At 30.2% G+C, this 72,089-nt stretch overlaps 1 protein-coding gene across 1 annotated transcript; it reads left to right on the top strand.

The window, feature by feature from the left end:
- Positions 1-21,650: 21,650 nt before the first annotated feature.
- Positions 21,651-48,397, top strand: LOC119616057. Its single transcript, XM_037972203.1, has 5 exons — positions 21,651-21,735; positions 24,243-24,364; positions 24,428-24,520; positions 24,580-24,741; positions 48,362-48,397. The coding sequence occupies exons 1-5, from the start codon at positions 21,651-21,653 to the stop codon at positions 48,395-48,397; spliced, it is 498 nt and encodes a 165-aa protein (XP_037828131.1).
- The last annotated feature ends 23,692 nt before the right edge of the window (positions 48,398-72,089 follow it).

Here is a 72,089-nt window from a genome sequence, read left to right as displayed (position 1 = left end):
AAACGAATGTATGGTGATTTTCATGAAATTATCTTGAATAGTTTTCGAGAAAATTACATCAAAATGTGTAAAAAATGCTTATTTTTTTCGAGGTTGTTTTAAATTTTGATTCATAACTTTTCCCAATGTGAACCGATTTTGCTCATTTTCAATACCAAACTCCTTAGGGCAATAGTGAATATTTTTGGTGAATTTGGTTGATTTACTTTGCTTCGTTTTAACGTGAGCGTGTTTTATACAGACAGACAGACAGACAGACGGACATAGCTAAATCGACTCAGAATTTCATAAGGACCAAGAATATATATACTTTGTTGGGTCTCAGATGAATATTTCTCAGTGTTACAAACGGAATGACAAACTTATATATACCCTCTATCACCACTGATGGTGGTGGAGGGTATAAAAAATTATTGCAGAAACTGGAATTTTACCAAAATACAATTTACTATAAAAGTCAAATAATTGCGTTTGTATTTAATAAAAATTTTAGAAGAGTAATGGCTTTTAAACGTTAATTAATTACATTTGTCTAAGAAAAAAAAAAAACATATTTAATTAACATTTAACTAAAATTTTTTTATACGGCTTGAAAAAACGTTTTCATTTAAAATAAAAATTACCAAAAATACGCTGAACAAATTGTTCAAATAACTGAAAATATTTGTTTAATTTACAAACAAAGCAATTCTTTTTACTTTTGTAACTTTTATCACATTGACAAAAATAACTATTGATCTTTTACTCATATAATTCCATAGGTCCTGCAGCCAACAAAATTTTTTATTAAATTTTATTTGCATGAATTGCAAACAGCTGTTTAAATAACAGCAAAAAATAAAAACAAACACTTTAATATTATTTTAGCTAGAAAACTTTTTATTGTTCATAAAAAATTAGAGATTTTTAAATAAAAATTAGAAATTGTCTGTCAGACAATTTCCTATAGAAAATTTCGTCAATCTGTCGGACTATTTCCTCTCTCTCGGATAATTTCCTATATAAAATTTCTTCTGTCTGTCGAACAATTTTCTATTGAAAATTTCCTCCGTCAGTCGAACAATTTTCTATAGAAAATTTCTCCTGTCTATCGGATAATTTTTCTCCGTCTGTCGGAAGATTTTCTATTGAAAATTTTACACTGTCTGTCGTACATTACTCTACAGAAAATTTTGTCTGTCTGTCGTACAATTTTTTTATAAAAAATCTCCACAGTTTGTAGAAAACTTCCTCTGCTCCTCCGACAATTTTCTGTAAAAAATGTCACCTGTTTTCTATAAAATTTCTGTAAAAAATTTCGTTAGAAAATTTCTTCTAAAAAAAACTTCATATGTCTGTTTATCGGTCAGTTTACGATAGAAAATTTCGTCTGTCTGTCGGACAAATTTCCTCTGTCTGTCAAACAATTTTCTACATAAAATTTCCCCTGTCTGTAGGATAATTCCCATAGAAAATTTTGTTTATCTTTAGAAGAATTTATTTTAATACCGTCCACCACCATCAGTGGTTATAGAGGGAATATATAAGTTTGTCTTTCCGTGTGTAACACCAATAAATATTCATCTAAGACCCAACAAAGTATATATATTGGGTCCTTATCAAATTCTGAGTCGATTTAGCTATGTCCGTCTGTCTGCCTAAAACACGCTCACGTTAAAACTAAGCAAAGGAAATAAACAAAATTCACCCAAAATATTTACCATTATCCTAAACAGTTTGGTATTGAAAATCAACAAAATCGGATCACAACGTAACATGTTATGAGTAAAAATTTCAGACTACCTCGATGAAAATTATATTTTTTCTTAATTCTTAACAAGTTTTCTCAGAAACTACCAAAGATATTTCGATGAATTTTGAAACACATTATTTTTTTAAAGCAGTGATCAATTATGTTCACAATGTTTGCAATTGACCCAATATTTCCTACAGCCCCCATACAAAGGTATATATTCCCGAAATTAGTTTATCGTTAATAACTCCCTCAAATATATCGCTATCAACACAAAAATTTATTTATCACCTAAACGCACATATATCATTGATGAAAAAAGCTGTTGTGATAAAATTCGAGTTGAATATGTTTGGTGTACATACAAATCATTGTACCAACTTAACACAACACTTAAAAACACATATTTCATTGTCAAATAAAGCTATCGTAATAAAATTCGACATAAATATATTTTGTCTAAATATGAATTACTCTACTAAATTTTTTCCGGATAGGCCCATAATTAATCATAGCTCCCATATAAGGTCCACTTCCGAAGATCACTTAAACGCATATATATCATTGAATTCTAAAGCTATTGGGATAAAATACGACAAAAATATGTTTTGTGTACATTCAAATTATTCCACCAAATTTTTACGGATCGGTCCATTATTGATCATAGCTCCCATACAAGGCCCACTTCCGAAAATCAATTAAACGCATATATTTCATTGTCAAATAAAGCTATCTTGATAAAATTCGACACAAATATGTTCTGTCTTCATATGAGTCACTCTACGAAATTTGTTCCGGATAGGCTCATAATTGGTCATAGCTCCCATATAAGGTCCACTTCCAAAAATCACTTAAATGCATATATTTCATTAAATTCTAAAACTATAACGATAAAATTCGACTTGAATATATTTGGGGTACATATAAATCATTCTACCATTTTTCCCGGATCGTCCATTATTGGTCAGAGCTCCCATATAAATCCCACTTCCGAAAATCACTTAAACGCACATATTTCATTGTCAAATATGTCTTGTCTTTATATGAATCATTCTACGAAATTTTTTCCGGATAGGCTCCCATAGAGGGCCCGCTTTCGAAAATCAGTTAAACGCATATATTTCTTTGAATAATAAAGCTATCGGGATAAAGTACGACTTGAATATGTTTTGTGAGCATATAAATCATTCTACCAAATTTTTCCCGGATTGGTCCAGGGATAAAGTCCACTTAAAAAAAAAAACTCACTTAAACGCACACATTTCATTTTCAAATAAAGATATCTTGATAAAATTCGACACAAATATGTTTTGTGTAAGGACATAGCTCCTATACATATAAAGTCCACTTCCGGACTTTGGCATATAAATCATTATACGAAATTTTTCCTTATCGGTCGATAATTAGTCACAACTCCCATATAAGGACCATTTCCGCAAATTACTCAAATGCACATTGACAATCAAAGTTATCAGGATAAAATTCGTCATAAAAGTGCATTTTGCATATATAAATCATTCTACGGATTTTTTTTTCGGATCCATAGGTCTGTCTTAGCCCCATATAAGGTAACTTGTGAAAATCACTTAATACCACTTAATTCGTAATTAATTGATTATATCCGGATAAAATTCAAAATGAGTATGTTCTGTGTACAGATAAATCATTATATTAAAATGTTTTCAAACTGGCCTATTAATATAAATTTTTCTCGACCAAATTAAAATTAGTTTGACATATGCATAAATGTTAGTACCCTCAATACGGAAACAAAAATTTTGCAAATATTTTAGGGTTTTAACAAAAAGTAGCTTGCTGGAGGGTATTCGGCATAGCCGAATATAGCACTCTAGCTTGTTAAAGGCTTATGTTATTTACAAATGTAAATATTGGATTTTTTTATTTATTTAGTTTTGGTTTGAAACGAATGTATAGAACTTTAAATACAAATTCGGGCAGCCATAGAGGTTATAAAAAGTAAATTCAAATATTTAGATAATCCAGCAAAATTTTGAAAAAAGATATAAACAAATTTAGTACTTAAATCAAAGATAGGTAAAGTTCTCTAACGATAACGAACAACAGCTCACACATATTTATGTAAAAATAGGTAAGAATTTATAGCCGGCCATGCCTGTATGTGCCAAATTTCATCAAATTGCGACATGTAGAATGTGCACAATGTTTACATGGACACAGACGGATATGTAGGACCAATACTTTTGGGTGAAACAAACATCAGCACAAACGCATAATACCCTCCTCACTATAGTGGTGTAGGGTATAAACATACAAATCCAGTTAGAGAATCTTTAAAGCGATGATCTAATGATGAAGCGAAAATTATTTGACTTAAGACTACTTTTGAAAATTTTTTATAATATCTTTTTCAAAATGTTTGCTGGTATATTTATTATTACATTAGATTTTTCCCAGGAATTTACAAATTTGTTTGTATATTTATTTGTTTAGAATGCTGTTAAAAATTGTATTCATTTTAGCAATAAAATTCTTTGATAAACAATTTAATTTTATAATCTATAAATGTTTCTACATTTTTGTCAATGCCGTTTGCAAAAATATGTTGTAGCCTGATATATGTACACATGTAGGTAGTTAGTTGGTAGTAATATTTCTCTCTCCCGTTATCTCCCTTTTGTCCATGTATGAAAATGTTTATGCAAATGCGTGTATTTTACTGCAAATTCCAGTAAAAATAAACAACAATTTGTTGTACTATTATTACAGTTACAATTATTAAAACAACAACTACATGTAGTTGTGTTTTTGTTAAAACTACTAACAAATTATTATTACTCTATAGTTTGCAAATATAAATGTTATCACTAGGACAACACATACTCACACATATAAGATTACATACAGTTACCAGAAGTTCTGGGTAACTGCCTGATGCTTTGGATCCTATAAGGATTAGTATTTAATGATACATTTCAGATAGAATACAACATTCTGTAATAAAATTAAGAATTGTTCAAAATATTTAAATGCATTCTCACTTACTTAGTGATCTTATAATCCAGTTTGGATTACCAGAGATTTGTTTTGTAATCATCCCAATAACTTAATTACAAAGGACATATGTATAACAACGAATCTATTTATTAAAATTCGGAAATTGATTTCTTTAAAAACTACTGGGTTAGGAACATGGAATTATTTGTATCTGTTTACAAATATTTAACAAATATTACTTCCTATCTATGCTACAACACTATACAAAATACCACACAATTAGGAGTTATTACAAAAAAAAAGAGTAATTTAAAATTAAATTAAATACCAACAAGTAAGGGTCTGGTCACAACGAATCTGATTTACCCACTATTAACGTGTAGTCGTTCTTTCCTGGGAAAATATTTCGCTCGAAATAGCAGTCGCTGTGTTAACAATCTTTGGCCGAGTAAGAATCTGGTCTTTCTAGCGCTAATATCCAATTGTCGTGGGAACGCGTATTTGTAATGAAAAATGTGCAGTGGAAGTCCTATAAATTCCCTACGAAGGTATTAACGTTTGATGCCTTAGTTGACTTAAATGTTCAAAAAGCTTTTCTCAGGGAAGCAAAATCTGGACCATTGTATAGTTGTACACAGGCTTGTGGGGGTAATGATTACATTTTCAATTACAATTACGTTTGAAATAATTGTAATTGAAGTTTTGCCAATTAAAATTACTTGTAATTGAAGTTTTGCCAAATTGAATTACTTTTACTTGTAATTGTGAGTTTTTTCTTTTATAATTACATATAATTTGTAATTATTAATACTTGAATTTTTGGTTATTGCTCAATTACACATTACAAGTAATTGTAATTGATTGTGTAATAACTTACTTTGTGTACCATTATTCTAACTTGGGATTCATTATTCATTATGTGGGTCCACTGCCAATAATCTGAGGTGTTACAAACGCAATGACAAAATCAAAATCTTCAACTTTTTTATGCTGGATATAAAATATGCTGTAACTGTTGTTAACTAAACATTAAATTTTATATTAAAATATTTAAAATGTTATTTAATTGTTAAAGTTTGGCGCAAAATTAGATTTAATTAAATTATTTCATTTATTTAATTACAACATTGTGCTGTTTTTCAATTAAACTTTAGATTTAGCTTATTTTGTTTTTATACAAAGCTCTTAATGAAATGGACAAAATCCGATAAATGACTGTAACGAATTTAAAATGCCCTAAAATAATCTAAATCCTGATAATATGCTAAATTTTTCTCAAGCAATAATAGACTTATCATTTCCTGTTAAATCATTAGATGAAATCTATTTGCAATTATAATTTTTTCTATAGACTTAGACTTTCTAAGGATTCTATTTAAAATTAATTTGCACATAATTTTTGCAGACTATGACCAACAAGGAAATATTTAATTTAAACATAATTTTAAAATCTGTTGATTTTGTTAATTAATTTTCGCAAAAAACTAAATCACTGAAGGGTAACTTATTTGGCCAGTGACCAATTTACTTTAAATATATTTTTTTCCAGCATTTCTTTTCTCTGACTCAATGTCACAAAATTGTGATTACTTGAAGTATACATACATATACTATACATATATAAACACATTCATACATAGTTTAATTGCTGCTTTTGTCATTAAAGTTTGTTTCTTTCTGTGTTATTGCAACAATTATTCAAATTATTCAGAGATTTCAATAACATGTAGTTAAGTGAAAATAAAAATAACTTAGTTTAACCTTTTGGGATTTTCTTCTTCTCTGGGTACTCTTTCTAAGCTCATTAAAAAAATGTCTGCTAAATATGAATTTATAACATTTTGTGATTTTAGTTCAAGTCAAGTGTAAAGAAACACACTTGACTTGAACTACATTATCTGTGTTTTTCGTTTTTTTTGTACTTTTTGTCATATTTTGCTTAATAATAAGTATTTACAACAATCACAACTACAACATGAACAAATTTACTAAAGACTTAATTAAAAACGTAATGCTGCAACTACAACAAAACACGCCAAAACAATGACAACAAAAAAGCATTACATTGTCATTATACCCAGTGCTGATGTTTGTAACACCCAAAAATATTGGTTCTACATCCACCTTAAAGTATATCAATCGGCTCAGAATCACTTCTTGAGTCGATTAAGCTATGTCCGTCTGCCCGTCCGTCCGTCCGTCTGTCGCAATTTTTGAGATAATTTGATGAAATTTGGAATATGCCTTCTCTTGATCCAAGGACAAACGCTATTGAAAATGGATGAAATCGGTCCATTATTTCACCTAGCCCCCATACAACCGTATCCCTCGAATAGGGCTTTTAACCTCATAATTATGTTAAATGATTTACTATCTCTACAAAAAATGGCAGAACTCAGTTTTATATATGTTTTAATAATTCTAGCGATTTTCGTAAAGATCGGGCATTATTTGACCATAGCCCCCATACAAAATCCCCTTCAGAAAATGACTTTAATGTCCATAATTCACTTATAAACACTAGTATCACGATGATATTTGGCACAAATAAGTTTTATATAAACATAAATCCTGACAATAAATTTTATGAAGATCGGCCCAAGTTTTGTCCTAGCCCCCATATAACCAGACCTTCCGAGTTGGGCCTTTTAGCTCATAACTAAGACAAATATACTTCTATCTTTCAAAAATTGGCACACCTAAGTTTGATATAATTATAAATAACACTGTCAATTTTCGTCCTGATCGGGCCTCTGTTGACCGTAAACCCCATACAAAGTCACCTTCAGAAAATGAGATGAATTACCAAAATTCACTTATAAATTCTAGTAAAACGATGAAATTCGGCACCAATATGTTTTATATAAACAAAAATCCCGACATTAAATTTTATAAGGCTCGGACCAATTTTTGCCTTAGCCCCTATCTATCCACAATCTTTCGAAAAATAAGTATAATTAAGTTTGATATAATTATAAATAACACTGTCGATTTTCGTAATGATCGGGCCTCATCTGACCCTAGCCCCTATACAAAGTCCCCTTTTGGAAATGACTTGAATGCCCACAACTCACTCACACTAGCATCACAATGAAATTTGGCACAAATAAGTTTCATATAAACATAATTCCCAATAATAAATTGTATAAGGATCGCCTTAATTTCTGTCCTAGCCCCCATACATCCGGACCTTCCGATTTGGTCATTTTATCTTTTAACTAGGTCTAATATACTACTATCTATCCAAAAGTCGGCACAGTGTGCTGATGTTTGTAATACTCAAAAATATTTGTCCTTAAGTACACCAGTCGGTTCAGAATCACTTTCTTCTTCGATTAAGCTATGTCCGTCTTTGTCACCGTGTAAAGCTTGTGTGCACATAACAGATCGCAATTTTGAATATAATTTGTTAAAATGGGTCATATAAATCGGTTTTCTATTTCTCCTAGTCAGCATACAACCGTACAAGAACATACATTATTTGGAACCTATATAAGATTCAACATAAGTGCTTTATTATTGAAATGAATCACATATAATATTCGCAATTAGTGTAGGGTATCATATGGTCTATATCTATATAGTTATAACACCAAACAACAATTTATAAAAGTTTCTACATTCTTTGCTAAATTATAAAGACAATGCTTGGAATTTAACAAATAAAATATCTTCTTAACTAATTGCAGTTTACTCAGTTCCTTTTTCAAGTATTTCGTTCTTTTCTTTAGAAGAAAAGGATATCCTGAGAAGTATATTAATACTTTCCAAAGCGTTTAATTACCTTTTTTTTCCTTTAATGGAAAAACCAGCAAAAGGTAAAACATCAAGTGGAAAAACTCAAGGTGTTTTTACTTCTGCTAAAATTAATGAAAATTATTTGCAAATGCTGCAAATAGCAACGTGGTAAAGCTTTTCAGTCTTTATAGCTTTAATAGGAAAAGTTTAATTAGAAAATAAAGCGATTGAGCAAAAAAACATTAAAATCGAAAAAAAATGTTCATATAATTGAACTATATATCGAGGAACTATATTCAATAGTCGCTATCTGCCATTTTTATGAAAATGAGATTTTATAGCATTTTTTAAATTTCTCTATCTTAAAAAAGGAAAAATTCTGAATGCAAAACTCTCTATCTTATCCAAAAATTGCTTCAAACTCGATCCCTTTGGATAATTTTCTGTTGCAAAACAAGTCTTCTTAATAATTTGGACATGCTGAACACAAATCCGTCAAAATATTTAAAATCGGTCTAATAGTTTTTGAGATATCGCTCATTATGATACTAATTAAATCAATTTTATTGTCGTGTTTAACCATATAACATTGATTTTGGACCAAAACATTATAATCTGTTGCTTTTTCAACAATTTGGTTTCTTTTCCTCCATTAAATTGTATAAAATATAATATTTATTGATTTTAATTCAAATAAAAATTTTATGTTTCCATGAAAAACTCTCTATCTGTTGGTTGAATGAACATTTTCGTAGAAAAATAAGCTCTATCTGATATAAATTTGTGAATAATTTTGTAAATAATGCAAAAATTAAAATTCTTTTTATATAATGGTTTAGAATATGGTCGTAGAAATATATTGTAAAAGAAAAAATTAAAAAATCTTCACGAACTAGCGAAATAAACAGTTTTTTTTGCTCTCCTGAAAACTTGTATTATTTTAGATAGAGACTATTGAATAGAGTCCCTCGATATTTTTTTCTAAAGTGAAAAAATTATGAATGAGATGAGAGAAAAAACGAGTTGAATATTAATAAATATAATTTATTGTTATTATAATGTTTTATCTGTGGCTTGAACAATTCAATAAAAATAAAGTATTAAATTACATATTGATATTTGCATATGATATGGCAATGGTAACAAAAATATGTTGTAAAATAATTGATTTTTTTTTTAATCTGCTATTATTTAATTTAAATTTTTATGAGTTTATGGTTGAGGACATTGAATATAATACACAGAAAAAACTAAAAATATGTTTCAGTTATCAAAATAATTGTATCAAGCAAGTTTTGCACCTATCACCAAAATGATGATATCAATTATCAAATTTGTAAAAAAATAAAAAAAAACTTTTTTTTTCCAAATAACGAATTAATCAGAACAATTAATATCAATAATTGAGACAAAATTTTAAATTGATTAATTCATTAATTGTATAAATTAAATATTTAATAAAAATAAAATCCAATTTTTATTAATTTATAAATCAAATGAATTAGTTTGTTTGGTAGAAAATGTATTAAAAACCAATTAAGTTGATGATTAAAACAATCAAATTATTAATTGATTACTCACAATGTTAAAGGAATGCTTGACCTTTAACAATGCGTTGAGCATTTACAAAAAATATCACTTTATTATCAAATTTGAATATATATAAAGTGTTTTATAAATTGTCAGGAAACTTGAATATTATATGCCTAAAATCGTATTGACTATTTAAGAATTATAAACATTGTTAGCATAAGAAATCAAAATAAAATATTTAAAAAAAAAACTAAAACAGAAAAGTTGGCCAGAAAATTTTTTTCAATCAATTAAAAAACTAATTGAATTAATTAAAAATTTAATCAAATTTGTAAACTTAGGTTTTAAAAAACGAGATAATTAAGACAAATAAAAAATTTCTTAAATTAAAATAAAAGAAAGAGAAAAACATGTTAATTGAAAATAAACTACTGATAATTTTTTCTGTGTATGGTTTAATAATTTTAGTTTGTCAAATGACTTGTATTAAATAAATAAAAATAATGGATTTCTCAGTAATCAATCAAGTGTTTCGACTCCAAAACCAGACCCGAAAATGGTAAATTTCCAGGTATTACACAATATATCTTTAATTTAAAGACAAGTTAGAGTGCTATATTCGGCTATGCCGAATCTTAAATACCCTCCACCAGCATGCTACTTTTATTGAAACCCATCTAACTATCTAATTTTTAGATAACTCGCCAAAATTTTTGTCGAACTAATTTTGATTAGGTCCAGAAAAATTTAGAATGATTTATCTATATACAGAACATACTTATGTCGAATTTTATCCGGATATAATAATTTAATGACGAATTAAGTGGTATTAAGTGATTTTCAAAATTTAACCTTATATGGGAGCTAAGACAACTCATGGACCGGTCCGGAAAAAATTCCGTATAATGATTTATATACATATATACAAATATGTTAAATTTTATACCTACATATGTATAAAATGTGCGTTTAAGTAATTTTCAGAAATGGTCCTTATATGGGAATTGTGACCAAATATGGACCGATCCAGAAAAAATTGTATACCTATGTATAAACTGTGCGTTTCAGTAATTTTCAGAAATGGTCCTTATATGGGAGTTGTGACCAATTATGCACCGATCAGGAAACAATTTCGTATAATAATTTATATGCAGAAAAAGATCAAGTCTAATTTTACTCCAATAGGTTTATTAATCAATGAAATATGTGCGTTTAAGTGCTTTTAGGGGCAATTAAGGGCCTATCCGGAAAAAAATTCGCAGAGTGATTCATATTTGAGCAAAACATGCTTGTGTCAAACTATATCAAGATAGCTTATTTCATAATGAAATATGTGTTTTTAAGTGATTTTCGTAAGTGGGCCTTATATGGGAGTTATGACCAATAATGGACGGATCCCTAAAAAAATTTTGTAAAATGATATGTACGTACACAAAACATCTTCAAGTCGAATTTTATCCCGATAGCATTAGAATTTAATGAAATATATGCGTTTAAGTGATTTTCGGAAGTGGACCTTATATGGGAGCTATGACCAATTATGGGCCTATCCGGAAAAAAATTTTGTAGAGTGATTCATGTTTAGGCAAAACATAGTTATGTCGAATTTTATCCCAATTGCTTAACTTGACATTGAAATATGTGCTTTTAAGTGATTTTCGGAAGTGGGCCTTATATGGGATCTATGACCAATTATGGACCGATCCGTAAAAAAATTCGTAGAAAGATTTGTATGTATACAATACAGATTTGTATCGAATTTTATCCCGATAGCTTTATAATTCAATGAAATATATGCGTTTAAGTGATTTTCGGAAGTCGACCTTATATGGGAGCTATGACCAATTATAAACAAATTTCCGGGAATATATATATATATATACCTTTGTATGGGGGCTATGGGAAATATTGGATCGATTGTAAAGATTTTGGACATAATTGATCACTGCCCTAAAAAATAAAGTGTGACAAAATTCATCGCAATATCTTTGGTAGTTTCTGAGAAAACTTCAAAAGAATTAGGAAAAAAACGTAATTTTTTTCGAGGTAGTCTGAAATTTTTACTCATAACTTTTTACGTTGAGAATCGATTTTGCTGATTTTCAATACCAAACTGCTTAGGATAATAATAAATATTTTGGGTAAATTTGGTTGATTTCCTTTGCTTAGTTTTAACGTGAGCGTGTTTTACAGACAGACAGACAGACGGACATAGCTAGATCGACACAGAATTTCATAAGGACCCAGAATATATATACTTTGTTGGGTCTTAGATGAATATTTCTTAGTGTTACACACGGAACGACAAACTTATATATACCCTCTATCACCACTGAAAAATAACTCTCTATGACTTATTAAATGAGACCAATTATACATAATTCAAAACAGCCTAAAAATATAAAATTTTTAAACAATACTTGTTCTGGAATATTCGCGAATGATGTTAATTTGAAATTAACTTATTTTATATAGATTACAATATTTTAAAACAAATTAGATTACTTTAACAATTCATAAATAAAATTAATTTCTATATGATAACCATACAACAGAAAAAACTTCACTACAATATTTAATTTAAAAATATAAAAAAAACACATTTTAATTTAATAGTATATTTTTGCTGTTATACTCAATCGTAACAACAATCCAAAAGCTTACCCCCAGAAGTGTTAACAAATGCATTCAGCATTTCTTTTTGTGAAACATTAAGCCATTTATTTTTCTATATTATAATTTTTTATGACGAAAAGATTCAACCATGGGCATTCCAAAGAAAAAATCTTCTGGTATAGATTACGGTTTTTTGTCCATTAAAAAATGTTGTTTGAATATATACCTAAAAACAGAAAAGATAAAAATATTATAAATACTTTTGTTTTATTTATTAAAAAAGTTTTCTACGTAAGAGTTTTTGTCCAAACTGTTGGTTAATTCAATAAATATAACTGGACAAAAATAAACTAGTGCAAAAACCATCGAAGCCGGTGAAACAATGTTTAAAATTTATAAAGAATTTTTTGTTTTTATTAGAGATGGCAATTAAGCTAAAGGATTATTGATGGTTTCCAAACTAACAGAAAATTAAACCAATAAGAAACTATTGTCGGGCGTGGCCGACCATATGATATACTGCACCAAATAAGAATGTTAAATGTGATCTTTTTTTTCAATAATAAAACATTTATGTTGAATTATACCTTTGTTCCAACATATTTAATAAATTTTTTGGCGAAAAACTAATTTACTAAAGAAAACTATAAATCTTGGTTAGGCTCAATTATTATGAAATTCAGCAAGGTTATCAAGGCTTGTATAAAATAAAGATAAGCTACTTTTTGGCTTTGTATGGTTGCTAGGGTCAAATGAGCCCCGATCACTACGAAAATCGAAAGTATTATTAATCATTATATAAAACTTAGTTGTGCCGATTAGGTGAAATAATGGACCGATTAATCCGACCGATAGTTTTGGGTTTAAATAAATAAATAAATAGTTTAGGGTATAAATAAGAGTAAAATAAATTTATAAAGTTTTTGTGAAAAGATTATTTGACAAAATATGTAATGAAATATCTCATATAACAAAGATAAAATTAACAAAGTAGGTTATAGGTACGTATACGTAATATTTACTTGTAATTTAAGTTACTTAATAATCATACGCCCTGGTGAGACTCAAAGAATATATTATACCTATGTATGTTTGTTCAATAACAAACAAATAGGATAGTATTGTCGGGCGTGGCCGACTATGAGCAAATTTTGAAAATTATTTATTTTTCATAAAGAAACTTTTATGTTGAATTTTACCTTAATTCCGATGCATTTAAGCAATTTATTGATGAAAAACAAAATTTCTAAAAAAGGTTTTTTAGGGTCAAATATGGGCCGATCCCCAAAAAATTTGTAGAAAATGTTAGTTATGCGGAATTTAATCTCAATACTAATGGTTACAAGTCAACTTTTGGACGTTTAAGATATTTTTTAAAAAGGGTTTTGTATGGGGGCTAGGGTCAAACGACCGCCCATTATTTTTAAAATCGACATGGTCTTTTATGCCTATATAAAACTTAGTTGTGTCAAAAAAATTTTTCTTTCCGTTCGGGCTCTATCGTAATTTCTAAAGACGGACGGACAGGCAAACGGAAGGACGTAGTTAAATCGTTGTACAATTTTTTAGTCTACGACCAACATTTCTTGAACCTTTTTATTGCAGGGTATAAAAATATAAAAACTCACTGGAAATTGTGGTTTCGAAATACTTAACAGAATGACATTTCAACACTTTGTCTACAGAAGATACATTTGTTGTAATGTGAAGTACTAGTATGATTAACCAAACTATTGCAGATAATTGCAATAGATCTACAATAACCCAATTTATTTAAAAAAGGCATACATGCTGCCCAGCAGTTCATAAGAGGCTAATCCCTTGACTTGTATCCTTTGTAGGGTAGCATATGTAAGTAATTTAAAGAGAATTACTGGGTCATTTAACATAATATTTTTACTCTTTGTACTGCAGAAGTCAAGACAATCGCAACTTGTATATACTAAAGTAATCTATAGACAAGTCGCTTTAAAAATTTTCCTATACACCTGTACCTACAAGGTGAAGTGTGGTTGTAGTTCATGGAACAATTTTTAAAAACAGCCCGCCTGAACTGCTGATATTAATGTCTACATAACAAACACTTACAATTAAGCATAAATACTTACACAAACCATGTGAGAGCCAGATATTAAGTTTAATAGCATACATATTTGTATATCCCACATCACTATAGTGGGAGGGTATTATATGTTTGTGCTGATGTTTGTAACACACAAAAATATTGGTCCTACACCCACTTTAAAGTATACCGATCGATTCATATTCACTTTTTGAGTCGATTGAGACATGTCCGTCCGTCCGTCTGTCCCATGTAAACTTTGTGCGCAAGGCCGCAATTTTCAAGATAATTTGATGAAAATTGGACTAAACATGTTTTTTGGCACAGGAACGAAGCCTATTGAAAATGGTTGAAATCGGTCCATTATTTCACCTAGCCACCATACAACCGTACCTCCCGATTTGGGCTTTTTATGCCAAAATTACGTGAAATATACTATTATCTCTCTAAAAATTGGCACAAATAAGTTTTATATAAGTATAAATGACACTGCAGATTTGCAGTAATAATCGGCCCTTATTTGACCCTAGACCCCATACAAAATTGACTTGTAACCATTTGTATCGCAATGAAACAAAACATAACTAACTGTTATTTAAAAATATATCCCTTTTCCAAATTTAATGAGCATCGGCCCATGTTTGGCCTATACTCCTATATAAAGCCTTATTTAGAAAATTTGTTTTTTATACATAAATTGCTTACTTTGGAATCAAGGTAAAATTCAACATAAAAGTTTCTTTATGAAAAATAAAAAATTTTTAAATATACTCATGGTGGAGGGTATTATATGGTCGGCCATGCCAGACTGTACTTTCCTAATTGTTAAACATACATATAAAAAACTAAAGAGGAAATGAAAATATCCTGCATATGCAAACACATAAACAAACGTTTTTTCTCTCTCATATACATCACCATTTACAATTCCAAACACATTTAAACAAAATGCAAAACAGACATACCATAAACGATAGAGGTCGATCTTTTATATCCTTTGCTGTCAATTCTTTTTATTTCTTTTAATATATGTATGTGTCTCTGCCATTTTTGAACTGACTTAGCTGATTTTTAAAAGCTAATATGCCTCAAAATGTTAGACAAGATTTGAATCTGTCAAGTTATTGAATATAAATAAAATTTTCGGATTTAAGTATGAAATTGTGGAAAATCGGCCAGATTGAAGAACTCAATATATCAATATATATTATGTTTGCAGTAAAGGACTTTTAACAAATGACATTCATATTTTGTTTAACTACAGTATAACCCCTATATAACGAACACGGTTATTACTAGTTCTCGCTTATTATGAACTTATTTTCATACTTAAAACGTTCTAGCGAATCTTTAGAAAATACCAATTTAGATAACATGTTTATAATGAACTTCAAAATGCAAAAAATTCATTATTGATCATAGTTATTTGCTGAATATTATTACAAATTTTTTTGTTCTATATAAACTTTTATAATGAATTTTGTTTATAACAAACAAATTTTTACCATTACCCTAGAATTCGTTATAAACAAGTCTGATTGTATAAACAAATTTGTTACCATTTATGTATGTCACAATAAATGTTTGTCGTACACTGTATGTTTGCATATTTACGTTTAATATGGATGCTGCTTTTAATAATTTTTATAACAATTTTACACATTTTAAGCATAAAATTCGTTACCAAACGATAATGCAATTTTGTCGTAGTTTTTCTTTTACTATTTTTTATTTGCTCTCCAACCATGTTGCTGTTCATATATTAATAAACCAACTAAAAGGACTTGACTCCGGAGGAGTCAAATCCAAAGAGCGAGGAGGTGACCACCAACTCGCTGGAAGACAGTTTAATGGATGACCATGATTGAGGTTATCCAAATAAACCTCCATCGGAGCGAGACAGCTACCAACGCTCTGATGGCTAAAATCAACACAGGTAAAATACATATAGCTTTAATCCAGGAACCTTGGACGATTCGCAACAAGGTTTCTGGATTAAATCACGTAAATTTCCAACTTTTCTACGCTGATACAGGATCTCGCCCGAGAACATGTATCTTATGTCACAAGAACTTATGTTTTCTCCTCTCAACAGGATTATCAACATCGGATGCAACGGTGCTGAAGCAAGGTCGTGGCAACATATTCCTTGCATCTATTTACCTGCCTTTCGATTCTCCGACACTACCACCAACGTCGGATCTGATGAAACTGGTTGAAGAGGCACAAAGGTGATAGAATTAAATCTAAGACCGTATTGGATTGTAAGAAAGCTTTAACTGAATACTCTCCCAGAGGTAAAGTTCACATCATATGGGTACCAGGCCACTCGGGAGTAATCGGCAACGAAAGGGCGAATGTAATAGCTTTAAAGGGAAGGGAGCTCGATGTAGTTAACCTGACAAACGCAAAACCATTCGACGCAACAAAAGCTGAATTAAAAATATGGATGAGAGAATCCCATAAGGCCTCTTGGAATAATGAAACGGTGGGTAGAACCACAAAGATTCTATGGGGTAACCCTGATGAGAGCAAGACGAGAAATCTTCTCAAAATGAGCAAGTCTGAGGTTAGTATGATGGTACGTATTCTCAGTGGACACACAGGATTACTAGCACATCTATACAAAATTGGACGTGCGAATTCAGACGAATGTAGAGCATGTGGAGAGGACAGTGAAACTCTGGAGCACTTTCTTTGCCATTGTCAGGCATTCGTCGAAGTTAGATCCAAGTATCTTGGAAGTGATGTTATTCCGGAAATAACATTCTTAACCAACACCGATTGGAAGATTCTTAGGAATTACGTCCAGGAAACTGAGTTTCTGAACATGGAAAAATAATACACTCAGTGAACAATTTTTTTTTTTTTTTTTTTTTTTTTTTTTTTCTTGAATTGGAGCGCACAACAGGCCCGATAGTGGCCTAGGTGTATTTCTTCGGATTTGATGTAGTATACATCCTCCTATCAACCCAACCCCCCCAACCCAAAAGGACTTTTAACAAACACTCTTTTACAGACTTTAAAAGGTGGTTTAATAAAATATATTAAAATATATTTTTGTAAATATCGATATTAAATATTAAAATTTAAACTATTTACAAAAACACTAACTTTCCTGAATCGATTTAGCGACATCCGTCCCTCTGTCCGTCCGTTTAAACATTGAAATCAAACTATGAAATTTGGCAAATACTCCGAAAATAACTTTAACAAGTTAGAGTGCTATATTCGGCTATGCCGAATCTTAAATACCCTCCACCAGCAAACTACTTTTTATTGAAACCCATCTAACTATCTAATTTTTAGATAACTTGCCAAAATTTTTGTCGAACTAATTTTGATTAGGTCCAGAAAAATGTATATTAATACGCCAGTTCGAAAACATTTTAATAGAATGATGTATCTATACACAGAATATGGGAGTTGTAACCAATTATGGACTGATCAGGAAACAATTTCGTATAATGAGTTTTATGCAAAAAAAGATCAAGTCTAATTTTACTCCAATAGCTTTATTAATCAATGAAATATGTGCGTTTACGGCCTATCCGGAAAAATTTCGTAGAGTGATTTATGTAAAGACAAACATATTTGTGTCGAATTTTCTCAAATTAACTTTATTTGACAATGACATATGTGTGTTTAAGTGACTCTCAGAAGTGGACCTTATATAGAAGCTATGACCAATAATAGACCGATCCGAGAAAAAAGTGGCAGAATGATTCATATGTACACAAAACTTATTCAAGTCGAATTTTACCCCTATAGCTTTAGAATTCAATGAAATATATGCGTGTAAGTGATTTTCGGAAGTGGACCTTATATGGGAACTATGACCAATTATGGGCCTATTCGGGAAACATTTCGCAGAGTGATTCATATTTGGACAAAACATGTTTGTGTTGAATTTTATCAAGATAGCTTTATTTGATAATGAAATATGTGATTTTAAACATATTCAAGTCGAATATTATCCCAATAGCTTTAGAACTCAATGAAATATATGCGTTTAAGTGATTTTCGGAAATGGACCTTATATGGGAGCTATGACCAATTATAGACCTGTCCAGAAAAAATTTCGTAGAGTTATTCATGTTTATGCAAAACATATTTATGTCGAATTTTGTCAAGATAGCTTTACTTGACATTGAAATATGTGCTTTTAAGTGATTTTCGGAAGAGGGCCTTATATGGGAGCTATGACCAATAAGGGACCGATTCGTAAAAAAATAGTGAAATGATTTGAATGCACACGAAACATATTTCTGTCGAATTTTACCCCGATAGCTTTAGAATTCTATGAAATATATGCGTTTAAGTGATTTTCGGAAGTGGACCTTATATGGGAGCTATGACCAATTATGGGCCTATCCGGAAAAAAAAATGGTAGAATGATTCATGTTTAGGTAAAACATATTTGTGTCGAATTTTATCAATATAGCTTTGGCATTGAAATATGTGCTTTTAAGTGATTTTCGGAAGTGGGCCTTATATGGGATCTATGACCAATTATGGACCGATCCATAAAAAATTTCGTAAAATGATTTGTATGTATACAAAACAGATTTGTGTCGAATTTTATCCGGATAGCTTTATAATTCAATGAAATATATGCGTTTAAGTGATTTTCGGAAGTGGACCTTATAAGGGAGCTATGACCAATTATGGACCTATCCGGAAAAAATTTCGTAGAGTGGTTTATATTTCGACTAAATATATTTGTGTCGGACTTCATCAAAATAGCTTTAGTTGACAATGAAATATGAGCTTTTAAATGATTTTCGGAAGTGGGCTTTATATGGGAGCTATGACCAATAATAGACCGATCCGTAAAAAATTTGGCAGAATGATTTATATGTACACAAAACATATCAAACTCGAATTTTATCATAATAGCTTTATTCATCAATGAAATATGTGCGTTTAGGTGATTTTCGGAAGTGGACCTTATATGGGAGCTATGACCAATTGTGGACCGACTGAGATCTACGTTGACAGTATGATTTCTGTTCATATTATATTTACATGTACAAAATTTCGTGTTGATACCGATATATTTGAGGGAGTTATTAACGATAAACTAATTTCCGGGAATGTATACCTTTGTATGGGGGCTATGGGAAATATTGGATCGATTGTAAAGATTTTGAATATAGTTGATCACCACCCTGAAAAAATAATGTATGACAAAATTCATCGAAATATCTTTGGTAGTTTCTGAGAAAACTTCAAAAGAATTATGAAAAAAACGTAATTTTTTTCGAGGTAGTCTGAAATTTTTACTCATAACTTTTTACGTTGTGAACCGATTTTGCTCATTTTCAATACCAAACTGCTTAGGATAATAATAAATATTTTGGGTGAATTTGGTTTATTTCCTTTGCTTAGTTTTAACGTGAGCGTGTTTTACACAGACAGACAGACAGACAGACGGACAGACGGACATAGCTAAATCGACTCAGAATTTGATAAGGACCCAGAATATATATACTTTGTTGGGTCTTAGATGAATATTTCTTGGTGTTACACACGGAACGACAAACTTATATATACCCTCTATCACCACTGATGGTGGTGGAGGGTATAAAAATTACATTCATTTCATTTACTCCCTTACATGCTTGGCGCCAATCGCAAATAAATATAAATGTGCGGAAATGTGTAATAATATTTATTTTTTATAGTTTTATTACACTCAAAAAAAGGGTTCTTTACAGTTCTCACCTTAAAATGGCGACAAACAACATGTTAAATAAAAATTTGTTACTTTTCGTTTATGTCAACCTTAATTTATTTATTGTGATATTGTTTGGCTTGAAAATTATATGCTGCAGTAAATAAATTCGAGGGAGGGAAAGGAAATTGAGATTTTTGTAATATATATTAGGGCAATAAAACATATATTTTTTGTTAAAGCTTTTCAAAGAGAGAAAAGGTAATGATTTTATTAAGACAAATTTTCCAATAAAGGATATTACAAAGGGGACTTTAAGTAAAATAATACACTCAAAGATTCCAATTTTATATAATTTTGTGCCTTAGTTTCTATCTCATCCCTCCTATAAAGCGATATATTACAAAGCCATTAAAAATCCACTTCCAGTTCATACTTTGTCATAGTAAAAACAGCAACCGTTTCATATGAAAATGTTTTATACCATAAATCAACAGATATTTTTAATGTCTGACGATTCTTAAGAACTATTTGGTTGTATTACTTAAGTTATTACTAGTGAAAGAGTGCAAAAAGTGTTCCTTTTTCTACACTTTTTCCAGTGCCAGTAAAAGTAAAATACTGACATTATTTTCATGTTTATTTATTTACATTTTATATATTTCCCATATAAATTTCTTCTTTCGTGTAATCGGTCTCAATCAAATTTAAGTTTTTATACATATTATGGTGAGAAATAAAATACAAATGTGTTTTTATGAAATTTAAGTGCGTTTTTATTGTAGTAAATTTGTCTTGTTTTTATTATTTATCCTTTTATACCCACACAGAAAGAAAAACGCCGAAGTAAAATCAACTTTTCTATTCTCAATTTTAGCCACAAAACGAACTTCAAAATTGAACTCCATTTTTGTTTCCGTTGGCTTAAAATAATCCAAAATCTGGATTGATTTAAAAAATTTTGCCTTTTATTACTAAAATCAACACTAAAACGCTCAAATTTATTTCAAAAAATGTAATTTTGATTCCAAAAAAGGATTAATTAAAAATTGATCAGTATTTTGATTGAATTAACCAAAAAAGGGTTAAATCAATCCCTGAGAGAAAATAAGAGAAATAAAACTTACTCTCTCATGCGCTCTAATAATCTTTTTATGCTGTTTTACATTGAAATCAAGTTACTAGTTATTTTAAAGGGATGAAATGTATCAGTCTATTTTGTGCGTTCGTTGAGTTCATTGTTGTGTTTCATTGTTGTGTTTTAAAGAATTTGTAGTGTTGCATACAATTTGTTGTTTTGTGTTAATTAATTAATTATGGATGATCAAAACGATGACGATTCCCTTTTACAAGTGCTTCTGAAAAGCTTTAATTTAGAGGAGGCATATCAATACCTAAAAGGTAAGTAAATTTTTATAGAATTCATTTTGAGTAAAGCATGTTTGGGGTCTAATTTTGTTTCCGGATGGAAATTTTAATTTAACATTTTGTATAAAAATATTCACTTTTTGAGTATTTTTTAGATTTTAATGATAAATACCTATAAAAGAAACGTTAGAATAAAGTATCCATCTAACATAAGCCCATAAACTTGCAACAATTTATTTTGGCGTAACTTTGTGTAACTGTACATATACATTAAGGAACCCAAAAAAGTAGTTAATGTTACCAAAAAATTTAGTTAAATATAAGAACATGTTTTTTAATCTATTTGTTCTTGTGCCAAATTTGTTATCATTTTAAAAGACTTTAAAATCACTTTTAATGACATATAGGTATAATAAGTCCAAGAATATTCGAAATTATAATTAAAAAAATGCATTAAAAGCGCCTTTAAAAGACCTTTCATGTGATACTAAATTTGTATTAACTTATAGGCTTATTGGGAATATCAGAAAGTTTTGTTTTTGGGCCACTCTAATATGCATACACCAAAAATTCCCTACTAATTTTAACTTATGCAAAAAAAAAACACAACAACAACCTGCACAGAAATGCCACCATAAATTCCTTGCTTGGCAACATTCAGCATGTTCTATTTTGTTGAAAAATAAGTAAGTTGTTGTATTGTTGTTGTTTTTTTTTTTCCATAAGTTAATATTAGTAACGGCTTTTGGTGTTTAGGCAATTGAAGAAAACTACAACAACACGCTTGTAAACATTGACAAAAAAATCTTTAAGAAAATCAAGTAATAAAAAAAGAAGTAAAACTCTCTTGTTTATTCTCTTCTTTTTTCTATTGCGTGTTTGGTGGTGGTTTTTTTGATCTTGCTCTCCTCGTTTGAATGTGTTTTTTTATGATGCAATATTTGCAGTAAAAAAACAAGTTCTTGTTGTTATGCACATCAAACGAGAACAAAAAATGAGATTGTAAGAAAATAGCAAGACATTGTAAAATTCCCTTGTGAAATGCGTAGTTTAGTGTTCATTTCTGTTGTATAATTTGCGAAGAGTGGTTGCAAAAATTTTAAGTTAGATAATGTGTATTAAATAACTAAATGAATTGTTTAAAAATATTTTAAAAAATAATTTCATTCAAAACAAGTGGTCATAAAGAAGTTAATTATAATTAAAAAACTTAATTTTAAAAATATGTGAGTGAAAATTAAAAAAATAGTGAGAATTAAAAAAAAATAATGAAAATCTAAATTTACTGAAAATCAAAAAAAAAAAAAAAATATTGAAAAATTTCCTATTGAAGATATAATAACATTTATCTGCAGAAAGAACATTATCTTTCTTACAAATCTATTGAAAACAAGAAGAAAATTTTAAATTTTGTGTTTGTTTTCAATCAAAGAATAAACAAGAAGTGAAACGCTGTCATTTTTTTACAACAATAACATTACGCTCTTCTCACAGACGAGTGCTGTGTAAATCCAACACATATGTAAAAATTTTATTCTCTCTCCAAACTTCAAAACTTTTTCGCGAAAATTTGAAGATAATAGCACTTGGAAATATTTTTTATCACTTAACATTATATTTTATAATTTTTTTGCACAATTTAAACACATTTAATAGCCCGAAAATAATATATTTTTTACAAACGAAAAAAAAAATATTTTTTGTTTTTTGACATTGAATTTTTGTTGTTTGAAATTAAAACTAAAAAAAACAATGTTGTAAATTTTCGTATGGTAAACGAAAAAGATATTTCAAATAAATAATTTATTTTTTCAATATTATAGATTAAAAAACAAATAGACGTGTTTATAAAATGTTTATAGATAAAATATGTGCAAAATATCTTAAGAAACCTTTCAAAGTATAAATTGAAATGTAATAATTTTTTTTCAATATTTTTCAATACTATTTTTTGCAACTATGTTGACTTGAGAATTCTACTAATACATTCTTAGAGTTAGGTACCGGATGACAGTAGACTTAGGTACTTTTGACAACAGTTTCATTTCTTATTTATTCTTTGTTTTCAATATATTTATAAGAAAGAAAATGTTGTTTCGATATTGTCAAACAAACAGTTAAATAAATTATTTTTTATTTGTTTTCAATTAATTTTTTTTATTTTCTGAAGTTATACTCCCTGTTTTACAATATCCATCAGAGATTGATTTTTTTTAAATTTTCAGTATGTGAACAAAAAAATACAATAAATAAAAAATGCAGAAAATAATTATTTAAATTAAAATAACTAAATTTTTATAACATGTGGAAATTTATTGAAAACATTATCAAATTTTTTTAATTTTAAGAAGATATAAATTAATTTAAAATTTTTAATAAATACATTTAAAAAAATCAATATATTGAAAACAAATAGTAAATATAAAAATTTCAATAAAATAAAATATAAATATGTTAAAAATTTTTAAAAACATTTTTTTTAATTGATTAAAAATGTTTCTATAATGCTTTTATTAATAATGTTTTATTTATTTCTACAGCTGCTAAGGTAACGTACAAAAGCTTGCAATATATTCAAAAAGAAGAAATAAAAGAAGCCATACCACCTCTTGGCCTCCGAATTGAATTTCGGGAGAAGCTCTTTAAATGGAAAAAACAGCAGGTAAATCATAAAAAAATGTGTTATATACTTGATCGTATCATTTTATATAATCCAATTTTACAGTTCGAAATTGATGACGAAACGATTTCAGTCGATTCGAAGGTCGACAATTGGATGTCTGATGAAAGTTTCAGTGGCAAAAGAGTTTTAAATAAGGTATAACATACTTTATTCTATCATAATTATTATCCTTAACCGTGTTTATTATCGTTAAGTGTTTGATAGATATTTTAAAAGAAACGGCAGGCGGAAGGGCGATATTAGAATACAGAACGAAAAAGCTAACTATCGATCAAAGGGATTTCCTTATAAAAATAATAGTTGGAGAAGTTATGTGCAGCCAGATTATAATAAGAGTTCCAGATTTTCCGTTATTGGTAAATGAAATAGTCTCGATATTTCCATCAGAAAAATACGAAATATATTAAAACTAAACCATATTTTTGTTATATGTACATATGTATATTATATTGAATGAATTTAATATTAAAAAAAATAATTTTTTCGTTTATTAAAAAAAATTTATGATATTTTTGTTAAATGTATATTATATTGAATGAATTAAATATTAATATATTAACTTTTTTGTTAATTAAAAAATTAATGATTCTTTTGTATAAATAAATATTAATAAATATAAAATAAAATATAAAAAACTTATTTTAGTTTGGGATTAAATCAAGCGCTATTTGGGTAAATTTGACATTTTAAATGATCAAATCAATCAATTTTAGGATTAAATCAAGCGCTATTTTGGGATTAAATCCAGCGCTATTTGGGTAAATTTGACATTTTAAAAGATCAAATCAATCAATTTTAGGATTAAATCAAGCACGATTTCAGGATTAAATCCAGCGCTATTTGGGTAAATTTGACATTTTAAATGATCAAATCAATAAATTTTAAGATTAAATCAAGCGCGATTTTAGGATAAAATCAAGCGCTTTTTGGGTATATTGAGATATCAAATGATCAAATCGATCAATTTAAGGATTAAATAAAGCGCGATTTTGGGATTAAATCAAGTTTAAAATGCTTGAAACAATCATATTTAGGATCATTTCGATCTCATTTTAGTATGGATTCGAGATTAAATCAAGGAAAAACTGTTTTAAATCAAATATGTTTTTAGATCACTTTGATCCTAAAAAGGTTTAAATCGCGCTAAAATCAGCACTTTCGTGATTGGCTGATTCTAGATTGATTCAATCATTTTGCACTTGATTTAAGCCAAACCGGGATTACCGTACTATTGAGACCGATATGGATTGATTCAAGCCCGGATGGCTTGATTATTTTTTTGAGTGCACCATCAAAAAAGATGGGGGGTATATTGCTTTTGTCATTCCGTTTGTAACACATTGAAATGTTTATCTAAAAGTATATATTCTGGGACCTTATTAGATTCTAAGACGATCTAGCCATGTCCGTCCGTCTGTCTGTCTGTTAAAAACACGATAGAGTACAAACGGAAGTAGCTAGCGAGCTGAAATTTTGCACGGGTACTTCTACTTGATGCAGTTTGTTTGGTATTGAAAATCGGTCCACGATAAGGCCCAATTCAGAAAATGACTCTATCTCTTCGTAGAATTTTATAAGGATCGATCCATAATTGACCCTACCCCCCATATAAAGTACCCTTCAAAAAATGACTTTATCGCCCATAACTGGCTAAGAGAAGCATCAATTGCGCTGAAATTCGGCACAAAAATGTTTTATGGGAACCTAAAACTCTTTGTAAAATTTTATAAGGATAGGCCCATAATTGACCCTACCCCCCATATAAAGTCCCCTTCAGAAAATGACTTTATCGCTCATAACTGGCTAAGAGATGCATCAATAGCGGTGAAATTCGGCACAAACATGTTTAATGAGAACATAAATCACTTTGGCGCAATTTACATGAAGACTTTTCAGACGTCTGTTTTTTCCAATTCTCTTTTGAGAATCTTCTAAAAAATCATGAACATTTATACGGTGATTTTTTACATGCAACTATGCATGTCTTTTTTTGATGTTTAATTGTATAATCCTTTTTAATTACTTATTCGTAATAAAAATAAAATGAAATTTTTAACATAAAAACCATTTAATTTGATTTAAAAAAAAATTAATAACACGCTATAGTATTTTTTAATGCAAATTTTAATGTTTTCATGTAAAAAAAAGACATAATTATTTTTTTACATGAGCATAATATCAACAGTACGAATGAGTTTAAAGAGGAATGTCAAAAACAATCATGAAAATCCCAAATCATGTTTGTTTTCTTACCCCCCATTCTTCTCTACCCCGCTCACCGCCAATCATCGACAAACATGAAAACAGACGTCTGGGCAAACATGAAAAAAAATCATCGTGTAAATTGGGTGTTTGTAAAAATTTATAAGCATAATTGACCCTACCGCCGTCAGAAAATTACTTTATCGCTCATAACTGGCTAAAAGAAGCAGCAATAGCGGTGAAATTCGGCACAAACATGTTTTATAAGAATTTAAATCTCTTCGTAAAATTTTATAAGGATCGGTTCATAATTAACCCTACCCCCTATATAAGGTTCCCTTCAGAAAATGACTTTAATGCTCATATCTGACCTTAAGAAACATATATACATATATATAGCAATAAAATTCGACATAAAAAAGTTTTATAGGAACTAACATCATTTTCTTAAATTTTATGAGGATTGGTCCATAATTGACCCTACCCCCCACATATGGGGGAAATTACTTTAAGGCTTATTACTGACTCAAAAATGTGAGTACAGCAGTAAAATTCTACATAAACAAGTTCTGTGAGAACCAAATGTTCTTCATCAAATTTTATAAGGATCGGTCCTTAATTAACCCTATCCCCTTTGTAAGGTCCCTTCTGAAAATGACTTTAAAGCTCATTACTAGCTTAAAACTGCGAGTACAGCAATGAAATTCAACATAAACAATTTTCATATTAGCTAAAATCTCCCACTAAATTTTATGAGGATCAGTCTTTAATTGAACCTACCCCCCTATAAGGTCCCCTTCAGAAAATGACTTTACGTAAACAAGTTTTGTACTAGCCAAAAACTATTTATCAAACTTAATGGGGATCGGTCTATAACTGACCCCACCCTCCATATAAGGTCCCCCTCAGATAGTGACTGTAACGATCAAATGCGACTACAGCGATGAAACTTCACATAAACAAGTTTTGTATGAGCCCTTACCCTATGCCCCTATTAAGGTCCCCATTAGAAAATGACTTTAAAGCTCATTACTGGCTCAAAAATGCGACATAAACAATATTTGTATGTACAAAAATCGTTCTAAATTTTAGAAGTATCGATCCATAATTGACTTATACGGGGGTGGGCGTATAGGGGCGCCTTTAGCGCTCATTACTGACATAAAAATAAGAGTAGATATATGCAATTCAACATAAGTGTTATGGGAACTTCTTCCTACCGACATTGATGAAGATGGCTCAATAAATGACCACTTCAGTAAAATTACTTTAACTCTCATTAGTTGCTTAAAATTACGACTTACGAACATAATTTATGTACGAAAGTTTATAAAAATCGGTCTAAAATTGACCCTTATATAAGATTCACTCCAGAGAATCACTTTAACGCTCATGTATGGCTCAGAAGTTCTTCCAAATTACGGTAGTTTTATAGGAACTGTAATTTTTCAACTGAATTTGATCCGTCGATAACTAATCAAACACCCATTTTCGGTTTTCTTCAGATAATTACTTTAAACCTAATGACTGAATTAAAGATACAAGTACAGCTACATTAGATACAAATAACTATTGTATAAACCGACAAGGATAGGCCCATAATTGACTCTACCCTCCATATATCCACTCTTACAAAAAAACAGTTTATGGATCAAACACAATTAATATTTTTAATTCGGAAGAACACGGTCCATGCTTAAGCCCTTATAAAAGGCCCTCTTCCAAATATTTCCTTGATGTTCATATTAATATCGACATATGATTCAACATAGATCGATAATATCAAAGTTTATTTATAAGGATGATTTGAAGGTGGGTATATAAGATTCGGCATGGCCGAATATAACACTCTTACTTGTTTTATTTATTTCATACCACTTATGGATGTATGCAGCAAAATAAATTTAACAATATGCAAATTTTAGTTTTTATACCCACCATCAAAAAAGGTGGGTATAAAAGGGTATATTGTTTTTGTCATTCCGTTTGTAACACATTGAAATATTCGTCTAAGACCCATAAAAGTATATATATTCTGGATCCTTATTAGATTCTAAGACGATCTAGCCATGTCCGTCCGTCTGTCTGTCTGTCTGTCTGTTGAAAACACGATAGAGTCCAAATAGAAGTAGCTAGCGAGCTGAAATTTTGCATAGATACTTCTAGTTGATGCAGTTTGTTTGGTATTGAAAATGGGTAATATCGGTCCACGATTTCGCCTAGCCCCCATATAAGGCCCCCTTCAGAAAATTACTTTATCGCTCATAACTTGCTAAGAGAAGCATCAATAGCGGTGAAATTCGCACAAACATGTTTTATGGGAACTTAAATCTCTTTGTAAAATTTTATAAGGATAGGCCCATAATTGACCCTACCCCCCATATAAAGCCCCCTTCTGAAAATGACTTTATCGTCGATAACTGGCTAACAAAAGCATCAATAACAATGAAATTCGGCACAAACATGTTCTATGAGAACCTAAATCTCTTTGTAAAATTTTATAATGATAGGCCTATAATTGACGCTACCCCCCATACAAAGTCCCCTTCAGAAAATGACTTTATCGCCCATAATTGGCTAAGAGAAGCATCAATAGCGCTGAAATTCGGCACAAACATGTTCTATGAGAACCTCAATCTCTATGTAAAATTTTATAATGATAGGCCCATAATTGACCCTACCCCTCATACAAAGTCCCCTTCAGAAAATGACTTTATCGCCCATAATTGGCTAAGAGAACCATCAATAGCGGTGACATTTGGCACAAAATATGTTTTATGGGAACATAAATCTCTTCGTAGAATTTATAAGGATCGGTCCATAATTGACCCTATCCCCCATATAAGATCCCCTTCAGAAAATGCCCATATCTCACATAAGAAGCATATATATAACAATAAAATTCGACATAAAAAAGTTTTATAAGAACTAAAATCATTTTCTTAAATTTTATGATTACTGACTCTCAAATACGACTACAGCGATGAAGTTTCACATAAACAAGTTTTGTATGAGCCCCTACCCTATGCCTCTACTAAAGTCCCCATTATAAAATGACTTTAAAGCTCATTATTGGCTCAAAAATGCGACATAAACAATATTTGTATGTACAAAAATTGTTCTAAATTTTAGAAGTATCGATCCATAATTGACTTATACGGGGATGGGCGTATATTTATAATTCGGAAGAGCACGGTCCACGCTTAAGACCTTATTAAAGGCCCTCATCCAAATATTTCCCTGATGTTCATATTAATATCGACACATGATTCAACATAGATCGATAATATCAAAGTTTATTTATAATAATGATTTGATGGTGGGTATATAAGATTCGGCATGGCCGAATATAACACTCTTACTTGTTAAATACCACTGTTGTTGAAAATAGTTTTCCTGTATGTGTTTTTTAATACTTTCCAGCAACACAATTTGTTTATAGTTGTTTATAAATATAGTATGAGTATAAGATATGTTTAAACATTTGTTAATTTTATCGAAATTATACACTTTTTGTTAATACATTATTTTATTGCATTTAAAAGGATTTTAAATAAAACAAGTTAGAGTGCTATATTCGGCTGAGCCGAATCTTAAATACCCTCCACCAGCTACTTTTATATTAATACTTTTCTAATTAATCAAATATTTGTAGAAATAAGTTTTCTCATGTCTTAAATAGAAAAAATCCCAAGATTTAAACAGCTTAAATCTATTACAATTCCAAGATTTATTGAACATTACAAACACTATTTTCTTTATATGTATTTTTATAGCAATATTTAGTAATTTGCATGTATGCGTGTGTGAAAGATTTAAGGATTTTCCAAATACATATATATATATATAATTTTGTTCTACACAAATTGATAATGCTAATGAAAACTAGTTAAATACGGTTAAAGCGCTTTTAGGTGCAGGACCTAGTATGGGAGATATGACCAATTATAGACCGATCGTAAAGTATTCTTTAAGCAAAATTTCTGTACATAAAAACTATATTTCAGTCAAATTTTGTATCTATATCGTAATTTAGTAATAAGTAATGTGTGTTCAAGTGATTTTCTGAAGGGACACTTGCATGGGATCGACCGCACCCATGTTATGGACCGATCATGAAAAAATCTTGAAATAGAATTTTTGTATACCAAACTAATATTTGTGCCAAATTTTGTATCAATAGCTTTATTTGGTAATGAGTAATGTGCGTTTAAGAGATTTTCGTAAAAGGACCATGTATGGGAGCTATGACCAATTATGTATATAAAGACAAAATTTCGAAATTCTGTATCTATATCATTATTTGGCAATGAATATTGTGCATTTAAGTAATTTTCTGGAGGGGACCTTGTATGAGAGCTATGACCAAATAATATGGACCGATTGCAAAACAATGTTATAGTTTAATTTATGTATATAAGAGCAATATTTTTGCTAAATGTATGGATATCAATATTTTGTAATGAGTTATGTGCGTTTAAGTGATTTTCGGGAGGGGACCTTGTATGGGAGCTATGACCAATTATGGACCGATCGGAAAAAACTTCCATAATTTTATTTCTGTATATGTGAGCAATACTTGTACCAAATTTTATATGGATATCTTAATTTAGTAATGAGTTATGTGCGTTTAAGTGATTTTCGGAAGGGGACCTTGTACGGGAGCTATGACCGATCCAAAAAAACTTTCTTAGTAAAATTTCTGTATATAAGAGCAATACTTATACCAAATTTTATATGGATATCTTCATTTACTAATGAGTTATGTGGTTTTAAGTGATTTTCGGGAGGGGACCTTGTATGGGAGCTATGACCAATTATGGACCGATCGGAATAAAATTTCATAGTAATATTTCTGTATATAAGAGCAATACTTGTACCAAATTTTATATGGATATCTTAATTTAGTAATGAGTTATGCGCGTTTAAGTCATTTTCGGTAGGGGACCTTGTATGGGTCTATGACCAATTATGGACCGATCGGAAAAAAAAATCGTAACAGTATTTCTGTATGTGAGAGCAATACTTGTACCAAATTTTATATGGATATCTTAATTTAGTAATGAAATTTGTGCGTTTAAGTGATTTTCGGGAGGGGACCTTGTATGGGAGCTATGTCCAATTATGGACCGATCCAAAAAAGTTTTTCTCTGGATCAATTCTGTTGACATAAGATTTTAATTTGTAAAATTTTGTGAAGATATCGACATTATGACGGAAGTTATTAACAAAAAACTCATTTTCCGGGAATATATACTTTTGTATGGGAGGTATATGAAATTGTGGACCGATTCTTACAATTTTCAGCAGGAATCAAGATCTTATACAGAAACGAATGTGTGGTGATTTTCATGGAAGTAGCTTGCATAGTTTTCAAGAAAATTGCATCAAAATGTGTAAAAAATGCTTATTTTTTTCGAGGTTGTTTTAAATTTTGATTCATAACTTTTCCCGGTGTGAACCGATTTTGCTCATTTTCAATACCAAACTGCTTAGGATAATGATAAATATTTTCGGTGAATTTGGTTGATTTACATTGCTTCGTTTTAACGTGAGCGTGTTTTATACAGACAGACAGACAGACGGACAGACGGACATATCTAAATCGACTCAGAATTTCATAAGGACCAAGAATATATATACTTTGTTGGGTCTCAGATGAATATTTCTCAGTGTTACAAACGGAATGACAAACTTATATATACCCTCTATCACCACTGATGGTGGTGGAGGGTATAATAAATTAAACCTACATTAATAATAAGTAAGATTGTTATATGCGGCTGTGCCGAATCTCTCATATACCCACCATCAAACCGTATACCATCATGATCATTCATCAAATTAACTGATCGATATTCATAAAATTGTTTGGACCGATTTTGGTTCATATAAACATGTTTACATCGAATAGCATCACTGTATTGCATTTTAGGGTAAGTTACCGACACTTTCCGCACGAAATTCGGTAGGAAGATTTAAGTTTCTATAAACGTATATTTCATATGTGTACACGTATTTTTAAGCCAGAAATGAAGTTAAAGTAATTTTCTGAAGGCGACCTTATATGGGGGTAGGGCCAATTTTGGACCGATCTGCATCAAATCTGGTAGAGAGATCTTAACTCGTTTAAAACTTATGTGCATCGAATTTCATCGCTTTGCTCGTATTTTTAAGACAATAATGAACTTTAATGTAATTTTCTGAAGGGGAGGGATCATACGCCGATTCCCATAAAAGTCAGTAGAGAGGTTTTGGCTCATAAGAAACCTACTTATGTCGAATTTCATATCAATACTCGTACTTTTAAGCCAGTAATAAGCGTTAGAGTAATTTTCTGAAGGGACCTTTATGCCCCCCATAAGGTTAATTATGGACCGATACACATAAAATGTGGTAGAGAGATTTTTGATAGTAAGACAAATTTCATCGCTATACTTGTATTTTGAATCCAGTAATGTGCTTTAAAGTCTTTCATCGGCCATTTATGGACCGATCCACATAAAATTCGTTGGAGAGATTTTGGTTCATAAGAGATTTTCTGACGTCAAATTTCGTCGCTGTACTCGTATTTTTAAGCCAGTAATTTTCTGAAGGAGACCTTATATGGGGGGTAGGGTCAATTATAGACCGATCCTCATAAAATTGGCAGGGAGTTTTTAGCTCATATAAAACTTATTTATGTTAAATTTCATCGCTATAGTTACACTTTTAAAACATATATGCCCGTTGAGGCTGTTTTACGGGGGTCCACTTGTATGGGGACTATCTGAAAACACGAACCGATATGGCCCATTTTCAACACTAAGCAAATCTTACCTATACGAAATATTTCTGGAAAATTTCAATGCTCTAGCTCCTTTCGTTCGGACTCTATCGTGCCTTCTACAGACAGACAGACGGACGGACGGACATGGATAGATCGTCTTAGAATTAAATATTGACCCAGAATATATACAATTTTGTGGGTCTATAACCAATACTTCGATGTGCTACAAGCAGAATGACAAAATCAATATACCCCTCATCTTTTTTGATGGTGGGTATACAAATTCCAGATAATCTTATATTTAAAACCTTCATTTCTCATTCTTAGACTTGGGATAATGTTTATATTAAGGAATTCATTTCATGGCCAATTAAAAATAATTGGAATTTTTAATTGAGCAATAACCAATACAATAGATTATAGACTATAGACTAGACTATAGACTAGACTATAGACTAGACTATAGACTAGACTATAGACTAGACTATAGACTAGACTATAGACTAGACTATAGACTAGACTATAGACTAGACTATAGACTAGACTATAGACTAGACTATAGACTAGACTATAGACTAGACTAGACTAGACTATAGACTAGACTAGACTAGACTATAGACTAGACTATAGACTAGACTATAGACTAGACTATAGACTAGACTATAGACTAGACTATAGACTAGACTAGACTAGACTAGACTATAGACTAGACTATAGACTAGACTATAGACTAGACTATAGACTAGACTATAGACTAGACTATAGACTAGACTAATCGACATCAAACAACTACTACTTAATTGTACATATGTAGATATGTATGAATGTATGTTCTTATAAAAAACTTTTTTGAAAATATATTAATCTATAAGACTTGCCTGGAAAGTAGATTACTATTTTACTCTTTAAAATCTAAGATTCTGACTGCTAATCAAAGACCTGGGACACAAACATTTCTTTTAACAGGAATGTCATCATCTTAATAAGTTAAAATTATCCTTAACCAATGCAATCTTATTCAAGGCTGCTATCCTTTTGGTTAACTCTGATCTCTTCGGCAAGCAGTTTATAACTTCAATATATCCACTTATTGAGCAGGCCTAATGTATTACACACAAACACAAGGAATTGTATTAATACTTGTATTTGTTAGGACTTCCAGTTAGTAAACCAATCTAATTTCATCAAATTCTCATTTAAGTATTCACTTGTGTTACAAATTCTTAGCTACTAATAATTGTTGCTCTAAATTTAATATAATTTCAATATTAGGAAATGTACATACATACATCTTTAAAAACTAAAGATTTGTTGCAAGTATTTGTGAAATAAAAACCCATCACATCATATTATGAATATTTTAAAATCATATAAAATTGAAATGTGTAAAATGTGTTTAAATATAAATGTTTTCCAGAGTACTTCCGCTTACTAACTTTAACCACAAAGCATTTGTGTACATTGGTTTGGTGTTTTCTTACATAAATACATATGTATGTACATACATATATACATATTTATACAGAGTAGGTCTTGAGCTTGTTATTGGTTTTTGCTCTTGTAGGCTTTCAAGTGCAAAATACTTGAAAACTTCTTTTACAAAACCAGACTAAAACATACCACTACTACTTACTACTGATAGCACAATAAATACACCAAAACATTTCTGCAAACTATAAATGTATTAAATATTTAGTGTAAATATACAACTGATATTGGGGGTTTCCTATGTATGTACCGGATGCTGAAGACAAAGGAAAAAGGAACTCAGTGGGTAATTTTAAATAGTTTTTTTCAATAAATATTTATTGAATTATTTGGACGATTTAGCAAAAATCGAAAATCCGTACTATCCTAGACTACAGTCAAGATTATAAATTAATTAGAATGTAGTTGAGACTTTAACCAGACTAGGGACAATATTATAGACCAGACCATAGTCTTGATTACAGATCAGTCTATAAGAGAGATAATGGATCAGACCTTAGACGAAATTGTAGACATGCATATAGTCGAAGATATAGATAAGACTATACATCAAACCTTACATCAAAAGTATATTTAGATTATCGAATTCGATTGTAGTCGGACTAGTCTAGGCTATGTATAATGTACACAAACATGTAAATAACAGGTAAAGTGAATAATAAAACTAAAGAAAATTTTTAAAATATTTTAGTTAATATAGAATGGGAGCCTGGTATTAGACAATTAGAATTAGTTGAATAATTTACGTCCGCATTTTTCGCTTTCCAAAATTTTCTCTTACTGTATTTATAGATTTATTATGCAAAGGGTGAGAATTTTAAGGTATGTGTATATATTGAAAACTTTCCCAACCACGCTCGTTTTAACAATTGACAGCTTTTAAATTCGTAAAATTTATTGAGTGAATCGAAAATTAAGTTCATATAATTTTGGTAAATCTAATGGAAATTTCGAAAAATTATATTTTAAAATTTGAAAATGATAAATATTGTTTTAAAATTAGGAGTCAAATCAATAAATATTCTCGGAAGAAAAAATTCTTACAAAAACTGTATAGAGTAATACTAACACCAAAGCTCATACATATGTATGTACAAACCTATGCACATGCATACATGTGTTATAAACGTGTGGATTTTATACTAGTATGCCTGTAAATGTAAGTATAATTTTGCAATGTGATCATCATCATAAGTACATCAGTAATGGGCAATAAACATAAATACGAATGTCAGGGTGTGTTAAACTTTAGGTGCAACAAAGTTCTTCTGTTTTGCATTTCCTCAGCTTCGCTGCTTTAACTTTCAATAAGTGTTAAACTGCAATTGATTACCATAAGATATAAAACGCCCATTACAGTCATATTGCTATAACTATGCTAGTGTTTATTATTGTACATTTGTAGTGGTATGTTGTAGTTGTATTTAACTATTTTTACTCTGTATATTTTCTGTGTTATTTAATGCATTATGACTGACAGTTATTTTGATATATTGTAGCAATGGAAATTGAAGTTAAATCGATGTGTCACAAGTTTGTAATAAAGTCTAAACATGTTGTAAATGAGACTGTTAAGTGAGTGTTTCTCTTATTATTTTTACTTTTTATTTTTCTATTTATTGCTTGCGATTCTTTGTTTTGCCATATTTTGTAATAATAAGAATAATAATAAGTGATCACACACACTCAAATAACTTATATAACTGAATATGCAAATATATTTGAAAATTTTAAATATTTATTGAAATGATTTTTGTTTCCACTTATTTAAAAAAAAGGAAATTCAAGATTTTGACAGCAGTAAGGTTTATGTGTTTAAAATCTGAAAGATTGGATTAGCCTTCCTAGTTGTAAAATTATATATACCCTCTATCACAACCACCGTGTGCAACATCAAGAAATATTCATATAAGACCCAAAAAATTATATCTTTAGAATAATTTATTTTTATACCCTCCACCACCATCAGTGGTTATAGAGGGTATATATAAGTTTGTCGTTCTGTGTGTAACATCAAGAAATATTCATCTAAGACACAACAAAGTATATATATTCTTGGTCCTTATGAAATTCTGAGTCGATTTAGTCGAAAACACTCTCACGTTAAAACTATGGAAAGCAATGGAAATCAACCAACTTACCCAAAATATTTATTGTTATCCTAAGCAGCAAAATCGGTTCTCAACGTAAAAAGTTATGAGTAAAAATTTCAGACTACTTCGAAAAAAAATTAAGTTTTTTTTTTCCAAATTCTTAAGAAGTTTTCTCAGAAATTACCAAAGATGAATTTTATCACACGTTATTTTTTCAGGGCAGTGATCAATATGTTCAAAATCTTTACAACTTATCGAATATTTCCCATAGCCCCCATACAATGGTATGTATTCCCGGAAATTAGTTTATCGTTAATAACTCCCTCAAATATATCGGTATCAACACAAAATTTTGTACATGCAAATATAATATGAACAGAAATCATACTATCGACGTAGTTCTCATTCGGACCACAATTGGTCATAGCTCCCATATAAGGTCCACTACCGAAAATCACATAAACGTACATATTTCATTGACAAATAAAGCTATTATGATAAAATTCGAGTTGAATTTGTTTTGTCTATATACAAATCATTCTATTAAATTTTTTACGGATCGGTCCATTATTGGTCATAGCTCCCATATAAGGCCTATTTTCGAAAATTACTTAAAGGCACATATTTCATTGCCAAATAAAGCCATCTTGATAAAATTCGACACAAATATGTTTTGGCTAAATATGAATCACTCTACAAATTTTTTCCGGATGGGCCTATAATTGGTCATAGCTCCCATATAAGGTCCACTTCCGAAAATCACTTAAACGCATATACTTCGTTGAATTCTAAAGTTATAGGGATAAACTTCGACTTGAATATGTTGTGTACATATAAATTATGCCACCACTTTTTTCCTGGATCGGTCCATTATTAGTAATAGCTCCCATATAAGGCCCACCTCCGAAAATCACTTAAACGCACATATTTCATTGTCATATAGAGTTATCTTGATAAAATTCGACACAAATATGTTTTGTTTTTATATGAATTACTCTACGAAATTCTTTCCTGATAGGCTCCCATATTAGGTCCACTTACGAAAATCATTTAAGCGCATATATTTCTTTGAATTATGAAGCTATCGGGATAAAGTACGATTTGAATATGTTTTGTGAGCATATAAATCATTCTACCAAGTTTTTTCAGGATCGGTCCATATTTGGTAATATCTCCTATAAGGTCCACTTCAAAAAATCACTTAGATGCACATATTACATTATCAAATAAATATATCTTGACAAAATTGGACACAAATATGTTTTGTATACATATAAATCACTCTACGAAATTTTTCCTGATACGCCCGTAATTGGTCATAGCTCCTATATAAAGTCCACTTCCGAAAATCGCCTAAACGCACATATTTCATTAATTATATTAATTATATATCTATTGGAGTAAATTTTTTTCAATAATTTCTGTCCATAATTGGTCATAACTCCCATATAATGACCATTTGCGAAATTTCTTAAATGCACATTGACAACCAAAGTTATCAGGATAAAAATCGACATAAATGTGTATTTTGTATATATAAATCATTCTACGGAAACTTTTCCGGATGGGTACATAAGCTTAGCTCCCATATAAAGTTTCATTCTGAAAAACACTTAGTACCACTTAATTTGTTATTAAATGATTATATCCGGATAAAATTCGACATGATTATGTTCTGTGTATAGATTCTATTAAATTCTATTAACATGTTTTCGAACTGGCCGACTAATATAATTTTTTCTGGACCTAATCAAAATTAGTTCGACATATGCATAAATGTTGGTACTCTCAAGACGGAAAGAAGCATTTTACCAAGCTATCTAAAAATTAAATAGTTAAATGGGTTTTAATAAAAAGTAACTTGCTATGAAAGTATAGTCAGGCGTAGACGACCCTATGATACACTTTATAAATAAGAATTTATATTGAATCTTTCCTTAATTTCCCAATACAATCGGAAGGTTCGTTTACAAAAGGTTTTCCTAAAATTAGAAAAGGGTTTGATTAAATAATATTTTGTATTATATACGAAACTTACGTAAATATTACGAAAAAAATAGTTACGAAAAGGGAAAAGTATTTGAAATAGAGATAGTCACAGATTACTCTTCTGAGCTCTATTGTTATCACACATACGTAAATTTATACGTGATAGCTATACAGAGAGTTTATTTGGCAAACTCTACCAACTCCCACTTTAAAGTGACTATCTCTTCAAGCTCTTAATCATGAAAAAAAAATTTTTCTCCAGATTATTTAGGGGCAATAAAGGAGCCAATTGAATACATTAGAAAGAGTACAATATATTTGGTTACACAGTTACACAACCTTCCACAGTTAATAACTCAATGACTGAGAGACTGAATGAGTGACTGACTGAATATCATGCCAGACTCAATTAAACAAAGTACGATGATATGGTTTTGGTATCTATCTCTTCAAGCTCTTAAAACTTCAAAGTAAAAATGGTTAAAACAAAAAAAAATACATTCTCCATTAGAGATTATTGCCAACATCAACACGTTAAGTAAACTTGGTTTTTCTTTCTCTCTTGTGCTGCTCTAAAGACTTTGAAAATATTGAAGTTTTAAGAGCTGCAAATAGAAATAAATCCCCCATTAAAGACTTTTGCATCATTTTCATGAATAATTATTTCCTTCTTAATGTTTTTAAGTAGAAAATCTTTGGGTTTTTAAAAGTAACTGAAGTTGGTTTGTTTGTTGTTTTGAGATGAAAAGAGCAACAGAAATGAATGTAAAAATAGTTAAGTAAAATGTCAAATGTTACATTTGTTTTAACATTTTCATTACGACTAAAATTGCATTTTTGCTAGCTCCAGTCAATTTTCTGGTTAAAAGCTAAAAACAAGACTGACAACTAATCAAGAAAAAGGGTTAAAATAGCTTTTTAGCCAATAAATCAATAGTTCATTGAACGAAAAAACGTAAGCATTCAAATCAAAAGGAGGAAACAGAATCCACATCAAATGTTTATTAGTTTTAAAATTGGTTCTATAGAAACTTAAAAAAATTATAAAATGATTAATTTTTTCAAAACTATCATTTAAAATTAATATCGATGGGGAAGTCCTCCACAAAATTTTGTATTCTACATTTAACTCCGAATAACTTTTGAAGTGTTAAATGTAACAAAAAGTTAAAGTACAACGAAACAAGTTAGAGTGCTATATTCGGCTATGCCGAATCTTAAATACCCTCCACCAGCAAGCTACTTTTTATTAAATTAAATTTTATTACTATCTAATTTTTAGATAACTTGGCAAAATTTGGTGCTAAGACAACTTATGGACTGATCCAGAAAAAAATCCATAGAATGATTTATATATACAAAATACACATTTATGTCGAATTTTATCCCTATAACTTTGATTCTCAATGTGCATTTGAGTAATTTTCGGAAAAGGTCCTTATATGGGAGTTGTGACAAATAAGGAAAAAATTTCGTATAATGATTTATGTGCCTAAACAAAATTCAAGTCGAATTTTACTACAATAGATTTAATTAATGAAATATGTGCGTTTAGGTGATTTTCGGAAGTGGACTTTATATGTATAGGAGCTATGACCTTACACAAAACATATTTGTGTCGAATTTTATCAAGATATCTTTATTTGATAATGAAATATGTGTGTTTAAGTGATTTTTTTGAGGTGGACCTTATATAGGAGCCATTACCATGTATGGATCAATCCGGAAAAAATTTGGTAGAATGATTTATATACTCACAAAAGATATTCAATTTAATATACTTTATCCCGATAGCTTTATTATTCAAAGATATATGCGTTTAAGTGATTTTCGTTAGTGGACCCTCTATGGGAGCCTATACGGGAAAAATTTCGTAGAGTGATTCATATAAAAACAAAACATGTTTGTGTCGAATTTTATTAAGATAACTTTATTTGACAATAAAATGTGTGAGTTTAAGTGATTTTCGGAAGTTGGACTTATATGGAAGCTATGACCAATAATGGACCGATCCGGGAAAAAAGTGGCAGAATGATTTATATGTACACAAAATATATTAAAGTCGAATTTAATCCTTATAGTTTTAGAATTTAATGAAATATATGCGTTTAAGTGATTTTCGGAAGTGGACCTTATATGGGAGCTATGACCAATTATGGGCCCACTTTGGTGGAATGATTTGAATGTACAAAAACATATTATTGTCGAATTTTATCCCAATAGCTTTAGAATTCAATGAAATATATGCCTTTAAGTGATTTTCGGAAGTGGACCTTATATGGAAGCTATGACCAATTATGGGCATATCCGGAAAAAATTTTGCAGAGTAATTCATATTTAGACAAAATATATTTATTTTGAATTTTATCACGATAGCTTTATTTGACAATGAAATATGTGTTTTAAGTGATTTTCAGAAGTGGGCCTTATATGGGAGCTATGACCAATAATGGACCGATCCGCAAACAATGATTGGAATGATTTGAATGTACACAAAACATATTTTTGTCGAATTTTATCACAAGAGCTTTATTCATCAATGAAATATATGCGTTAAGTGATTTTCGGAAGTGGCCAATTGTGGACCGACTGAGATCTGCCTTGATAGTATGATTTCTGTTCATATTATATTTGCATGTACAAAATTATAGCTTTAGAATTCAATGAAATATATGCGTTTAAGTGATTTTCGGAAGTGGACCTTATATGGGAGCTATGACCAATTATGGGCCTATCCGGAAAAAATTTAGTAGAGTAATTTATATTTAGACAAAATATATTTATGTCGAATTTTATCACGCTAGCTTTATTTGACAATGAAATATGTGTTTTTAAGTGATTTTCGGAAGTGGGCCTTATATGGGAGCTATGACCAATAATGGACCGATCCGTAAAAAAATTGTAGAATGATTTGTATGTATACAAAACATATTTGTGTTGATTTTTATCCCGTTAGCTTTATAATTCAATGAAATATATGCGTTTAAGTGATTTTCGGAAGTGGACTTTATATGGGGGCTTTGACCAATTATGGGCCTATCCGGAAAACATTTCGTATAGAGATTGATATTTAGACTAAACATATCTTTGTCGAATTTTATCATGATAGCTTTATTTGACAATGAAATATGAGCTTTTAAATGATTTTCGGAAGTGGGCCTTATATGGGAGCTATGACCAATAATGGACCGATATTTGGCTCGAATTTTATCACAATAGCTTTATTCGTCAATGAAATATGTACGTTTACGTGATTTTCGGAAGTGGACCTTATATTGGAGCTATGACCAATTGTGGACCGACTGAGATCTACGTTGACAGTCTAATTTCTGTTCATATTGTATTTGCATGTACAAAATTTTGTGTTGATATCGATATATTTGAGGGAGTTATTAACGATAAACTAATTTCCGAGAATATATGCCTTTGTATGGGGGCTATGGGAAATATTGGATCGATTGTAAAGATTTTGATCACTGAATTAAAAAATAAAATCGAAATATCTTTGGTAGTTTCTGAGAAAACTTCAAAAAAATTAGGAAAAAACGTAATTTTTTTTCGAGTTAGTCTGAAATTTTTACTCATAACTTTTTACGTTGTGAACCGATTTATAGTAAATATTTTGGGTGAATTTGGTTGATTTCTTTTGCTTAGTTTTAACGTGAGCGTGTTTTATACAGACAGACGAACAGACGGACATAGCTAAATCGACTCAGAATTTCATAAGGACCCAGAATATATACATATACTTTGTTGGGTCTTAGATGAATATTTATTGGTGTTACACACGGAACGACAAACTTATATATACCCCCTATCACCACTAATGGTGTTGGAAGGTATAAAAAAATATTAAACATTTATATTTACCCTTTTCAAACTTCTAACGTTTAAAATCTAATATTTTTTTTTATATTTTCCATATACACTTTTCCCCAAAACAGTTTTTAGCAAAAATTTCTTATTTCTTTCCAACAAGTAGCAAAGAGTATTTAAGTGAGAATGAATGTTTATTATACCCTCCACCACCATCAGTGGTGATAGAGGGTATATATAACTTTGTCATTCCGTGTGTAACACCAAGAAATATTCATCTGAGACCCAACAAAGTATATATATTCTGGGTCCTTATGAAATTCTGAGTCGATTTAGCTATGTCCGTCTGTCCGTCCGTCCGTCCGTCCGTCTGTCTGTCTGTCTGTGTAAAACACGCTCACGTTGAAACGAAGCAATATAATTTAACCAAATTCACCCAAAATATTCATCATTATCCGGTACAGTTTGGTATTGAAAATGAGCAATATCGGTTCACATCGGGAAAAGTTATGAATCAAAATTTAAAACAACCTCGAAAAAAATAAGCATTTTTTTCACATTCTAATGTAACTTTCTCCAAAACTATGCAAGATAATTCCATGAAAATCACCATACATTAGTTTCTACACAAGATCTTGATCCGTGCAGAAAATTGCCAGTATCGGTCCACAATTTCATATACCTCCCATACAATAGTACATATTCCCTGAAAATGGGTTTTTCGTTAATAACTTCCATCACAATGTCGATATCTTCACAAAATTTTACAAATTAAAATCTTATGTCAATAGAATTCTTTTAGAGAAAATTTTTCTGGATCGGTCCATAATTGGACATAGCTCCCATACAAGGTACCCTCCCGAAAATCACTTAAACGCGCATAACTCATTACTAAATTAAGATATCCATATAAAATTTGGTATAAGTATTGCCCATATGCATAGAAATATTACTGTGAAAATTTTTTCCGATCGGTTCAAAATTGGTCATGGCTCCCATACCAGGTCCCCTCCCGAAAATCACTTAAACGCGCATAACTGATTACAAAATTAAGATATCCATACAAAATTTGGTATAAGTATTGCCCATATGCATAGAAATATTACTGTGAAAGTGTTTTCCGCTCGGTCCATAATTGGTCATAGCTCCCATACAAGGTCCCCTCCCGAAAATCACATAAACGCGCATAACTCATTACTAAATTAAGATATCCATATAAAATTTGGTATAGGCATTGCCCATATGCACAGAAATATTACTGTGAAAGTTTTTTCCGATCGGTTCATAATTGGTCATAGCTCCCATACAAGGTCCCCTCCCGAAAATCACATAAACGCGCATAACTCATTACTAAATTAAGATATCCATATAAAATTTGGTATAAGTATTGCCCATATGCATAGAAATATTACTGTGAAAGTTTTTTCCGATCGGTCCAAAATTGGTCCCATACAAGGTCCCCTCCCGAAAATCACTTAAACGCGCATAAATCATTACTTAATTAAGATATCCATATAAAATTTGGTATAAAAATTGCCCACATGCATGAAATATTATGTCAATAGAATTCTTTTAGAGAAAAATTTTCTGGATCGGTCCATAATTGGACATAGCTCCCATACAAGGTCCCCTCCCGAAAATCACTTAAACGCGCATAACTCATTACTAAATTAAGATATCCATATAAAATTTGGTATAAGTATTGCCCATATACATAGAAATATTACTGTGAAAATGTTTTCCGATCGGTTCAAAATTGGTCATAGCTCCCATACAAGGTCCCCTCCCGAAAATCACATAAACGCGCATAACTCATTACTAAATTAAGATATCCATAAAAAATTTGGTATAAGTATTGCCCATATGCATAGAAATATTACTGTGAAAGTTTTTTCCGATTGGTCCATAATTGGTCATAGCTCCCATACAAGGTCCCCTCCCGAAAATCACTTAAACGCTCATAACTCATTACTAACTATAAAGTTTGGCAGAAGTATTGCTCATATACAGAGAAATATTACTGTGAAATTGTTTTCCTATCGGTCCATAATTGATCATAGCTGCTATACAAGGTGCCTTTCAGAAAACACTTAAAGGCACATAACTCATTAGGAAATAGTGATACCCATAAAATATTTGGCATTAATACTATTTTTGTACACATAAATGTTATTTCAAAATTTTTTCACGATTAGTCCAACCTTGGTCATAGCTCCCATATAAGGTTCCCTCCCGAAAATCACTTAAACGCACATAATTCATTACCAAATATTGATATCATACATTTAGCAAAATTATTGCTCTTATATACATAAATTACACTATAAAATTGTTTTACGATCGGTCCATATTTGGTCATAGCTCTCATACTAGGTCCCCTCCAGAAAATCACTTAAATGCACAATATTCATTACCAAATAATGATATAGATACAGAATTTTGAAATTTTGTTTTTATATATAATTCGTCATAGCTCTCATACAAGGTCCTTTTACGAAAATCTCTTAAACGCACATTACTCATTACCAAATAAAGCTATTGATACAAAATTTGCCACAAATATTAGTTTTGTATACAAAAATTCTATATCAATATTTCTCACGATCGGCTCATAACATGGGTGCGGTCGGTCCCATACAAGGTTCCCTTCCGAAAATCACTTAAACACACATTACTTATTACTAAATTACGATATAGATATAAAATTTTACTGAAATATAGCTTTTATGTACAGAAATTTAGCTTAAAGAATTTTTTACGATCGGACTATAATTGGTCATATCTAGGTCCTGCCTCTGAAAGCACTTTAACCGTATTTAACTAGTTGCATTATCAATTTGTGTAGATTATATATATGTATTTTGAAAATCCTTTAATTTTCACACACATGCATACATGCAAATTACTAAATATCGCTAAGCGCTATAAAAATATAAAGAAAATTGCGTTTGTAATGTTCAATAAATCTTGGAATTGTAATAGATTTAAGCTGTTTAAATCTTGGGATTTTTCAATTTAAGACATGAGATAACTTATTTCTACAAATATTTGACCAATTAGAAAAGTCTTAATATAAAAGTAGCTGGTGGAGGGTATTTAAGATTCGGCTCAGCCGAATTTAGCACTCTAACTTGTTTTTTCAGTAATATTTATGCACAAACTTTAACTTCCTTTACCTAGAATAAGCAAAACAGAAACAATAAAATTATATTTTCTAATATACATTTTTTGATTGAAATTCATATTGCATACTAATACTTTAGTTGTATACTTAGTATCTGTGAATTTGCTGGCATAAATGTCTATAGTGGTGGTTGGTTGCTGGTGGGTCGGTTGGTTGCCGACCTATCTGTTTCAAATTGCTGTTGGTAGCAAAATATAGGTTGGTATTTTTGTTTGCACAGTGTACTTTTTTTGTTATTTAGTTATTTTAGTTATTTTAGCCTGTCAGTCGGTTGGACAGTTAGTTTGTTTTAGGTCTTTTTTATCTCTGCTCGGTTGCTTGAATATGTATTATTTTAGGATGATGATCCATCTACATTCATTGTTAAATATGTGTGTTGCATATTAACTATCTATCTGGTTTTGTTTTTATTTAAACAAATTTTTTGCTGTTGTTGTTGTAGTTATCCATTGTTATATTCCCATACAGCTATATGAATTAAACATTCTCTTTAGCGATAACGAACAGTATGAAAAAATCTTTAACACTAAAATGTAAAAAAAAACAGCAAACAAATATTTAACATTTTCATAGATATATTTTATGTTATTATTACGTTTTATATTTTCTATTAAATTTTTTAGTTGTTTTCCTTATTTTACTTTATTTGTTTATTTATTTTAGTAAAAGTATTAGTATGAATATTAATCCTTAACGGATGTTGGTTAAATATAAAGCACCGACAGGCAGTCAGGCTAAATAAATATAAATAAATTTATTTATTGATAACAAAATACAATTGTTAAATATTTTAGGGAAAATAATACAGGTTTATTGGTTGTTTTTACAGAACAAAGCAGCAGAGGATTTAAAAAAAGGTTGTTCTTTGTTATGTTTAGTATTAGGTAGAAACAAGTCAGAGTGCTATATTCGGCTGATCCGAATCTTAAATACCCTCCACCAGCTACTTTTATATTAATACTTTTTTAATTGATCAAATATTTGTAAAAATAAGTTTACTCATGTCTTAAATAGAAAAACCCCAAGATTTAAACAGATTTATTGAACATTACAAACGCCATTTCCTTTTATATTTTTAAAACGCCTTAAGATATGCTTTAGCGATATTTAATAATTTGTGTAAAAGATTTGAGGAAATTCAAATTTTCGGGGCAGGACCTAGTATGGGAGATATAACCAATTATGGACCGATCGTAAAAAAACATTTCTGCATATAAAAGCTATATTTCAATCAAATTTTCTATCTATATCGTAATTTAGTAATAAGTAATGTATGTTTAAGTGATTTTCGGAAGGGAACCTTGTATGGGACCGATCGCACCCATATTATGAACTGATCGTGAAAAAATCTTAAGATATAATTTTTGTGCGAAATTTTGTATTGTAGCTTTATTTGGTAATGAGTAATGTGCGTTTAAGAGATTTTCGTAAGAGGAGCTTGTATGGGAGCTGTGGCCAATTATGGTCCAATCGTAAAAAATTCCACAGTATCATTAATGTTTATAAAGACAAAATTTTGGCTAAATTCTGTATCTATATCATTATTTGGTAACGAATATTGTGCATTAAAGTGATTTTCTGGAGGGGACCTTGTATGGGAGCTATGACCAAATATGGACCGATCGTGAAAAAATTTTATATTGTGATTTAAGCATAAAAGAGCAATATTTGTGCTAAATGTATCGATATAAATATTTAGTAATGAGTTATGTGCGTTTAAGTGATTTTCGAAAGGGAAACTTGTATGGGAGCTATGACCAAATATGAACCGATCGTGAAAAAATGTTTGTGTACAAAAATAGTATGTATCTATGATAAAATTTTTTATGGATATCACTATTTGGTAATGAGTTGTGTGCCTTTAAGTGTTTTTCTGAAGGGGACCTTGTATGTACATTTTTGTATAAAAGAGCAATACTTGTACCAAATTTTATATGGATATCTTATGATAATGAGTTATGTGCGTTTAAGTGATTTTCGGGAGGGGACCTTGTATGGGAGCTATGTCCAATTATGGACCGATCCAGAAAATGTTTTCTCTAAATAAGTTCTATGACATAGAAAAAAAGATATTTTGTGAAGTTATCAGCGTTCTGACGGAAGTTATTAACAATAAACTCGTTTTCCGAAAGAAATTGTGCACCGATTTCGACACAAATAAAGATCTCGTGTAAAAACAAATGTATGATGATTTTTATGGAATTATATTGCATAATTTTCGTGAAAATTACATCAGAATGTGTAAAAAATGCTTATTTTTTTCGGAGTTGTTTTAAGTTTTGATTCTGTTGAAAATAAACTTTATCGTTTTTATACTTTATGAAATTATTTATTGTATAACTAGTAGTCTATTTGAATTTTGTATTTCAAATTTTTTCATTACTCTGTGATTCATATTTTAAACTTTGAACAATAAACATTATTTATAACAATAGGTTATGGGCCCAGACCCCAAACCTAAGAGAAAATAATTTGTGAATAATCTTCAAGAATAAAGAAGAAATATGGCGATAGTATCAGGAAGAATACCGTTGCTGAATGGAAAGAATTTTTCCACGTGGTATCCGCAAATGGAGGCAATCTTTCATAAGAATCGCTTATTGCGAATGGTAAGAGGTGAAGAACCCAAACCGGAAGTTGTAGTTATCAATAGTAATGCTACAGCAGCTGAAAGGGCGTTGTATGATAATTATTTGAAGAAACAACGTGAGTACGATGATGTTGATCAAGATGCTCGAGCGGAGATTATAATTGCTCTGGAACCGGATATTGTGCGTATGGTAAAGAATATGCAGTCATCTCACGAAATTTGGATTTATCTGAAGAACACGTACGACCGCAAGTCTACAAGAAAGAAGGCCGAACTGTACAGGAAATTGCTGAATTTCAAGATGCCAGAAAATCAGAATATATCGCAATATTTGGTGGAATTTGATGTTGCAGTATCTGAACTTCGAGAAATGGTAGCCGATATCGATGAAGATTTTTTAACAGTGATGCTGTTAGATGGTTTACCAATGAAATATAAAGCAGTAAAAGCAGCATTTGACACTGCCAACGAATTTCCAACTCTCAATATTTTGCGCTCAAGACTCCTAGAAATTGGTGACAAGCCTGAAGAAGATGGTGCTGAAGGTAATGCTTTCAAGGTACACAAATTTCAAAATAACAAGAAGAAGCATGGTAACTATAACAATATGGAGAATAAAGGTATGAAAGATTTTCCTTATAATTGTCACAACTGTGGTAAAAAAGGCCACATGGCCAAAAATTGTAAAATCAAGAAAAATAAAGCCAATGAAGTATATGTAACATCAGGTTTCGCTGTATCATCAATTTTAGCTAATAGTTGTTGTAGTTCAGCGGAAGATAGTTTCACTTGGGTAGTTGACAGTGGGGCATCCTCACACATGACAAATCAGAAGTCACAATTTATTGATATGGATGAAACTTTTAGAGGATATGTCCGATTAGCAGATGATAAGAATTTGGAGATAATGGGTATCGGTACAGCTCAAATTAATGTTAGAGTAAATAATAGCATTAGTACAGTCAATCTCGTAGAAACTCTATATGTACCTGATTTAAGAAGCAATTTATTTTCAATAGGAAAAGCGGCAAATAAAGGTTGCAATATAGAAATTTGTCCAGACAAGATAACAGTCTATAAGAATGGTAAAATTTTGATAACTTCACAGAAGAAAGGTGGTATATATTGTATTGAATCCATTAGAAATGTTGCTGGCCATGTAGTTGAGAAATCAAATGACGATTTAGAGTTATGGCACAAACGATATGGCCATTTGAATACAGTAGATTTAGGAAAGCTTCAATCTAATGAAATGGTTCACGGTTTACCCAAATTCAAAATTAAGAATATTCAGTGCGAAAGTTGTATTCGAGGTAAACAAACCAGGCAAGTTTTTCCAAAGAAGAATGAAATAACATCTACTGAAATATTGGAATTAATACATACGGACTTATGTGGACCAATGCGAGTAGAGTCTATAAGTAAGAAACTTTACTTTGCCACATTTATAGACGATTTTAGCAGAAAGGTACATGTTCGATTTTTGAGGAAAAAGAGTGAATATTTTGAAGTTTTTCAAGAGTTTAAGAAACAAGTTGAGTTGGAAACAGGCAGGAAGATCAAATCTGTTAGGTCTGATAATGCCGCAGAATTAACAAGTAGCGAATTTGAAAATTTTCTTAAAGATTGTGGTATTAAACACCAGTTTAGTGTAGAATACACCCCACAACAAAACGGAATAGCAGAGCGAATGAACAGAACATTAGTCGAAATGGCTAGAACAATGATGTTAGAGGCAAAACTTCCAGAATTTTTATGGGCTGAGCTAGTAATGGCGGCATCTTATATTAGAAATAGGTGTCCAACCAAGCTGAACAATAATAAGACTCCTAAAGAATTATGGTCAGGAAGAAAGCCTTGTGTTAAACATTTACGGCAAATAGGAAGCAAAGCTTTTGTTTTGGACAAAAAGCCAGGAAAATCTAAATGGCAGCCAAGAAGCTCAGAATATAGGTTAGTTGGATATTCAACAGATGCCAAAGCTTATCGATTATGGAAGCCTGGATCCCATGAAATTGTTAAAAGTCGTGATGTTAGATTTATAGAAGATAGTTTTGATATTAACGTTAGCCAGCAAGAAGATAAAAATCAAAGCTTTTATGAATTCAATTGGAATAGAGTAGAAACAAACCAATACAGTCCTACTACCGAAACGCATCAAAACGATTTAGAGTTAGCCAGTAATCAAAACCAATCTCATGTAGAATCAAACCAAGTCAAATCAAATGTAAATACTGAAAACGTTTTAGATTCGAATCCAGTTTTGACAGATGATGAAGATACATCTTCAAGCAGTAGTGACAACGTAACTCCAGAACCTTCAATTAAGGAACGACTAAGATCGTGGTCCATTTTTAAAAGTAGAGAGGAAGCTACAACTGTATGTATTAACCAGAATGATCCTAAAACGTACAAGGAAATGCTGAAGTCAAAAAATGCCGATGATTGGAAACGTGCAACTGAAAATGAGTATAATTCCCTAATGAAAAACAAAACTTGGGAATTGGTAGATTTACCCGAAGGTAGAACCCCTGTAGGATGTAAATGGGTATTTAAAACTAAGTACACACCTGATGGTAAGGTTGATAAGCTAAAAGCGCGTTTAGTAGCGAAAGGATATTCTCAAGAATACGGTATTGACTACAATAGTACATTTGCACCAGTCGTAAGACAAAACTCATTACGTTTAGTATATGCACTTGCTGTTGAAAAAGATCTTAAATTAAGACAGTTAGACGTGTCTACAGCTTTTCTCAATGGAAATTTAGATGAGGAAATTTTTATGACACAACCTGAAGGTTTCATTGAAGAGAAAAACAAAAATAAAGTATGTTTATTGAAAAAATCTATTTACGGTTTGAAACAAGCTAGTCGACAGTGGTACAAGAGGATAGATGCAGTTTTAAGAGAGTTTAGTTTAAACAAATCCAAGTATGATCAATGCATTTATTCAATGAATAAAGGATCTGATACAATTATAGTAGCGCTATACGTAGATGATGTTATTATTGCAAGTAATAACGAAAAAAGCACTGAAGATTTAATTAAAATGTTATCAAATAATTTCGACATTCGAGACATGAAAAATCCAAAACATTGCATAGGATTAGAAATCGATCAGAAGCCAGGATCATTAACAATTTGTCAACCAGGTTACATTGAAAATTTAATTGAAAAATATGGTCTTAAAGATGCAAAATCAAGTAAAATCCCAATGCAACCGAAAATGAAACTTGAAAAAGAACCAACAATTCCTGGAGAAGGAGAAAAGATAGATGAGAAAAAGTTTCAAGAAATTATTGGTTCCTTGTTACATCTAGCAATATTTAGTCGGCCAGATATTTCTTGCAGTGTAAACAAGCTTTCACAGTTCTGCCAAGATCCGAGAAAACAACATTGGAATGCAGCTTTGACAATAATTAGATATTTAAAAGAAACTAAAGATTATATATTAATGTATAAGAAAACGTCTTCACCTTTAGTTGGTTATGTAGATGCTAATTGGGCACAGGACACAAATGATCGAAAATCTCAATCAGGATTTTGTTTTATATTCGCAGGTGCAGTTATATCCTGGGAATCAATTAAGCAAAAAGTAGTTGCAACATCCAGTGCTGAAGCTGAATACATGGCTTTAACAGAATGTGCAAAAGAGGCTATGTACCTACGTTACCTACTAGAAGAACTTGGATATGCAACCAATACCCCAACCACCATAATGTGCGACTCACAAAGTGCCCAACATATGGCTAATTTTGGAAGCCACCACTCTAGGACAAAGCACATACACTATCGCTATCACTTTATACGTGATGCTGTTTAGAATGGTGCAGTTAAAATTGAATACCTCCCAACCAACGCAATGATTGCCGATATGCTAACAAAACCAGTCGCGAAAGTTAAGCATCAGTTCTGCATAAAAGGAATGGGCTTAAGGTCGAAAAACGATTGCAGTTAAGGAGGCGTGTTGAAAATAAACTTTATCGTTTTTATACTTTATGAAATTATTTATTGTATAACTAGTAGTCTATTTGAATTTTGTATTTCAAATTTTTTCATTACTCTGTGATTCATATTTTAAACTTTGAACAATAAACATTATTTATAACAATAGATTCATAACTTTTCCCGACGTAAATCGGCTTTGTTAAACTGCCTAGGGCAATAGGAAATATTTTGCCCAAATTTCAATATTTTATTTCATTTTATTTTTACGTGAGCGTATTTTACACAGACAGACAGGCGGACGGGCGGACAGACGGACATAGCTAAATCGACTCAGAATTTCATAAGGACCAAAAATATATTGGGTCTCAGATGAATATTTCTTGGTGTTACACACGGAATGACAAAGTTATATATACTCTCTATCACCACTCATGGTGGTGGAGGGTATAAAGGAAAACTTAAGGAAATAAATATAACATTTCACATATTCGATGCTGCGATTTAGTTCTTAAGATTATTTTGTTTTAAAAAATAAATAAAAATTTAACAAAATAACTTAATAAAATATTTAATTTAAGTCTTTTAAAAGAAGAAAACTGTCTACAAAGAAAAGATTTTATCGAAAATTGTGAAAATTTTATCGAAAATTATCTAAGAAGAGAAAATTTTATCTAGAAGTGTCCAAAAACAGAAAATTTTATCTAGAAGTGTCCAAAAACAAAAAGTTTTATCGAAAAACTTCTAAAAAGAGACAACTTTATGGAAAATTGTCCAAAAAGATAAAATTTTATCGAAAATTTTCTAAAACGAGAAAATTTTATACGAAAATTTTTTATAATGTGAACATTTTATCGAAAATTTTCTATAAAGAGAACACTTATCGAAAATTTTCTATTAAAAAAAATAATATCAAAAATTTTCAATAAAGAGACAATTTTGTAAAAAATGTTCAAAAATAGAACATTTAATAAAAAAATTCCTATAAAGAGAATTTTTATCAAAAATTTTTTTATAAACAGAAAATTCTATCGACAATATTATATAAAGAGGAAATTTTATTGAAATTTTTTTTAAATCTTTGGCATATTGAGATAACCATATAAGCTTTTAGAAATGTTTTTAAACTTCTCATTAAACATTTAAGTTCAAACAAAAACTAATCATCAATTGTATCTTTTACTGTCATCACTCTCCTCAAGGAAAAAAACTAGCAATTTTCTAAATTATTTCCTCCATTTGTATTCCTTATCCCAAGTGCCTGAAGTGTCAAAATATTTTTACAAAAATATTACCATTAAAGCGTAAAAACTAACAAAAATCTATGAGGAATATAAAAACAAATTATTAAATGTTTTTATTTCCATTTCTCTATTACTACTACTTTACCCAGATCTATACAAAAGATACTTACTTGTATCTTATCCTTTTTGCATTAATATTACATCTGCATATATTTATATAACCCAAAAACAACAATAACAACGCGATATAGAGGAAATTTAAGAAGCTCAAAATAAATATGATTTTTGCTTTCAAGCGACTTCATTTCAACGTCAAAATTTGATTATAAGTATTTATGGTTATTTTTTGTGTCTGTGAGAGTTTTTTGTAGAGATTTTCTATGTATATAAACGTATTAGTTTTTCATCAGATTGTTTTTTTATTCCACAAAAGTAAAATATATTATATTCATATCTTTAGTATATTGCAGAACAAAACTTTGTATGTTATATAGTTGAGGCACATGCCAATGACAAAATTTATTTGTATACCCTCCACCACCACCAGTGGTGATAGATGGTATATATAAGTTTGTCATTCCGTGTGTAACACCCAGAAATATTCAGACCTTTCAAGTATATATATTCCGGGTGTCTACCAAATTCGAGTCGATTTAGCTATGTTCGTCTGTCTGTCCGTCAGTCGGTCTGCCTGCCTAAAATACGCTCACGTTAAAACTAAGCAAAAGAAATAAACCAAATACACCAAAGATATTCATTGTTAACCTAACCAACATAAGTTCCATATGCATAAATAAATTAATAAATGATAGTACCCTCAAGAACGAATATTAAATGTGAAGGAAGCTATGAAACATAGTGAGGCTCAATTATTATGAAATTCAGCAAGGTTATCAAGGCTAGTATAAAATATAGATCAGCTACTCTTTAGCGAGATACAAGTACATATATAACAAAATTATGATCACAGACAGACGGACATAGCTTAATCGACTCAGGAAGTGATTCTGAGCCGATTGGTATTCTTTAAGGTGAGTGTAGGACCAATATTTTTGGGTGTTACAAACATCAGCACAAACGCATATAGTGTTGTAAGTTATAAATAAGAGAAAAATAAATGTATAAAATTTTTGTGAAAATATTATTTGATAAAATAATGAAATATTTCATATAACAAAGATAAAATAAACATAGTAGGTTATAGGTGCGTATACGTAATATTTATTTGTAATATTAGATACTTAATAATCATACGGCCTGGTGAGACTAAAAGAATAAATTAGTATGTCTGTTTAATAACAAATAAATTGGAAAGTATTGTTGGGCGTTGCCGTCTATATGATACCCTACACCATTTTTAAAATTATTTATTTTCGTTGTATTTAAGCAATTTATTGATAAAAAACTAAATTTCTAAAAGAGGCTTTATATGGGAGTTAGAGTCAAATATGGGCCAATCCCCAACAAATTTTTAGGAGGGATATATTTTTATATAAAAGTTAGTTATGCTGAATTTCATTGCAATACTAATGGTTATAAGTCAAATTTTGGACCTTTAAGATATTTTTTAAAGAGGGGTTTGTATGGGGGCTAGGGTAAAACGACGACCCATCATTATAAAAATCTGCATGTGTCAATTTTTGGAGAGATATTGGTATATTTGACGTAGTTATGAGTTAAAAGTCCCAAATCGGAAGGTCAGGTTGTATGGGGACTGGGTGAAATAATTAATCGATTTCAACCATTTTCAATAGATATCGTCCTTGTGTCGAAAAACTCGTATGGTCCTAATTTTATCATAAGTATATCGATATATGAAAATATGAATATCAGGATAATATTTGGAAAAGGTCTTTTAATGAGTTTTAAATTAATTATGGACTAAGCTCTTATTTGCTTAAAATTTCATCGCTGTACTCGTATTTTTAATTCAGTCATAATTAAAGTAAAGTTTTTTTTTCTGAAGGAAACCCTTAATGGGGTAGTGCCAATTACAGACCGATCCTCATCAAATTTAGTACAGAGACTTTGGTTTTTACAAAACTTGTTTATGTTTAATTTAAGTCATTTTCTGAAGGGGATTTTTTATGGCGGTAGGGTCAATCCTCAGAAAATTTCGTAAAAAGATTTTAGTTCTTATAAAACTGTTATGTCGAATGTCGGTAGGGTCAATTATGGGCCGATCCTTATAAAATTTGGTAGAGAGATTTTTGCTCTTATGAAACTTGCTTTGTCGAATTTTATAGCCGTATTCGTACTTTTAAGCTAGTCATGAGCATTAAAGTCATAATCAGAAGGGGACCTTATATGGGAGTAGGATCAATTAAGGACCGATCCTTTTAAAATTTGGTAGGGAGATTTTTACGCATATTTTACTTACTTCTGTCGAATTTTGTCGCTATAGTCGTACTTTTGAATCAGTTATGAACTTTAAAGCTTTCCGAAAACGTGGACCGATATTGCCCATTTTCAAACCAAACAAGCCTTATCAATAAAAAATATTTGTGCAAAATTACAACCGTCTAGCTTCTCTCTTGTGGTCCCTATCGTAATTTCAACAGACAGACGGACGGACATGGCATGATCGTCTTAGAATTTAATAAGGACCCAGAGTATATTTGGTGTGTCTTTGATCAATATTTCGATGTATTACAAACGGAATGACAGAAACAATATACTCCCAATTTGTTTGATGGTGTGTATAAAAATACTTTTTAAAATTTTACAGGCTTGATACTAAATTGACAACAAAGTGTTTATAATTTTCAATAACATCCATTTTCAAATTAAGTACGGATAGATGTCAAATCAACAACAAGATAATAAATAATACATGAAGTTGTCAAAGCATGAACGCAGACTCAATCTACGACTGGCGATGGCTAACTGTGAAAATTTTAAAATTTATCTTTTCGGATGAAAACGGAGTTGTCGGAGTTGTCGAAATCTAAACTATGCATTGCCGAAATGACAACAATGCGTTGTTGCAATGACAATGATGCGTTGTCCATATTACAAGTGGTTGTTATTTAAATTTTATCGACATCCATTATCAAAATGTTAACAAACGCGGTAGGCTCACTTTTGACAACGGATTGTATCAATTTCGATAGGTTTTTTCTCTCTGTCTGATTTGATCGCCTGTAAATATGTTAATTATGGCGATATCTTTATAAATTTCAACTCTAGCCAGAAATCGTCCTTCTTGGTATAAAAGTTGTAGACTTCTTATTATACAAACATCTTATTATACAAACTATACAATAGTATAATGAGAAAAAAAGCTGTATTGATGATCATATGATAATCATTCGAGTTGAATTACGAATGAGATCGTTAAGAACTAATAATAGATTCGTGTAAACGCGGTACATGATATAACATTTTCAGTTATGGGAAATAAACTTTTTATTCGAGTTGTTTAAACACAAATTAATTATCTATGTATCGTTAAACATAAATTTCTTGCATGTCCTAAAATTTCTCAAAATATAAGTGGTAATCCTTGTATAGAACTTTCCATTACTTTTATCTACAAAAACAAAATACTTTTTAACAATAAAAATTCACCTTAAATCAGTCCTACGTTCTAATATTACTTTTTAACTATTATTATTTCATCATTCGCCCTAAAGCTATTCGAAAAAGTATTAAATTTCAAACAAAAAGTTTAAAATGTGTGACTAAACTCTTGTAGCAAAAATCAATTTTCAAATCCGATTAAATCCAAAAAATCACAACTCATCAGGCAACTAAAGAGCCAATAAACTAACAATTTCTATAAAACTGAGTGACTGCCTTGCTTAGGTATTATCTAACACTTATAGAAATTTATTTATAGAAAATATTAGCATATTTTCCAATTTCTTAAAGGAAATCTAAACTTTAAAAAAATGTTTAAAAAGAAACCACATAGCAAAACCAGAAAACTATACATAGATAGAAAGGAAAGAAGAAAACATAGCTTTATACTCACAACAAATTAACACTTTGACCCTAAGGGGGTCAATAATAATCTACAAGCAAGGACAACAGCAGCAAAAACTTTCAAAATGTATGTCAATATGTAAAAAGAAACCCCAATAGGAGAAGGACTGCTTTGGAGAAAAATGACAGCTTACCAAACCAATAAATGATGAATAAATGTTGTTTGAACACAAAATTATTGTTTCTTTCACCCTGTTTCTTTTCTCCAAAAAGTTTTCTTTTATTCTTTAAAGGTAAAGAAAAGGTAAGACTGGAACATGTTAACAAATTGCCAACAACAAAGTAAGTATAAAACTGCAGTAACAACAATGAAAAGGACGACAACAATATAGAAGATGATAAAGGTTTTTACTAAACGACAAGTTCCCTTAAATATTTTCTATATTTTTTTTACCAAAAACAGGACAAAACAATGTTAATAAAAATAGACAACATCAACATTTTGGACGTCTAATAGGATAAGGGACTAATTTAAAGGAAATATTAATAAGGTAAAAAAGGAATTTAATAATGGAAAATTTATACAATATAAACAGAAATTTTATAAACATTCAAAGTTTGATAAATATTTGTTTATCAAGGACGAGTAAGGATATAATCTGTTTTAGTTTAAGACAATTAATAGGGAATTAGTTTTGAGTTTTTTAGGAAATTATAAAATTTTAAAAATTCTGTTATATTTACTAGATTAAAAAGTTTTAAATCATACTTACAGTTAATCATGGATCAAATAGATATGATCTACAACTTAAGTACAGGGTCCCATACATATTAAACACGTAGGGGCCTCATACATATTAAACAAATATTAAACGCTTATAAAAACATTGTAATAGATACAAAAATGTCTTAAAGGGTCAAAAATAAATTAAATTTTCAGCACATTCTTTCACTTTCATAAATAATGGCAACATCAAGACGAAAAGAACCTCTGGCCAACAACAACAAATAACAAAGACAAAGAAATTATAACAACGATTTATAAAAAAAATAGAAAATGGAAATTTGTAAATAATACACAACAAACAACAAAAAATAATAATAAAAACATAAAAAACTGGTTTCCTTTGTGTTTATTATAACTTATACCACTATCAGTGGTGATGGACATAGCTCCCATACAAGGTCCCCTCCCGAAAATCACTTAAACGCGCATAACTCATTACTAAATTAAGATATCCATATAAAATTTGGTATAAGTATTGCCCATATGCATAGAAATATTACTGAGAAATTTTTCCCGATCGGTCAATAATTGGTCATAGCTCCCATATAAGGTACCTTCCCGAAAATCACTTAAACGCGCCTAACTCATTACTTAACTAAGATATCCATATAAAATTTGGTACAAGTATTGCTTATATGCACAGAAATATTGCTGAGAAATTTTCGGTACATAACTGGTCATAGCTCCATACAAGGTCGCCTCCCGAAAATCAGTTAAACGCTCATAACTCATTACTAAACTAAGATATCCATATAAAGTTTGGCAGAAGTATTGCTCATATACATATAGAGAAATATTACTGTGAAATTGTTTTCCTATCGGTCCATAATTGATCATAGCTGCTATACAAGGTCCCTTTCAGAAAAACACTTAAAGGCACATAACTCATTAACAAATAATGATATAAATAAATACTAGTTTTGTACATAAAAACTATTTCTGTACACATAAATGTTATTTAAAAATTTTTTTCACGATCGCTCCATCCTTGGTCATAGCTCCTATACAATGTTCCCTCCCGAAAATCACTTAAACGCACATAACTCATTACCAAGTCTTGATATCCATACATTTAGCAAAAATATTGCTCTTATATACATAAATTACACTATAAAATTGTTTTACGATCGGTCCATATTTGGTCATAGCACTCATACTAGGTCTCCTCCAGAAAATCACTTAGATGAACAATATTCATTACCAAATAATGATATAGATACAGAATTTTGAAATTTTGTCTTTATATACATAATTGGTCATAGCTCCAATACAAGGTCCTTTTACGAAAATCTCTTAAACGCACATTACTCATTACCAAATAAATTACGATATAGATATAAAATTTGACTGAAATATAGCTTTTATGTACAGAAATTTATCTTAAAGAATTTTTTATGATCGGTCTATAATTGATCTTATCTCCCATACTAGGAACTGCCCCTAAAAGCGTTTTAACCTTATTTAACTATTTGCATTATCAATTTGTGTAGAACAAAATTATATACATATATCTATGTATTTTCAAAATCCTTAAATCTTTCACACACATGCATACATGCAAATTATTAAATATTGCTAAGCACTATAAAAATATAAAAGAAAATGGCGTTTATAATGTTCAATAAATCTTGGAATTGTAATAGATCTAAGCTGTTTAAATCTTGGGATTTTTCTATTTAAGACATGAGAAGAATTTTTTCTACAAATATTTGACCAATTAGAAAAGTATTAATATACAAGAAGCTGGTGGAGGGTATTTAAGATTCGGCTCAGCCGAATATAGCACTCTAACTTGTTTTTTTCCTAATTCTTTTGAAGTTTTCTCAGAGACTACCAAAGATATTTCGATGAATTTTGTCACACATTATTTTTTCCAGGGATCAATTATGTGCAACACCTTTACAATCGATCCAATATTTCCCATAGCCTCCATACAATGGTATATATTCCCGGAAATTAGTTTATCATTAGATAGTTATGTCAACGCAGATCTCAGCCGGTCCTCAATTGGTCATACCTCCCATATAAGGTCCACCGAAAATGTATTAAACGCACATATTTCATTGAAAAATAAAGCTACTGTGATAAAATTCGAGTTGAATATGTTTCGTATACATACCAATCATTCTACCAAATTTTTTACGGATCGGCCCATTATTGATCATAGCTCCCATATAAGGCACACTTCCGAAATATGTGCTTATTTCATTGTCAAATAAAATTCGACACAGATATGTTTTGTCAAAACATGAGTCACTTTACGAAATTTTTCCGGATAGGACCATAATTGGTCATAGCTACCATATAAGGTCCTCTTCCGAAAATCAGTTAAACGCATATATTTTATTGAATTCAAAAGCTATAAGAATAATATTTGACTTGAATATGTTTTGTGTACGTACAAATCATTCTACAAATTTTTTTTTACGGATCGGTCCATTATTAATCATAGCTCCCATATAAGGCCCACTTCCGAAAATCACTTAAAAGCACATATTTCATTGTCAAATAAAGCTATCTTGATAAAATTCGACACAAACATGTTTTGTCTGAATATGAATAACTCTGCGAAATTTTACCCTAATAGGCCCATAATTGGTCATAGCTCCCATATAAGGACCACTTCGGAAAATCACTAAAGCCATAGGGATAAAATTCGTCTTGGATATGTTTTGTGTACATATAAATCATTCTACCTCTTTTTTCCCGGATAGGTCTATTATTGGTCATAGCTCCTTTATAAGGTTCACTTCCTAAAATCACTTAAACGTACATATTTCATTGTCAAATTAAGTGTTCATGAGAAAATTCGACACAAATATGTTTTGTCTTTATATGAATCACTCTATTTTTTCCGGATAGGCACCCATATAAGAGCCGCGTACGAAAATCACTCAAATCTTCATTGAGTAACAAAGCTATCGGGATAAAGTCCTGGATCGGTCCATATTTGGTAATAGCTCCTATATGAGGTCCACTTCAAAACATCCCTTAAACGCACATATTTCATTATCAGATAAAGATATTTTGATAAATTTTTCTTTGTGTACATACGAATCACTCTGCGAAATTATTCCGGATAGGCCCTTAATTGCTCATAGCTCCTATATAAACTCCACTTCCCAAAATCATCTAAACGCACATATTTCATTAATTAATAAATCTATTGATGTAAAATAAGACTTGATTGTTTTTGCATATAAATTATACGAAATAGTTTTCTGGTCGGTCCATAATTAGTCACAACTCCCATATAAGGACCTTTTCCAAAAATGACTTAACGCACATTGACAATCAAAGTTATAGTTATAAAATTTGACATAAATGTGTATTTTGTATATATGTATATACATAAATCATTATACGGAATTTTTTCCGAACCGGTCCATAAGTTGTCTTAGCTCCCATATAAGGTTAACTTCTGAAAATCACTTAATATAAACTTCACCCAGTAACACACTTATAATGAAAATAAACAAAATAATAAAAGCCCAGTTTGTGGACTAAAAGACAGACCACATTTGTAAACTCACTTATTCACTCACCTTTTTTTTAATTTTTTGGTTCTTGGTTTATTTTTTAATACCTCTCCGCTTTACGAACATTTTCTGTTTAAATTTTGTTTTAATTTTTTGTTCAGCGCACAGTGGTATAGGAAAAAAAAAGAGGGAAATAATTCGGTAACTTCTAAACGGTTAATCCGATTTTAATGAAATTTGGTATGCACAAAGAGGAGGTGTTGTCGAGTTTGAATTTGGACCTTATAGGTTTTGAATTTGGACCTTATAGGCCAACCAGGGGCCCGGCGGGGGGTCCTCAAATTAGGACACCTCTGCTATGTAAAATTTTTAAAACGATCCTATTTCTTTATTTGAGTTCCTAAACTATAAGAGATAATTTACTGCTATTACTATTTCTTCATTTGAGTTCCTAAACTATAAGAGATAATTTACTGCTATGACGACATTTTTTATAATGCTCGATGAGGAGATTCTATATACGAAATTTTTTTTAAATCGGAACTCAAATGAAGAAATAGGATCGTTTTAAAAATTTAACATAGCAGAGGTGTCCTAATTTGAGGACCCCCCGCCGGGCCCCTGGTTGTCCTATAAGGTCCAAATTCAAAACCTAAACTCGACAACACCTCCTCTTTGTGCATACCAAATTTCATTAAAATCGGATTAACCGTTTATAAGTTACCGAATTATTTCCCTCTTTTTTTCCCTATACCACTGTGCAGCGGTTTGTTTATGTTTCAGTTAAGCAGTACATTTAACCCAAATTGTCAACCGGCTGGCTGACTGGTGACTGGTAGATTTAATAGAAAATTAGGTTACAAAAAATAAGCATTTTAGTTAAACCTACATATTCTCCATACCATTATACTTTCGCTACAAATAAATACTCTGAGTCTGAGTCTGAAGATCTACGTTCCAATAAATGTTTCTTATATAAAATTTCGTAACTGTTCACGTATTTTTAAGTCAGAAATGATTGTAAAGTAATTTTCTAATGGACCGATCCTTAATAAATTTGGTAGTGGAATTTTTATCTCGTATAAAACATATGTGTGTCGAATTTCATCGCTTTTCTGGTATTTTTAAGCCAGTAATGAGCTTTAAAGTCATTTTCTGAAGGGGAGCTTATTTGGGGTCAATCATATGCAGATTCTCTAAAAGCCAGTAGAGAGGTTCTGGCTCGTAAGAAACTTGTCGAATTTCATCTCTATGCTCGTACTTTTAAGGCAGTAATGAGCATTAAATTAATTATCTGAATGAGAACCGATCCACATAAAATTTTGTTAAGAGATTTTGGTTCGCAAGGAATTTACTTGGGTCGAATTTCATCGCTATTCGTATTTTTAAGCCAGTAATGATCGTTAAAGTAATTTTTTGAAGGGGACCTTATATGGGGGTAGAGTCAATTATGGACCGATCCTCATAAAATTTGGTGGAGAGATTTTGGATTATATAGAACTTATTTATGTCGAATTTCATCGCTATACTCCTACTTTTTAAACAGTTGTGACGGTTAAAAGGTGTATTTCTGGGGTTCAGTTGTATGGGGGCTATCCAAAGTGGACCGATATTTCCCATTTTCAATACCAAACAAACCTTATCAATAGAGAATATTTATGTAAAATTTCAGCTGTCTAGCTTCTCCTATGTGGTCCCTATCGTAATTTCAACAGACAGACGGACGGACATGGCTAGAACGTCTTAGAATTTAATAATAACCCAAAATATATATACTTTTGTGGTCTATGAACAATATTTGATGCTATACAAACGAAATGACAAAAAGAATATACCCTCATCTTTTTTGATGGTGGGTATAAAAAAGTGCACTATCTATCTATCTTCTTCTTCAATATATATAAAAATTAATGTGTGTTTGTTTGTATGTTTGAACGTTATAGACTACTAAACGGCTGAACCGATTTTCACAGCGTATTCCTGTATGTCTGGCTCCTTTTTTTGAAATTCCAAGTGGGCGAGGAGCCACACCTATACTAAGAAAATATTAAATCCGTATATTTTAGATAATATAACAGTTAGAGTCCTCAAATTTTGTCGGAGCAACTTTAGTGTCAATATAATTATTTAAGACAAAAAGTAGGCGGACTATCATTAGGAGGCGTGGCACCTCCCATATAAATTAAATACAAAAATACGTTTATCTTGGAAACTATTACAGTTAGAATCTTCAAATTTTGCACGAATAATTTTAACATCCATCTAAACATTTTGGTTAATAAATTGGCGGAGTACCCATGAGGGGAGCGGCACCTCCCATATTAATTAAAGACAAAAATTCGATTATCTGGAAAACTAATGGAACTAAATTCTTAAAATTTTGCACAAAGAACTTAAATATTCATCTGAACATTTTGGAGGAAAAAAGCGGACTTTCATCTGGGGGGTCTTGAAGCCCCCATATGAATCAAATAGAAAAATTCGTATATCTGAGAAACTATTAGAGCTAGAATCTTCAAATTTTACATGAAGAACTTTGAAACTCATGTGAACATTTAGAGCATAACGGGCGGACTTTCAATGGGGAACTTGGCACCTCCCATATGCATTAAATATAAAATTTCGTTTATCTGGGAAACTAACGGGCGGACTTTCAATGGGCGGCTTGGCACAACATATATGAATTAAATACAAAATTTCGTGCATCTTGGAAACTCTTATATTATTAAAATTTTTTATAGATAGATAGAAATTGGCGATAGATAGAAACTGGCGAACTTGCAATAATTTACTTGACATCTCTCATATGTAACATATTATAAATCTTGAAAACTATTGTAGTTAGAATCTTCAAAATGGTTAAGTGGGATTTTTATTTATACATATTCCTTTTAGGGTAGCAAAGCACACTGGGAATAACTAGTTATAATATAAAATTAAAAAGTAGCAACAACAAAAACAACAAGTTCATAAAATTTTTGCTGACATTTTTAAGTTTGTGTTGCTGTCATATTAAATACAAAATGCAAACAAAAGATACATATAAGCATGTAAAAACAACTTTTCCCATTAAAAAAAGCACAATTTACAATACAAAAGATTTTAATAATCAATATTAAACTTCCGAGTTTAAATGTTACAAAAAATGTCAAAAGAATTTATTTAAATACCTTATTAAAATATCATATTTATTAGAATACCTTATATTACAATCAATGAGAACAGTTATTAAACGTACTCATCTTTTATTAAAAAAAAATTCTAAAAGATTTTGATTTTACGCTTTAAAATATTGTAATGTTAATGAAAGATTGATTGGAATATCATATATAATTTTTTAAACATGAGATAATAATGTTAAACGTACTCAAAAGTATTGATTGACAATAATATTTCATGATGAAAAAATATATTACTTATACAGTGTCAAAATTTAACCATCTATGTGTAATAGAATGTATGTATATGTAATACATACTTACTTACATATAATTGAACAAATAATATATTTTTTTTGTTATTCTACGATTATTTATTTGATTTTTATTCTGGGTAAAACATTACGGGATTTAAGGCTATAAAGCAGAAAAACGTTTGCAAAAAAAAATCGTAATAATATATTTATACACATTTCCTAAGGAATGTTATGAAAATAAACTTCCTATATTCGCTATATTCGGCTATGCCGAATTTTAAATACCCTCCACCAGCAAGCTACTTTTTATTAAAACTCATTTCACTACCTAATTTTTAGATAACTTGCCAAAATTTTTGTCAAACTAATTTTGATCAGGTCCAGAAAAATTTTTATACCCTCCACCACCATCAGTGGTGATAGAGGGTATATATAAGTTTGTCGTTCCAAGAAATATACATCTAAGACCCAACAAAGTATATATATTCTGGGTCCTTATGAAATTCTGAGTCGATTTAGCTATGTCCGTCTGTCCGTCTGTCCGTCTGTCTGTCTGTCTGTCTGTCTGTCTGTCTGTGTAAAACACGCTCACGTTAAAACTAAGTAAAAGAAATCAACCAAATTCACCCAAAATATTTATTATTATCCTAAGCAGTTTGGTATTGAAAATCAGCAAAATCGGTTCACAACGTAAGAAGTTATGAGTAAAAATTTCAGACTACCTCGAAAAAAATTACGTTTTTTTCCTAATTCTTTTGAAGTTTTCTCATAAACTACCAAAGATATTGCGATGAATTTTGTCACACTTTATTTTCTTAGGGCAGTGATCAATTATGTTCAAAATCTTTACAATTGATCCAATATTTCCCATAGCCCCCATACAAAGGTACATATTCCCGGAAATTAGTTTATCGTTAATAACTCAATCAAATATATCGGTATCGACACCAAATTTTGTACATACAAATATAATATGAACAGAAATCATACTACCAACGTAGATCTCAGTCGGTCCACAATTGGTCATAGCTCCCATATAAGGTCGACTTCCGAAAATCACTTAAACGCATATATTTCATTGAATTATAAAGCTATCGGGATAAAATTCGACACAAATCTGTTTTGTATACATATAAATCTTTCTACCAAATTTTTTGCGGATCGGTCCATTATTGGTCATAGCTCCCATATAAGGCCCACTTCCGAAAATCATTTAAAAGCTCATATTTCATTGTCAAATAAAGCTATTTTGATAAAATTCGACAGAAATATGTTTAGTCTAAATATAAATCACTCTATGAAATTTTTTCCGGATAGGCCCATAATTGGTCATAGCTCCCATATAAGGTCCACTTCCAAAAATCACTTAAACGCACGTATTTCATTGACGAATAAAGCTATTATGATAAAATTCGGGCTGAATATGTTTTGTGTACATACAAATCATTCTACCAAATTTTTTGCGGATCGGTTTATTATTGGTCATAACTCCCATATGAGGCCCACTTCCGAAAATCATTTAAAAGCTCATATTTCATTGTCAAATAAAGCTATTTTGATAAAATTCGACAGAAATATGTTTAGTCTAAATATAAATCACTCTATGAAATTTTTTCCGTATAGGCCCATAATTGGTCATAGCTCCCATATAAGGTCCACTTCCAAAAATCACTTAAACGCACATATTTCATTGATGAATAAAGCTATTATGATCAAATTCGGGCTGGATATGTTTTGTGTACATACAAATCATTCTACCAAATTTTTTGCGGATCGGTCCATTATTGGTCATAGCTCCCATATAAGGCCCACTTCCGAAAATCATTTAAAAGCTCATATTTCATTGTCAAATAAAGCTATTTTGATAAAATTCGACAGAAATATGTTTAGTCTAAATATAAATCACTCTACGAAATTTTTTCTGGATAGGCCCATAATTGGTCATAGCTCCTATATAAAGTCCACTTCCTAAAATTACCTAAACGCACCTATTGGAGTAAAATTATACTTGATCTTTTTCGGCATTATACGAAATTGTTTTCTGATCGGTGCATAATTGGTCACAACTCCCTTATAAGGACCATTTCTGAAAATTACTTGAACGCACATTTTATACATAGGTATACAATTTTTTCTGAATCGGTCCGTATTTGGTCACAACTCCCATATAAAAAATTACTTAAACGCACATTTTATACACATTTAGGTATAAAATTTGACGTAAATGTGTATTTTGTATATATGTATATAAATCATTGTACGGAATTTTTTCCGGACCGGTCCATATAAGGTTAATTGTTGAAAATCACTTAATACCACTTAATTCGTTATTAAATTATTATATCCGGATAAAATTCGACATAAGTATGTTCTGTGTATAGATAAATAATTCTAAATTTTTCTGGACCTAATCAAAATTAGTTCGACAAAAATTTTGGCGAGTTATCTAAAAAATAGATAGTTAGATGGGTTTCAATAAAAAGTAGCTTGCTGGTGGAGGGTATTTAAGATTCGGCATAGCCGAATATAGCACTCTAACTTGTTATTAATAAGTCTGTTCGAAAACATTTTAATAGAATGATTTATCTATACACAGAACATACTCATGTCGCATTTTATCCGGATATAATCATTTAATAACGAATTAAGTCGTATTAACTGATTTTCAGAAGTTAACCTTATATGGGAGCTAAAACAACTTATGGACCGGTCGGGAAAAAATTCCGTATTATGATTTATATACATATATACAAAATACACATTTATGTCAAATTTTATACATATAACTTTGATTGTCAATGTGCGTTTAAGTAATTTTCGGAAATGGTCCTTATATGGGAGTTGTGACCAATTATGTACCTATCAGGAAACAATTTCGTATAATGATTTATATGCCAAAAAAGATCAAATCTAATTTTACTCCAATAGCTTTATTAATTAATGAAATATGTGCGATTAGGTGATTTTGGGAAGTGGATTTTATATAGGAGCTATGAGCAATTAGGGACTTATCCGGAAAAATTTCGTAGAGTGATTTATATGTACACAAAACATATTTTATCAAGATATCGTTACTTGATAATGAAATATGTGCATTTAAGGAGAAAACATTTGGTAGAACGATGCTCACAAAGAAGATTTAAGTGATTTTCAAAGCGGACCTTACATGGGAGCCTATCTGGAAAAAATTTCGTAGAGTAATTCATATAAAGACAAAACATATTTGTGTCGAATTTTATCAAGATAGCTTTATTTGACAATTAAATATGTACGTTTATGTGATTTTCGGAAGTATATGGACTTATATGGGAGCTATGACCAACAATGAACCGTTCCGGGAAAAAAATTGTAGAATGATTTATATGTACACAAAATATATTCAAGTCGAATTTTATCCTTATAGTTTTAGAATTTAATGAAATATATGCGTTTAAGTGATTTTCGAAAGTGGACTTTATATAGGAGCTATGACCAATTATGAGCCTATCCGGAAAAAATTTAGTAGAGTGACTCATATAAAGACAAAATATATTTGCGTCGAATTTTATCAAGATAGCTTTATTTGACAATGAAATATGTGCTTTAAAGTGATTTTCGGAAGTGGGCCTTATGTGGGAGCTATGACCAGTAATGGACCGAACGTAAAAAATTTGGTGGAATGATTTGAATGTACACAAAATATATTTTTGTCGAATTTTAACCCACATAGCTTTAGAATTCAATGAAATATATGCGTTTAATTGATTTTCGGAAGTGGACCTTATATGGGAGCTATGACCAATTATGGGCCTATCCGGAAAAAGTTTCGTAGAGTAATTCACATTTAGACAAAATATATTTATGTAGAATTTTATCACGATAGCTTAATTTGACAATGAAATATGTGTTTTTAAGTGATTTTCGGAAGTGAGCCTTATGTGGGAGCTTTGACCAATAATGGACCGATCCGTAAAAAAATTTGTAGAATGATTTGTATGTATACAAAACATATTTTGTTACGCGCCGTCTAATTTCTTTCGAATAATAAAAATTGTACAAGTTTCGTATGTTGAAAAAAATACATGACAATACCAATACATGGTTAAGGGGCATAGAAATGGTGACCCGCTAGCTCTACATGATGATTCTTAACCTGTGTCTGGCCGCGTAAGCATATATCATACTCCCATACCCATGGAGTATGATAAAAAAAAAAAAAAAGAAGCAAATTACAATTAAAATAAAACAAGTTTCATACAAACGAATTGATGGCAAGGTGGTATGCCATATAGGGTACATTGTTCCCTCCCTACTGTACGAACAAACGCCTACGACAGACTGGATACCCTACAATATAAATCTGTCCCTATATACGACACAATTTTTACCTCATACTCACAGCTTAGTTATAGTTATCCTTCCCATATTAAAATATTTATAGATTCATTTTCGTAAATTCAAAATTAACAAAACTTTATTAAAACAAAGTAGAAAAATGATAATAAAGCGTAATATAAAGAAATGATCATTACTCAATGAGAGTCATAAATAAACTAATCGATGTAAAAATAATATTATGTTTTGTTTTGGTTTTTAACTTTCTTAAAAATAAATTTCACAAGTCGGACAGTGGGGACAAATGGAATACGGACTGACAATGCATAATGGTAAATGCAAAATACGTATAATGGTAAAGAAAATACTTAAAAAGAAATTAAATAAAAGAGAATCATAATAACTTACAATGTTTCATTCCACTTCTATTGAGATGATGGGCCCAGCAATTCAAAGAGTGTTGTTGTTATTGTGATGATCTCTGCTACATGTGAATGATGATTACAGATTCAATTTAGATATTAGTATGGGAAAATGTTTAGAAAAAAATTTAAGAAAAGATACGTATTTTACACTTAACAAAAAAGTGTTGTTAATTATAAATCAATTTAATTTAATAATATAAATTATAATCTGAGATTTCATACATATTTTAGTTTCAGAAATATAAAAAGCTATTTCATAGTGTTTTTATATACACTAAAGAATAAATATTAGTAATTAATAATGGGAAAAAGTTCTTCTTATAAGTAATATGAGAAATAATGAATATATAATTAGGATTATAAAATTAACATTATGATTTTAAGTAATTCAATTTGATTGAAATTTTAAATTGAGTAATTTTAGTTATAATATTTTTATAAATTCATTAGTTTAAGTTTAGGAAATTATATACATAAATATATTTAGAAAATCTTATTTAGTAAATTTAGAATATGTTTTAATATTATAAGTAGTTTTAACTAGAAAATGTATATATGTAGTTTTAAGTAGAAAATTTAGAATAGGTTTTAAATATTTGTAATAGTTTTAAATTCGTGAATATAGGTTAGATTTTGCACAGTTTCAATAGTTTTAATTAGGGAATTTAGGTTAAATTTTGCATATTTTCAATAGTTTTAATTAGGAAATTTAGAATAAATTTAGAACATGATTAAAATTATGTATAGGTTAGCTTTTAATTAGTGGATTTAAGTTATGTTTTAATTGGCTAATTTAGGTATAATTTGGACTATTTGAATTAGATTGAATTATTGAATTTAGGTGAAAATGTTGATGTCTAATAGTAGATATGCAATTTATACAATATCTTGTTGGAATTTGGTTCACTGTACTTATGCTCGATGTAGAATTTGTCTTTGATGAAATTGATGATGATATAGTTTGGTTCCGGTGGCATTTGATGCCAAATTATTTGCAATATAAAGCTTTAAGCACGTGGTTTCTGCGCCTTAGTGAGACTTATTATCGTAGACATGTGATGAGACTTGGCCTGTTGTATGTTTCCCAGACACATGTTTAGACCCTCTTAGGTTATAATACTGGGTACTGAACATGGCCTTAAAATAGTTGTGGGATCTTCTTTTAAAACGAACTTTGAATTATGGAATAGATGCACTAATAAAAGGTTGAAACCACGTTAGGACGACAAAGTTATATAATGGATCCAATAAATTATCTTACCTCAAGAAAAATTTCGACATGTAGTAGTTGTTTGGAGACTTTAAAATTTTCCAATTTTTCTCTTAGTAACACTACTTTGAAACATTAGCTTGATTGCTCTATTAATTTATAATAGTTTGATCAAATTTTAATCAAGAAAACTTATGTCTTTTAAAAACTAATTATATATGTATGTATATCACTGTATATTAACAATGCGAGTTAGTTACTTTACTCTTAAACACTTTACCTTGAAATGACCAAAGCGCAAAAATAGAATATTAATATAGGCATTGCATATCAATTACTCACATTTAATAAATTACGCACTTTGTCAAGGAGATCTGAATGACATTGGAATTATCATTAATTTGATTAAAGTTGAAAAAAGACAAAAATATTACCAAAATAAGTATAAAACAAATGTTGAATCTCTCAGAGTTAACAAACTTACATACATGTCAAAAGTTAAAGAAAGACAAAAAAAATGCGATCATAAAAGATATTAAGCTTTTGGAGTGTAAATTCTCAGCATTAACAATCTTACATATATATTTACATATTTGTATGTACGTATGCTTGTTAACTACTCTTTGTCCATATGGAAGAAAAAATATAGCATGCTAGAAAAGTATTTATACGATAAGAGATGTAATCCATTCAAAAGAAAATTTACCCAGTGAACATATTTTTATGAAACAATTATAAATGCTTTATTTATGTACAATAAGAGTTAATTATACATATTCAAAAACACATCGCTTCATAAAACAAAAGAAATGCAAAAACAAAGTGAA

This window comes from Lucilia sericata, unplaced genomic scaffold (genome assembly GCF_015586225.1).
Source record: "Lucilia sericata isolate MDLA Ls3-8-SP2 unplaced genomic scaffold, ASM1558622v1 Contig000055F_arrow, whole genome shotgun sequence".
Classification (NCBI taxonomy): domain Eukaryota; kingdom Metazoa; phylum Arthropoda; class Insecta; order Diptera; family Calliphoridae; genus Lucilia; species Lucilia sericata.
The sequence above is the reverse complement of the archived record's forward strand: the minus strand, read 5'-3'. Positions and strand labels throughout refer to the sequence as shown.

What these genes read in the sequence shown, in the direction of transcription:
- LOC119616057 (XM_037972203.1), top strand. Translation starts at nt 21,651, where the DNA reads ATGGATGATCAAAACGATGACGATTCCCTTTTACAAGTGCTTCTGAAA. An exon ending in TTAAATGGAAAAAACAGCAG is followed by an intron (nt 24,365 to 24,427) that starts GTAAATCATAAA and finishes CCAATTTTACAG; the next exon opens with TTCGAAATTGATGACGAAAC. An exon ending in GCAAAAGAGTTTTAAATAAG is followed by an intron (nt 24,521 to 24,579) that starts GTATAACATACT and finishes ATTATCGTTAAG; the next exon opens with TGTTTGATAGATATTTTAAA.